Source organism: Ornithorhynchus anatinus, chromosome 10, assembly GCF_004115215.2.
Source record: "Ornithorhynchus anatinus isolate Pmale09 chromosome 10, mOrnAna1.pri.v4, whole genome shotgun sequence".
NCBI lineage: Eukaryota > Metazoa > Chordata > Mammalia > Monotremata > Ornithorhynchidae > Ornithorhynchus > Ornithorhynchus anatinus.
In genome coordinates this window covers 25,227,034-25,299,122 of record NC_041737.1, presented here as the reverse complement: position 1 = coordinate 25,299,122, position 72,089 = coordinate 25,227,034, and the positions used below count along the sequence as shown (strand labels likewise).

Sequence of the window (72,089 nt, the reverse complement as noted above, 5' to 3'; positions counted from 1 at the left end):
AAGGGGCTTGGGAGTCAGAGGATATGGGTTCTAATTCTGGCTCTGCCACTTATCAGTTGTGTGACTTAGGGCAAGTCACTTCACTTCTCTGTGCCTCAGTTACCTCATCTATAAAATGGAGATTAAGTCTGTGAACTCCAAATGGGACAACCTGCTTACCTTGTATCTATCCGAGTGCTTAGAACAGTGCTTGGCACATAGTAAGCACTTAACAAATACCATTACTATTACTATTATCCTCCCCATAGCACTTTAGTACATATTTTCAAATTGTTGCTTCCTGACCTTTAATTCATGTAAGTATCTGTCTCCTTCACTAGAATGTAAAGATGATATCAACTAACTTTATTTATTGTACTCTCTCAAATGTGTAGTACAGTGCTTTGCACAGAGGAAGTGGTCAATAAACATGATTGAATGATGCCTAATGATTGGGAGTCACTAAGCGATACTCCCCAGCAGCCTGCAAGACTGAGATTTTAAGACCTGAATGTTGCCAGGATAAATACCAGGACTTTCTTGCCGAGCAGAATCAAGCACTACTTCCACTGAAACAAAGCCATATTTTAAGAATACCTTGCCGATCCTCATAACCCTGACCAAGGAGATGCTTATCAAAGCCGATATCATTAGTTCAGGACAAACTGAGACAAATATGATAAGGAGAGGAGTGCCAAGATTGAAGAGACATGAAGCTCAAATGACAACCAAACATGCTTGCTTTTGTTCTCCCCATTTTAACTCTCTCATACATTAAACAGCTGGTGGAACCACTTCAGGAGCTAGATGTGACTCCTGGGTGTGGTCTAGGTCTCAATTGCAGAGTAAGTTGGACAGTGGTACAACTCCTAAACCGAGGTACAGAGAGAGGTATGCCTCTCTAAAGGCAGAGACACACATATCAATTTCATAAATGGAGTAATCAAAATAGATAGTGAAGGAACAGTTGAATAAGTGTATATACAGAAGTGCTAAGGATGTATATGACTAAGTACAGAGATAGCTACAGGGCTTCTACAGTTTCCATAAACTTTTAAACATCATTTATTACCATTAGTAGATCTGAAAAATACTGCAAGTATTTGCAAATGAACAGACTTTCAAGCCCGTAACCATAACCATCAGTGTTATTGTAAAATTCGTTTAAGTGCTTTGCAGCAGACTAAAAGAGAACTCTCATTGCAAAAGGAACAACAACATGCACAGGAAAGATGGGCATTCTATTAAAGAAATCAGTCATATAATCTGGCCCTAGAAAAGAAAGGAAGAAAAGCTTCTACTCTTGATTCTCCATTGTTTTCCCAAATTTATGAATAAATCAGGACTGTAGCCAAGAGTCAGTCTTACATCACCTATTCCACACAGTTATGTTTGGCAGGTTTATCTGTATTCCATGAGGTAGGGTGAGATAAGCATTGCTAATGTCAAGGTTGTGAAGATCTCTGCAAGGTGTTGTTGATGGATTACTTGCTAAACTGCAAGTAACTCCTTGAACTCTGAATCACTCTCATTATCTTTTAGACAGTAGCTCAGGAACAGCAAAATGCAAAATACTATGCTCTAAGGGCACACCCACAAGAAGACATGCAAATTATTATGAATCACTTTGCAGATGCAGCATAATTCTACAGTCTGGTATTAAGGCTGAGGAAATTGAAAGCCATATTAAAACCTCAACTTGGGAAAGCCTACCCACGAGCACAAATTTTCATTGGCCACAGAAAATTTAATGCCTAGAACAAGATTAGCAGCAATGAAGTCTTGGAACACAGTCAGTTCCCTAGCACTGAAATAAAGCTCACAGAAATATAGATGGTGATTCAAAGTGGGGTATGAGGGGATAATGAGTAACAGCAGGTTTACCCAAGCGGCAGTCATATGGGATTTTAAAAAGAACAGGCCACCTCAGAGGGCAGATAGTGCTTTAAGGTTATGGTTAAGCATAGTCTCAAACAAAGCAACATTTCAGCAAATGGATGAGCATGGTAGGCAAAAACTGGGACAGGATTTGCTTTCAGAGCAAATGCTTTCCAAGATTGGAATGAAAGAAGGAAGACTTGAAAATACACAAGCATTATATCGGGCCAACCCACAAGCTTAACATGGATCTATCCTAACTTGCAAACATTGTAGAAGGGTCCATCAGTCCTACACTGGCTTTTTAAGCTATATTGGGATGTTCAGCTAAGGCCTCATGATGCAGAGAGTCATCTTCAAATATGAAGGATATCTAGTATACTAAAGTTCACTGAGCACATACATTGTGCAAAGCACTGTACTAGGGACTTGGAAATATAGAGAAACCATGTGAATTGAAGACAAGCTTGCAGCTGCTTCCCTTTGGGCATATGGTATTCACTCCACCCTCTGCCCCAAAGCACTTATGTTCACATCCATAATTTTATTTATTTACATTAATGTCTGTCTTCCCTTTTAGACTGAAAGCTCATTGTGGACAGGTAACATGTCTACCACTCTGTTTTGTACTCTCTCAAGAGCTTAATACAGTTCTCTCCACACAGTAACCACTCAATAAATACCACTGATTTACTCTGAAGCAGTTTACAATTTATGGGGGAAGATGAATGCTAAAATCTAAGAAAGGGATCATAAATAATTTTTGTACAACAGGATTAAACATTATTTTAAAAACACAAGGTGAATTGTCCAAAAAATGACTGAAGTAATGATGAATTCTGTAAATAGAGAGATTGAACGCTCCCCCAAGGTGTTAACTGGAAAAAACCAAACAAAACATTTTTCCCACTGTCAAACTACGTAGCCCAGTTCAACCTTAGAAATTGCCTGGTCTAGTTAGTCTTCTGGAGATTTTCTTCCTCACTCAATCAATGGTATTTATTGGGAAACTAATGCTGTCAAAGTCCCCTTTGGTGTTTGGGAAAATATAAACATGGCAAGACACATATTATCTTACCTCTGGTAAACAGGCAATAATGGAATCAGGGCGAACTGGTCTGTAACAGGTAGTAGTACAAATACATCAGAATAAAATAGCTGACTAAATAAAAAAAATACAAGTAAAAATGCTTTTGTACATAATTGTTGAGGATAGACTGAAATACATAAGGGCTAAGGCTGGTTGTTGTATTCACCAAAATAAGGTGCTGTGAATTAATCAGAAAAGGAGTTGGGATATCAGAGGAGCCTTAAAAAATGGGACAAAATGGTGGTTTTATATGAGTAAGGTGTGTTACAGGTGTGTTCTCAGAGAAGGTACAGTTGAGAAGCAGCATGGCATAGTAGACAGAGCACAGGCTTGGGAGTCAGAAGGTCATGGGCTCTAATCCCGACTCTGTCACTTGTCTGCTGTGTGATCTTGGGGAAGTCACTTCACTCTGTTTTGCCTCAGTTACCTCATATGTAAAATGGGGGTTGAGACTGTGACCCCCTCAAGGGAGAGGGACTGTGTCCAACCTGATTTGCTTGTATCCACCTCAGCACTTAGTACAGTAGCTGGAACATTATAAGCATTTAATAAATACCATTATTATTATTATTACAGTTAGAAGGTGAGCTTGGGCAGAGCAGACTGTTTGAACTGGGTATGTATAAACTGGGTAACACTGGTGGAGAGTGTTGTATCCACCTGAGGGATGCTTAACCTTGATGCAGAAAGAACTGGGCAGCCAAAACAAGTTTCTAGGGTTGGAGAGCTGCGTGTCATCATTCAAGAAGAAAGTACACAAAGCAGCATGTAGTCTAGATTAAAGGAGAGAGAAGCTGGAAGGTGGATAATGTATTCTAACATGTGCTTTGACATGAGGTTGAACCAAGTGTAGGTGTTTGGGTGTAAAGGAAGGTGTACATCTGGGACGTAGTAGCGTGGCTTAGTGGAAAGAGCATGGGCTTGGGAGTCAGAGGTCATGGGTTCTAATCCCAGCTCTGCTGCTTGTCAGCTGTGTGACCTTGTGATCACTTAACTTCTCTGTGCCTCAGTTGTCTCATCTGTAAAATGGAATGGAGACTCTGAGCCCTGCATGGGACAACCTGATTACCTTGTACCTACCCCAGCACTTAGAACAGTGCTTAACATATAGTAAGTGCTAAACAAATACCAATATTATTATTATTATCTAGCAGGGATTATCAGTTGATTAATGTGAAGCGGTGAGGTGTCAAAGTTCTCACCAAGATAGGGGGCTTTGGAGTCAGGGAGGCTGGTAGTTTTATTGTCTGAGGTTGTTAGAAGGAGCAGTATGTTTGGATGGAATATTAGAAGTTAAATAATAGTAGTGATGGTATTTGTTAAGTGCTTACTATGTGCCAGGCACTATACTAAGCATAGGGGTGGGTAGAAGCAAATCGATTTGGATGCTGTCCCTGCCCCATGTGGGGCTCACAGTCTTAATCCCCATTTTACAAACGAGGGAACTGAGGCACAGAGAAGTAAAGTGACTTTCCCAAGGTCGCAAAGCAGACAAGTGGCAGAGACAGGACTAGAACCCGTGACCTTCTAACTCTCAGGCTAGGCTCTAACCACTATTCCATGCTGCTTTTAGATGCGCTAGTGAGAGGTATCAGAAGGACACCTGATATAGTGAGTCAAGAGCAAATGTTGTACTGAAGAATAGATGAAAAAGACAAAGAACATTGTCACTTGAAGACTCTGAGACAGCTGCACTGACTACAGGTATTCTACGAGTGCCTGATAGGATTTTCATATAGCGGACACTTGATGAAATGCAGGATTGAAATCAGATGAGTAATTTGGCCAGAAGAGATAAATTTGAGAGTTATCCACATAGAAATGATCATGCAAGTGGACAAATTCCCCAACAAGATTAGTGCAAAGTTAGAAAAGTAGAGTACTCAGAGCTCAGAGACATTCACACAGAGGGGACAGGAGGTGGAGGTAAGGAGGTGGAGGTGACAATAAGTGCAGTGAATGAGACTAGGAAGGAGTTATCTATGAAGTAGGAGAATCAAGTGATTACTGAGTCGTTAAAAGCAAGATCTTATGGTGTTTTAAGGAGGATAGGCTTATCCACAGTGTAAAAGGCAGAAGAGATATCAAGGATGGCTTATCCTCAACCTGAGGATTTGGGTGACTAATAATAATAATTATAATTATAGTACTTAAGTGCTTACTATGTGCCAGGCACTGAACTAAGCCCTGGTGTAGATACAAGATCATCAGGTTGGACACAGTTCATGTCCCACGTAGGGCTCACAGTTTTAATCACCATTTTACAGATGAGGTAACTGAGGCCCAGATAAGTGAAGTGATTTGCCCAAGGTCACACAGCAGACAAGTGGCAGAGTGGGATTAGAACCCATGAAATTCTGACTCTCAGGCCCAGGCTCTATTCACTATGTCATGGACTACAGCACATCTCCCACACCCTGCCACCTATATACAAGCCATTGTCTTCAGTTTCCTTTCAATCTAAAGAAACCTTATTTCTATAATCATTCTGCATAGTCCACCCCAGTCCTACTCTGGTATAAAACCCAGTTTGGGGTTCCTAATGATCTCCTTAGAAGCCCTGAAAGGCCTGGTCCTCAGCCTGAGTTTTGGGAGACCTCAGATCCACCCAAGACACACACACTTATAATTTTTTTAGAACAGACTACAAACGTTAATGAGTGCCGCTTCTAGGCAATGCTTATCTGACAGATATTTAGAATCTATCTCTCCCACAAGATGGTTAGATGCTTGAGGGCAGAGATTGTGTCTACTAATTCCACTGTACTTTTCCAAGTGCTTACTACAATACTTCATGCAGAGAAAGTACTCAATAAACTTATTTATTAATTGATTGTTTACCATTCTTTATTAGCATAGGCTTGGAAGTCAGAAGACCTGTGTTCTTATCAAGGTTCTGCCATTTTCCTGCAGGGATGAGAAAGCTGTGTGATTAACATTTAAAAAGGGCCCTTGAATGGGCCCAATAGAAAGATCACATCCAAACTGAAGTGAACAATTTATCTCCATCCCTTGATAAACAATCACTACCCAAAAGGAAGAAAAGAGAAAGCTACATTCTTATGTTTTCAAAGGAGTTCTGAGTTTTTAGTCAAGGTTCTTCCATTTTCCTGCTGTGACCTTGAGCAATTCACTGAACTTTATTGTGTCTCAGTTTCCTTTATCCCTTCTACTACATGAGTCTGTGATACATGTATGTCCAATCTGATTAGCTTGTGCCTGCCTCAGAGCTTAATACAATGCTTAGCGTATAGTAAGTGCATAACAAATATCACAGTTATAAACAATCCTAGTGACTATTTTGGCTTTATACTCAAACTTCTTCACTTTTTTCATTTAGAACACTTTTGTACTTGATTAAGCATGGAAAAAGAAATAATTATTCCAAGAGTATCTTTAAAAATAATATTTACATTAAATTCAAAATCATGACTTCTTTTAGCCTTTCAAAAACTATTTCCTTGCTGACAATATGCTTTTCAAGTATAATTGTAAGATTTCATTTAATCAAAAATTAATAAAAGTTATCTGTAATGGAAATGGGCTATTTTTAAGTATTTGCAAAAAAATCCTGTCTCCAAAATGAATTTGAAATTGCTCTTCTATGATGTTCTCTGATTTTAATTTGAGTATGTAAATGAGAAGACATTTTGAAGTATGTATGAAATGAGCTTATTTGGACACAGCTGTGATACAATTTACTCCATAATTCCTTCTATACAGGCATATATGTTACATACTCCCTGAGAATGTGCTGTAATATGAAACATAAGATTCTCTAATAAACTTAAAGGTAATGTATTTATTTTCTGTTCCAAAAACAGACACATTATAATGAATGAGGACAAGGAGAAAAAGTGGCTGAATGGATCTGGTCCCTGGCCAAAGGCATTACTGACTCAAGATGGGAGAAAAGAGATCTCTTCCCCTTCTATCCTCACCTAATTTGTGCTGCCTTCCTCCTGAGATTCTTCTGAAGCAGGAAATCTGCCTTGTACAACTGACTGGGAAGCAGTGAAGGTAGGAACAGTCTTGTCCAAATCAGTTGGATGTTGTGTAGATATCTGCAACTTATTCACTTACACTGTTGTCTGTCCCCCTCCACACTGTAAGCTCACTATGGTCAGGGAATGTGTCTGTTTACTGTTGCACTGTACTCTCCCAAGTGCTTAGTACAGTGCTCTGCACACAGTAAGTGCTCAGTAAATACAATTGAATGAATGAATGAATGAATACAACATCAGTCAGGACATCGAGATCCTGGGCTATGTCAACAATTAATGCGTGACATCTCTGGATTTTATGTACTGTAATCTTTTGAAACCAGAATATGCCTGTATTTTTTTTTGTTGTTGTTGATACATGGAAATTCCACAAATACATCCCAAACCCATCAATAAAGCTCCCTTAATTAAGGTTCCTATGAAAAAAGGGATAATAAAGTCCATGATATGCATCAGAACAATATGTCACAGAATGTGATAGTTCTTCCATACAGTTGAGAAGTTGGGGCTATAACATTGACAAACAATAGAATAAGGATAACTAGTATTATTATATGTTCAACTTTAACAGTAATGCTCATATTCACATGATTGATTCTTTTGACACACCAACCAAGTTACATCTGGAAGAAGTGGACTGTTTGAAGAACATTCCCTAATTCCCTAGCAGCTTTCTATCCAAAGTGGGCACTAAAAGTAGGGCTTAAGGAACACCTGGGAACTCTTAAATCAATAAAATAATAAAAATAATTAATAGAACTAATACAAGAATTTATTGGTACATTGGTAAAGTAAAATCAGTGATAATAGTATTTCATATTAGAAAATAATTTTGTTACCCCTGCACTTAGTTTTGGCCAGCAGCATCAGCCTAATCCTAAAGAGGGGATGGTGAAAGCAGCTGGTACAACTCTGAGAATTAGTGTCACTGGCCAAACTCTGCACTCCAGCTCTGCAGCAGTGGGAGTAGCAGCCTAATTCTATGGTCTAATTCCAGTTCCAGGTGATAAGAGCAGCAACAGCAGTGGTAGTTGAAATGCTGTTGCAGACCTGGAACCAGTTAAGAGACAATTGGGAGAGGAGAAGACAAGGAGGAGAAAGAAAAGGAGGGAGAAGGTGGGAAGAAGGAAGAGAAGGAGGTGACAACATGGTCGAGAATATCTTTATGTCTGCATTACCTGATTAAAATGTAAAATTGGTTTGTTTAAAGACTACCTGTTTGACAAATTCATCCAAGTTGACTGTTTACTTGACAACTTATCAAATTGACTATTCTCTCTCTTAAATGTCCTAAAGCTCACTTGTGGTACTGCTAGCACACAGAAGGTGGGGTGGGTATTCCCTCCATAATCAAGTCACGGGCAGGAGGCGGAGTGGCCACACAAGAGTTCAGTTTGGCCACGAACATTTCCCACATTTGTTTTTCCCTTCTGGAGATGCTCAACAGGGATGCCCCTGGGTTCCACGTGCATCCCCTGGGTTCCACATGCATTCTCCTTCCCCTCCCCATCTACATGGCTGGAGGGTGAGCTAAACTCCAGTCTAAAATAAGCAACAGCAAGAATGGACAAGCACTCCACAAGTAGATTTTCATATGACTTAGCTCACAGTGAACACTTAACAGGCAGAGGGAGTAAGAGGGAAATTATGCACTGAATCCCCATTTTACAGATGAGGAAACTGAGAGAGAAATTATGCATTGAACCCCATTTTACAGATGAGGAATCTGAGTCACAGAGAAGTTAAGTGACTTACCCAAGATCACACAGCAGATAGTGCTGGGATTAGAATACAGATCTACTGACTCTCATGCACAGGTTCTTTTACCTTGTCTTGTCTTACGCTGGCAAGTCGCTTCTGACCCATAGTGATTCCATGGACACATCTCTCCCAGAATGCCCCACCTCTACCTGCAATCATTCTGGTAGTGTATCCATAGAGCTTTCTTGCTAAGAATATATAGTGGTTTACCATTGCCTTCTTCCATGTAGTAAACATGCGTCTCTGCCCTCAGATCTCTCCCATGCCACTGCTGCCCAGCAGGTGAGTTTTGATTAGTAGCAGATTGCCTTCCACTCGCTAGCCATTATGCAAGGTGGGAATGGAATGGGTATGCCTCTGCTTGACTCTCCCTCCCATAGCTGAGACTGGTAGAGTATTGGAAACTCGAGGTCATACTATTTCTTAAAACTGAGCTAGCTACCATCAGTTGGCCAAATTGCTCAAACAGATGAATAAACTGAGATCCTCACTTTAAGAACTGATTAATTTTTTTTGTGTGTGTGTCGCTATTAAGCCATCAATGAAGTCCATTATAAACTGAAGCATAACAAATGTAGTCAGACAATGAGCATGAAGCAGTGCTCATCACATGTCACCCATGTGGGACAGAATACATGGGATAGCTCCCCAAGCTATGTCTATTCATTCACTCAATTCATTCAGTCATATTTATTGAGCACCTATGTGCAGAGCACTGTACTAAATGCTTGGAATGTACAATTTGGCAACAGAGACAATCCCTACTCAATAATGGGCTCGCAGTCTAAATGGGGGTGGGACAGACAGCAAAACAAAGCAGAACAAAACAAAATCAACAGAGGTGGGGGAAAAAAAAAACTTCAAAAGTTTCAAGAGCAAATTCATGAGGGAAGACTAATTGGATTAAGCACCAGTTGTGGATCTAGAGACTCCACCTGGGACATAGCTAACCCCAGGGGAAGAGTGGGAAGAGAGGAAGAGGTTCCCTTCCAGCCATTTTAAAATGAAGTTGAATCTACACAATCTTGGGGAACAGGGCATAAGAAAAAAAGGTTCAGTAGGTAGGATTTATAAGGAACAAGGTACCTACCACTGAGAAGGGGAAACAACTCTGAGGTTTCATAGCAGTTTCTGAAAATCCTGAGGGAAGTTTTCTGAGAGAATTAACCTGAAATCTGAGATTTCCCAAGAGAGGCTGAGAGGACCCAGAGCATGAAGATGCTTACAAGTAAGTAGAAAGGATCCTGAGGAAAGGAGAATGAGTTGGAAGAAAATAAACTGTGTTTTCTATTAAGATTTTTATCTAATCTCTTAAATATCCTTGGAGTTTTTTCTTTACCCACACACACACAAACACACACCACATTCCCTGCCCAGCCCATCTAATCTCCATGTCTGCATTTAGAAGAGTAATGTGACCTACTGAAAAGGGCATGGGCCTGGGAGTCAGAGGACCTGGGTTCTGATCCCAGGCTCTGCCAAATAGCTGCTGTGAAGTCTTGGGCAAGTCACTTGGCATCTCTGTGCTTCAGTTAACTTAACTGTATAATGGAGATTAAGGTTGTGAGCCTCATGTCGACATGGAATGTTTCCAAACTGATTAACTTGTATCTACCACAGAGCTTAGTAAAGTGTCCGGTACATAGTAAGTGTTTAACAAATGCCATTAAAAAAAAAAAACTGAGGCTACGGAAGCTGAGGGAGCAGGATGGAGATAAGACTCCTTTAGGCATTCTGCCATCCATCCTGAAAAGGCCTAATTGGGGGGGCTGTTTGCAGTGGCTTATTTGAGCAATATGCAGTGAAGGTAGTGACTTAAGGGATGAAGGAATTGGTAGGTCCCCAAATTTTTGCCTGTGCCTAGAAGGGTAAAACAGGTTTTTAGGACCTTGTCGATGTTATCTGACATCCAGACCCTCTTTCAGTGACTCTGGGGCTATTTTGGTTGAGAGAAGGGCTGAGGAGAGCCTGGTCTATCACAGCAGGTGAAAAAGAATGAATGTTGCCAGGTTATCTGAACACCCTACTCTGAGTTGAGCTGAAATGAGGTATATAAAAGGTGTGAACAACAGACATTTAAAACATGATTAAGGAAAACTTCCAAGTAGACTTATAATATGGAAACTTCAGGAAAAGAGAGGTTAGTTGGATGTGCAGGAATCAAAAATGGGGTGATGATCTTTGAAGAGTTTTTATGAATACTGTGGCAGTATTCATAAAGAGGAAGAAACAAAAATAGCAGAAAATCTTTGGGAACAAATGCAGCAATGCACAGAGTGAAATTCTCACACACTCACACACATACACACACAGAGCTATCTTTCATTTACAGAGATAGTGGTAGGCAGTGAAATCCTATCCATGCATGTAGGAATTACTGAAAGATTGATGCATAACCAAAAATCCATTCCATATTGCGGGTCTGTAAAAATAGCTCCTTTCTGCTCCAGTACCTTTGCTGCTAGAATAGTCTATCTCCATTTTTTAGGTTGCCTCTTGGTTTTCCAATGTTTGTTAGCTAGGCAGTCACAAGTTGTCCCAGTTGTTTACCCACCATTTTAGGACCTCTACTGCTGTACTTTATTAAGAGTTCATTATTAGACCACATGATTGAAACTGAGCCTTCACCAACTAAGCCTTCGTTTCCCCTACAATCTCTTCCTTCTATGTCACCCTTGCACTTGGATCGGTACCCTTTAGGCACTCGATATCCAACCAAACCGCAGCCATACGGTACTTACGAACATGTCTGAATTTATTTTAATGTATTTCTTCCGTTCTAGACTGTAAGCTCCCTGTGGACAGGGAACTTGTCTGTCAACTCTGCTGTATTATGTTCTCTAAAGTGCTTAGTAGAGTACTCACACACAGAAAAGTTCTCAATAAATACCACTGATTGATTGACTCTCATTTAATCATGAAAATGTTTTGTGTGGCCCCTTGGGTATTTAGTTTGGAATCGTGCCATCAGTCTTTGTTCTCTTACATTCTCTTAGGAAAGGTAAGTTACTCTGCTGGAGAGCATTACTTCATGCTAATGATCTCACTCTATTTCAAAACCTCACTGTTGAATCTTGTTCTGATATTTCAGGTTGAGCACAGCTTTTACTGAAACTGATGGAGAAGTTTAAAGTGTATTTTGGAAAAGGTCCAGTTCAGCCTTGGTAATTGGAAGCTGATGTTTAACACATTCACTGCGTATGTGTACATGATTGCCATTTAATTTTCCAATCCCATCTGGACCAATTTTTTTTTTAATGTTTCATCACATAGATTGAACTCTTCCATGACAATCAGCTTGTGTGATACTGGGACTGCTTGAATGCCTGTCCAGATGTTTATTGAATTTTTGTTTCTCCTGATTAGTATTGCCATAGCAGGAACATCTGTGTGGATGAGCAGCATAGAACTTCTATTTTAGAGGTGGATGTAGGTTAATTAGATATTCACTAATGCCTTCAGGCAAGTTTGAAAGACTCTGCAAGCTTTGTTCAGATTAGAAAGACTTCAAGAGAAAAAGGAATATTAATCATTTCTTTCTTTTTGTCCTTTTGCAGCGTGGTTGAACAATATAAAGGCACTGGATTGTCTCTGTTTCTTTGGGGCTGTGATAATTTCATATTTTATAAGCCAATGATCAACTACTTCTACTCTGAAGCTCCCCATATCTGTAATTTATTTTAATGTCTATCTTGCCAGCTAGATTTTGAGCTTCTTGAGGGCAGGAATCATGTCAATCAACTTTATTGTACTGTACTCTCCCAAGTGGTTAATTCAGTGATGCACACACAGTAAGTACTCAAATGAATACGGGCCTGGGAGTTAGAGAACCTGGGTTCTAATCTCAGCTCTGACATTTGTCTGCTGTGTGACTTGCCCAATGTCACTTAAATTCTGAGCCTGTTTCCTCATCTGTAATTTGGGAATTAAGAGTGTGAGCCTTATGAGGAACAGGGATTGTGGACAACATGATTAGCTTGTATCTTCCCCAGTACTTAGTACTGTAACATCTGGCACATAGTAATGATTTAACAAATACCATTAAAAATTAAAAATATATTATTGCTTGATTAATTGACTACAACATATATGCAAGAAGTGATAATGTCTTAAGAAGATGACTGCTGTTCTTATCGTATCATCTCACTGCGATAATTCATGATGGTTTTCATTTTTCTTTGACTGTTAGCTTTCTAGACAATGCAAAAATCACAGTGCTCTGGTGAGCCTAATTTAGATGAGGTGAAAAATTTTACGGACCCCCTCCTCCACAAAATACTAGCATCATATGGGGATAGAAAGCAAAACAAAGCATGTTTTTACCATAAGGAAAAATCATAAAATTTCCATATCTGGATTATTAATTTCAGATCTGGTCACCACATTTTAGAAAGGTCATTGCAAGAGCTGGAGAAGGTATAAGGTATGGAACCCAAAGTAGTAGAATATTTGGGAACAGTTTTGCTTCTGTAAGCACTGCTCTGAGAATCAGGAGACCTGGGTTCTAGTCCCTATTCTACCTAATGGGGATAAACTGCATGTCATGAAGGTTTTTGCCCAAAGAACCACTTAGGCTGTTCATTGAGAATAAAAGGCTCAGCAGAAATCTGAAAAACATATGAGAGGTGGATGGAGACAAGTGCAGAGGGTATCAAATTAGCCTCCTACTGCTACAGTGACACTAGCCAGCAACCCTGATACTATGCCAGGCTCACTTTGGCCATACATGAGTCCTGCAGATAAAACAAATTTTTTCAATGTCCTGCAGCCCTGTCTGCCTTATCTAATCTGTCCACCAGCAGAACCATGACTGGCAAAGATGAGACAGCACAAGTGACCCTATGCAGTCTACTCTCATAATAATCAATTCATCCATTCAAATTCTTGCTTATGAAGACTTGACTGAAGCTTGTCTATTTTTCTAGATAGGAGGTTTTATTTAATTGGTGAATTTACATTTGTTACTTAATCCTTAGTATAACAATTTAACTTCTGAACTTTTCTGTACAAACTTTAGGGAATAAGTTTTCCTTAGAAAAGAGGATTTTTTTTCCTAGAACAATCATAGTTGATAAACAAATATTCCCAATATTACAAATTCAATGACAACTATGGAATCTAGTATATTTTAAGTTCTTGAGTTTCTAAAAATATTTTTAACATTTAGCAATGAATATTCAACTCCTTTTAATAGTCTATTATTTTGAATAATAGTGACTCATCAATGTACATCGGTTAACCTCTTTGGATTTGGCCAAGCAATTATAATAGTGTCATAGCCTTTTCTCACTCTTCCAACAAATGAAAGAAGCAGCAGCTGTTAGAGAAGCAATGACACTTTCTTGAGTAGGAGTAAAACAATTCTAAATGTAAAGTCATTTCAATATGTTAGTGCATATTGCCTTGACACATGACTTGACACTGTGGAACATTCTATTGGCACTAATCGAGTTAAGTGCATATCAAACAGTCTTACTTGTAGGAGTAGATGTCAAGGCTTTCTTTTACTAGGGAAAACTCTACGCTTACATTCTGCCAATTATATAACACTGTTTTTTTTAATGCTAAGCATATGCAAAGAGATGAGCTCAATCTGTGGATAAAAGTACATCACAAATATTCATTTGAAGTAGTTTTGTTTAATACGACTACTCCTATTGCATAATGGACTTGAAAAGAGGCAATAAATCATACAAGGCAATGCCCTGATGTATTTAGAGGATTAACTTAGAAATCTTCATGTTTCCCTAATATTCTTCCATTATCCTTAGTTTTCCCAATTGACAAACTTCTGCCTTCTATGTCACAACAATAATAGGTAATTGACAAAAATCTGTACCAATCTCTCTCCAGTAGTGATACAAATATAAGTTATAATGTATTACTCCACTTGCACATGAACTATATGTCATCATGGAAATATCTACAATATCCCAGACTACTTTTTTTACATTCATCTTTGCTTACAAGGAAGCAGCAAGGCCCAGTGGAAAGAACATAGACCTGGGAGTCAGAGGACTTAGTTCTAATCCCAGATCTGCTAGTTGTCTGCTGTGTGACCTTGGGCAAGTTATTTGACTTTCTATGGGCCTTAATTTCCTGAATTGTTAAATGGGAATTCAATATCAGTTCTCCCTCCTACCTACCTGTGAGCTCCATGTGGGACATGGACTATATTCAACCTGATTAACTTCTTTTTACCTCAGTCCTTAAAATAGCACTTATCACATTGTAAGTACTTCATTCATTCATTCAGTCATATTTATTGAGCACTTACTGTGTGCAGAGCACTGTACTAAGTGCTTGGAATGTACAATTCAGCAACAGATAGAGACAATCCCTTCCCAACAATGGGCTCACAGTTTTAAAGGGGGAGATAGACAGCAAAATAAAACAAGAAGTCAGGCATCAATACCACCAAAATAGATAAATAGAATCATAGCTATATACACATCATTAATAAAATAGTGAAATAAATATATAAATATACACTAATAAATACCATGATACATAAAATAGTCAGACACCAGTATTTAGGTACATGCTATTCTGAGATGTATTATGGAAAGATGTTTAATATTTATGCAACAAATTAAATACATGAAAATTCAGATTTATTTATAAGATTTAACTACATTGAATCCAATTGCGGGTTTTAAGGTAGCACATCCAAGCCAAGACAAATTGAAAGTTGAATTTTCTTCCAAAATTTATTATAAATTGGCTCCATAATTAGTTGCTAAATTAATATGGAACATGTGGTTAGAGCACGGGCCTGGGAGTCCGAAGGTCATGGGTTATGGGTTCTAATCCCAGCTCCACCTCTGCGGTGTGAATTCAGGCAAGTCACTTTGCCTCACTGGGCCTCAGTTCCCTCATCAGTAAAATGGAGATTGAGACTGTGAGCCCCACGTGGGACAGGAACTGTGTCCAACCCAATTTGCTTGTATCCACCCCAACATTTAATACAGTACTTGGCAAATAGTAAGTGCTTAACAAATACCGTAAGAATAATAATAATAGTAAATATACTGGATTTAGTCATTCTTTTGGTAGGTACATTTGGAAAGAACTTGAAATTGGCTCTCAGAAAAGATAATCCAGGAACCTTTGTTCACTATTAAAAGCTCTGTTCACAGTATGTTTTTTGGGGATCTGGTTTCCATGAACTTTGTTGATCTGTTGAAGTACATCAATCAATCAGTGGTATATAGTGAGTGCTTTCTGCTATCATCGTCTGATTCATAGCCAAGTTAAAACAGACATGAAACAAATCATTATTGATTATTATGCTGACAACTATGATGAATGTAATATAGGATGATAATGATGAGGAGCTGAATTGAGGGTAGGCACTATTGTGATTCAAACAATGCACAAAGGATGATTACCCTGAAGAGCAGAATATCCTAATGGAAAGAGCATGGACCTGAGTGTTAGGTGACCTGGCTTCTAATTCCGGCTCCACGACTTGTCTGCTGTGTGACTTTAGGCAAGTCACTTAACTTCTCTGTGCTTCCATTACCTCATTTGTAAAATGAGGATTAAGACTGTGATCCCATGTGGGACGTGGACTGCGCCCAACCAGATTACCTTGTATCAACCCCAGTGCTTAGTAAAGTGCCTGTCACATAATAAGAACCTACCAAATATCATAAAAAGAAACTAAAAATGCCATAAATTTAGGTCATCTGCTTCCATTTCTGCAAATGAATTTGGATAGTTATAGTTAGCCCTGCTTTTGGTGCATGGAAAGAACACAGCTCTAGGAATCAAGAGATCGGGATTCTAGTCATGATCTTACAGACTGGTGCTGTGCATCAGTGGTGAATGTTTCCAATGCAGTAAGAATCCTGAAAAATAACTGCCTAACAGAGATGGCAAAGATCATAGTGGCTACTGGCTACTAAGGCAACTGTCTGCCAGGCCATGACATTATGGCACAATATCAGCACTCTACTGAGGTCATTGCAACTATAATGAGTTCTGGCATGTAAAAAGCCATTCTGTGCATTTTGCCAAATCCCTGCTCATCTTCTCACTTGTTGCACTCATTGCCTTCATGACTGGCATTGAATAAACAGTGAGGGTGGCACTGAGCAACCAACTATCATACAATGATGATGATGATTGTGGTATTTGTTAAGTACTTACTCTGCATGTGCCAACCACTGTACTAAGCACTGGAGTAGATAAAAGGTGATCAGGTTGGACACAGTCCCTGTCCCACATGGGACTGACAATCTTCATCCCCACTTTACAGATGAGGTAACAGAGGCACAGAGAAGTTAAGTGATTTGCCCAAGGTCACATAGCAGATGTGTGGCAGAGCTGGGTTTAGAACCATGTCCTCTGACTCCCAGGCCTTTGCTCTTTCCACTAGGCAATGCTGCTTAAATTCCTCCTCTCAGATTCTCAGTTATGAAGTCTCAGAACAAACTTGCCCATTAATCCCAATGAGAGACTCTTTTAGTAATAGTGAAAACTTTGATATTTGGTATACTCATGAAATTAGAGGTACCTGGTTAGCGTGGAGAACTTTTTTCCATAATCACACAAAGGTTAAAGACAGAAAGCCCCATGATCCTTGGCCACTTCCATTCAGAGGTCTGTTTATTAATCAGATTAGGAATTACCTTCTGGCTGGAGCTGTTTTTAATGATTATGACTGTTGGCTACTCAATAAAGTCTGCCTGGGGTGAAAATGTGAGATGTCCCTATAAGTAAAAAATAACCTGTTACCTCAATACTAAAAGTAGAAAAATTACTAGGGAAGAAGTTTTCTGATTGCAGGAAAAGGCTTTACTAATCATACTCTTTACTAATCCTACTAGCCAAGAGGGCCTAAAGAGGTCTAAACAGTGACATCCTTCTCCACAAGGGATCACTTTTTTAAATAGCATTTTTAATAATAATAATAATGGTGGTATTTGTTAAGCGCTTACTATGTGCAAAGCACTGTTGTAAACACTGGGGGGATACAAGGTGAATAGGTTGTCCCACATGGGGCTCACAGTTTTAATCCCCATTTTACAGATAAGGTAACTGAGGCACAGAGAAGTTAAGTGACTTGCTCAAAGTCACACAGTTGGCAAGCGGCGGAGCCGGGATTAAAACCCATGACCTCTGACTCCCAAGCCCGGGTTCTTTCCACTGAGCCACGCTGAGTGCTGACTGTCAAGCACTGTGGTAGATACTTAATAATCAGTTCTGATACAATTCCTGTCCCACATAGGGTTTACAGTCTAAGTAGTAGGGAGAACAGGCACCAAATTCCCAGTTTATAGATAAGGAACCTGAGGCAGAGAAAAGTTAAGTAAATTGCCCAAGATCACACGGCAGGCAAATAGCATAGCTGGGATTAGAACCCAGGTCCTCTGACTCCCAGGGCCATGCTCTTCAATAGGCCATGCTGTTTCTTACTTGGCTAAAAGTGCTTATAAATATAGTAGATAGACAAAAGCTAGTTGATATTTCTGATCGATAGGGTACTACATGATATAGCCAGGATGAAAGATTCCTATTAAGATTTATTTTGAAACAGCAGCTCAGGAAAACCATGATTGGCATTCTGTGGGAAACTCATCATCTTTTTACCTTTGTTTCACTTTTCCATTTATGATTTATTCAAAAATAGTTTTGCTTTGCTTACACAGGGCACCCCCAAATTATTTTTCTATAGAGAAATGGTGTGACTTGTAACCTGTATACTCACTAACATAATTCTATTTTGGTCAGAGGAAGAGAAAAATCCTACAGCTGGATTTTATTCCAAGTATATAGTTAAGTATAAAAATATTATATTTATTTGTATTTGTTAAGCGCTTACTCTGTGCCAAGCACTGTTGTAAGTGCTGGGGTAGATACAAGGTAATCAGGTTTTCCCATATGGGGCTCAGAGTCTTAATCCCCATTTTACAGATGAGGTAGCTGAGGCACAGAGAAGTTAAGTGACTTGCCCAAAGTCACACAGCCAACAAGTGGCGGAGCTGGGATTAGAACGCAAGAACTCTGACTCCCAAGCCTGTGCTCTTTCCACTAAGCCATGCTGCTTCTCATTTAAGTATATAAAGTATATATAAAGTATACGTTTAGAAAACTGAGCACTTGATCCAGACTAATATAAAGAGTATTCTAGAATCCTCAGGGCTCTGAGCAGCTCTAACCCCGCAATGAATGTTCACAACTACTTACTTTATATCTCAAAGTGGAAGCTGCTGTCCTTTTCTGGAATTACTGTAGTTCACTGCTATTTGGGCGCTATTTATGGGGAGCTGTGGGAGCTTCAAATTACTCCCCACTCACTGGAGAAATGCACAGGATGATTTAACTCTAAAAGCCTTCAGAGCCTCCCACACAGAGGACCTTTAAACTCAAAAGAGTGGAGACTGAGGGCATTTAAAACTGAAAGAGCCTCACATTAGGGGTAACCTGGTCACAAACTTAGAAGAGTGCTATTTAAAGCTGCTCTGCCACCCTTCAAATAGCAGGGGCCTTCCTAGCAGTGTGCTGAAGGGTGATTAACAGTGCTATTTCACTGACTTCAGGGGATTCCTGAACTTTCTCTTTGAGGTTCATGACCACATATAACCACAAAAGCAGCCCAGCCAAACAAAATGTTGCAATATCCTAAGGAGCTCAAAATGGGGCTTTCAGTGGACAGTCTTTCATGAAAGGGAAGCCAAAAGTCCAGGAATTTCTAGGGGAATATTGAAATAAAGATGACCAAATAGTACAGAGAAAAATGAAGAGAGAGAGCAAGAGAGAATCCTGGGGTCAGCTACCATTGTTTCATCCTGCACAGAACATGGAGAAGGTTCATTTTCCGGGCTCAACCCCTCCCCAGCTCTTAGATGAGATAATTGGTTCCATGGAAAGTCCCTATAATGATAAAAGCTAGGGGTAGCATCAAATTAACATTTTATTGTTAACTGAAAAGTTGGTGAAATTAGAGATGTCAGTCAGTGCTTTCAATTTTACAAGATAATATATTTTAGGAATGTTACTTTTTGTTTTGAAAGTTTGACAAATTATTTCAAGTAAAGTTATTCTTTAACTGAGTCAGTGATTTTTCACTAAGGCCCAATTCTCCCTAAGGATAAAAGTGTTTTATGTGAAGATCCTGACATCAGTAGAAGCTGCACACACATACCCTAGGGCAGAACTTTAACCATAGTGCTTTTCTCTTGGGCGCTGCACAGTAGTTCTGAAGGAAGGGGATCAGGAGCCCAGGCTCCTGTTCTCCCTTAAAAAGAAGGCCTTGAGCATTCAAAAGGTTGAATTTTTTTTGATGTTGAATAATATTTCATCAGATTACCACCCACATTTTACTTTCCCATTTCTATTCTCCCATAGGGTATTCTGCAAATGAATTATCAACACAGACCGAACCAGTACAAAATAAGAATTAAAACTATTTTCCGTGACAGTAATCCAGTCCCAATTTTGGCTGTCTATAAAAAAAGTTCTACACTTGTGCTGGGAGTTTCTGGCCAACCAGATCCATTCTACTTATAACCTGAGGAGAGATCAGTCCTGGAGTACCTTAAAAGAGGAGTAGCCCAGAGGCTCCAGGAAGAAGTTCAACATGGGAGCTGAGCAGGAGAGGAAACTTACTGAAATAGAAACTATGTACCTCTCTTGCTCACATTACCTCAAGGTACCTAGTTCAGTTGATCAATTAATAGCATTTACTGAATACCTACGGTATGCAGGTAGGTTTACAAAGAGGCTACTGCAGTAGTCAAGATGACAACAGCTTCACCAACATTGTGACAGTTTGGATGGAATGGAAGGGGCAGGTTCAGGAGTTGATCAGAAAAAAGAATTGACTTGTTTTAGAGAGTGGATATGAGGGTTGAAGAGATATTATTCAAGGATAATGCCAAGGTTGCAGACTTAGACCTGTAGGATGATGGTGTTGTCAAGTGATGGGAAAGTCATGAAAGGCCAGGGTTAGAGTATGAAGATGATCAACTCAGTTTTGAGTATACTGAAATTGAGATTCTGTTGGGACATGTGAGTAGAGGCATTATGGAGGCAGGAGATGAAGTGGGATTTGCAGATAACAAGAGAGTTTGGACTAATGAAGTAGGTATGGGAGTCAACTGTATCCAATTTGCTTGGAAGAAGCAGAGTGGGAGCTGGTAAGTAATAAGTGAAGACAATCAATATGTAAGAAATGTGGCAGAGCACCTTGAAGCCAATGATTGGTAGTTTCTGCTTAATATAAAGTGAAATTGGTAATAGCCACTGCAAGTTCCTGAAGGTTTTTTTTAATGGTACTTGTTTAGCATTTACTGCGACATGAATTTTGTCACCCCATCTCCCTTCTACCATTTCTGTCCGAACTCTTTTAGCGAGTTGTCTACAAAACCGGTGTCTCAAACTCATCTCCTCCAATTCTCGTCTTGATCCCCTTCAATCTGGCTTCCATTCCCTTCACTCCACAGAAACTGCCCTCTCTTAGGTCACCAATGATCTCCTTCTTGCCAAATCCAACACTCTATTCCATTCATTTATTCAATAGCATTTATTGAGTACTTACTATGTGCAGAGTACTGTACTAAGCACTTGGAGTATACAGTTCAGCAACAGATAGAGACAATCCCTGCCCAATGACGAGCTCACAGTGTAAACGGGGAAGACAGACAGCAGAGCAAAACAGAACAAAACAAAAACAACACAACATCATCACGATAAATAAAATCAAGGGGATGTACACCTCATTAACAAAATAAATAGGGTAATAAATAATATATACAAATGAGCACAGTGCTGAGGGGAAGGGGGAAGGGGGAGAAGCAGAGAGTGGAGGGGAGGAGGAGCAGAGGGAAAGGGGGATGCTCAATCTGGGAAGGCCTTTTGGAGGAGGTGAGCTCTCCTAATTCTCCTCAGTCATTCAGCTGCCTTTAACACTGTGAACCACCCCCTTCTTCTGGGAACATTATCAAACCTTGGCTTCACTGACTACCCTCTCCTGGTTCTCCTCATATTTCTAGCTGTTCATACTCAGTTTCCTTTGTGGGCTCCTCCTCTGCCTCCCATGCCCTAACTGGGGCGGGGGAGGGGACTGGGGGCGACCCTCAAGGTTCAATTCTGGGTCTCCTATTATTCATATAAATCCACTCTCTTGGAGAACTCATTCACTCCCATGGCTTCAACTAACACCTCTATGCGACTGACACCCAAATCTACATCTCCAGCCCAGATCTCTCTTCCTTTCTGCAGTCTCGCCTTCCTCTTGCCGTCAAAACATCTCCACTTGATTGTCCGCTCATCACCTCAAGCTTAATATGCCCCAAACAGAATTCCTTATCTTATCTTCCAAACCTTGTCCTCCCCTTGACTTTCTCATCACTGTAGACGGCACCACCATCCTTCCTATCTCACAAGCCCCTAATCTTAGCTTTATCCTTGACTGATCCCTCTCATTCAACCCACATGTTCAATCCACCAATAAATCCTGTCAGTCCCACCTTCACAACATTGCTAAAATATGCCCTTTCCTCTCCCAGTGGCTTCCATGTTAATATAATCGCTCATCCTAGGCCTCTCGTATTACTGAATCAGCCTCTTTGCTGACCTCCCAGTCTCTTATCTCTCCCAATACCTGTCCATATTTAATTCTGCTGCCTAGATCACTTCTCTTTAAAAAGGTTCAGGACACGTATCCCCTCTCCTCAAAAAACTCTAATGGTTCCCATCCACCTCCACATTAAACAAAAACTCCTCTCCATTGGCTTTAAAGCACTCAATCACCTTGCCCCCTCCACCCCACCTTGCTACTCTTCTACTACAAACCAGCCCACACATTTCGCTCCTCTAATGCTAACCTTCTCCCTGTGCCTCAATCTTATCTATCTCACAGCTGACCCCTCACCCACATCCTGTTTCTGTCCTGGAATGCCTCCCTCCTCAAATCTGTCAGTGAGTCTCCCCCTCTTCATATCCTTTTTGAAGGCACATCTCCTCCAAGAGCCCTGACTAAGCCCCCCTTCCCTCTTCTCCAACTCCCTTCCGCAACACACAGACTTGCTCCCTTTGTTCTTTCCCCTTCCCAGCCCCACAGGACTTATGTACATAACTGTAATTTATTCATTGATATTAATGTCTTTCTCCCCGTTACCTAGACTGTAGGCTTGTTGTGGGCAGGGAATAGATATGTAAGTCCATGATTAGACTGTAAGCCCGTCAGTGGGCAGGGATTGTCTCTATCTGTTGCTAAATTGTACATTCCAAGCGCTTAGTACAGTATTCTGCACATAGTAAGCGCTCAATAAATACTATTGAATGAATGAATCTGTTTATTGTTAAATCATACTCTCCCAGGTGATTTCAGTGCTCTAGACACAGTAAACACTCAATTAATATGATTGATTGAATGAATGATTGAATACTAAGCACTGGGGTAGATATAAGCTACTCAGGTGGGGCAAAGTCCATGCCCCAGTTGATGACTGTAGTGTTTAATCCCCCTAGTTTCTCACTGTGGCAGCTTTCTCCAGCCTCAGCTTCACTGCTCGTCTGTTTTACCTCTCGGTGCTTCCTCTAGCCATGGTTACTTTTTGGCCAGAAACACTTGATTCATGTGCACTGTTTCTGACACCTAGCAACCTCCTTTACTGCATTAATATACTAAATTCCCCAAAGCAGGAACATAATTTAAATAATTAACTCTGGTTACTTTATTATATAGGTCTTGGCAAACTCTTAATTCATTTTAGTCCACCCTTGAAGTAAACTTTATCTTTTTGAAATACTCCTTTCCCTTACTGGTAATTCCTGGCAAGATTCTAATTATGGTTCTGGGACAAATTTAGGGAGAAGATAATTATTTTTTCCTCATTCTATTAACGTCAAACCACCAATAAAATCAGATAATCACTTTGTACAAGGCATTTAGAATATTATGACAAAGTCCCCAACAAATGAGGATGTTGTATGAACACAGTTGAATCCCTGGATCAGCTCTGGACCATCTCTGGTTCCCAGAGATCCTGCTATAGCAGCAGTTCAACTGAGGTTCCCAGATTCCCAGGGTTTGCGTTTTCAGTTAAGAAGTAGGGGTGATTTTCCCCCTTGTGCTGAAGCTTCCTTACTACTACTCTTCCTCAGTCTTTTACACTACCTCATCTGGGGGAACACTATCCCCAAACATGGAAACCTGGAAAATTAGACACACTATTCTGAAGGCTCCATGCAAGAGCTCCTAAGGAGTGGAAAACCCTATGCTATATGATGACCCATCTATTTGCTTAATGCATTCTTTTGCCCCACTGGGGGGAAAGAGTGTGAGTCACATTGTGCTAACCACTAGCACAAAAATGAATAATTTCACACAGTTTTACTGCATCAAGCTCTTCATCTCTAGACAGAGGGTCACTTGTTTAGGATGTGAAACTTGTCATCATCATCACCTGCCCCAAAGCAGCGTGCTGGCACACACACACATTCCTTGGCATATTCTTGCTGCCTCAGCAGAACTCTTCTAAAATAGTATTGGAAATGATGGAATTTGGGGATTTTTTTTAAATATTATTTGTTTAGTGCTTACTATGTGCCTGACACTGTACTGCATGCTGGGGTAGATACAAGATAATCAGGTTGGACATAGTCTCTGCCCCAAAAAGGTTCATAGTCTTCACCCCCATTTTATGGTTAAGGTAAATGAAGCACAGATAAGTTAAGTGACTTGCTCAAGGTCCCCCAGTAGACAACTCACAGAGTCATTATTAAAATCCACATCCTTCTGACTCCCAGGTCCATGCTCTATTCACTAGACCACATTGTTTCTTTGTGGAATGTCTATGGAAAATGATCCTTGTTTCCCAGGGACTCAAATGGTCTTTTGTATTATTTAAATGGCAATTACAGAGACAAGTTGGATAATATTAATGTGTCCTATGCAAATGCAATTCTGCCTAAATGATATAACAGTCACTTGTCTTTCCACAACAATAAATGGCAGAAATTAATTTGCTTTTTAGCATTCAGTCTTCACTCATCATCAATGCCCTCATATTTAGGAAATGCAAATTTTTGAAAATTGCCTAAGTACTTTGGTTTAATATATGAAAAATGAAAAATCAATCACTCCATGCACATGTTGTGGATTGTTTTCAGAATTCTACTGTCAGGACTATAATTATGCATAAATTTAATGTTTTCTTGAATGTTTCAGTATCTCTAGTTGATTTTAGACCCTACAAAGACAACTATATGCAATTACTTGTCACCATACACCTATGTGAAATGAATAGGTCAGGTATTATCTTTCTCATCAAATTACTAATCTTTCATTATTATCCTTTCTTCCTGATGGCATTTTGGAAAGGACTCTGTTACAGGTTTTTATAACTGCTTTAAAAATATAGAGACTAATAGGATCCTGATGGTGAGGTACTGCACAGTGGATGATCTTGTAGATTTGTATCTACAAACCTCTTTGGAGCCTTTCCTTTCTAGAGATAGCTCCATTGTTAATATAAGCCTGTTTTAATTATTTTGTTAAATGTTAAGGGTAGTAGGGACTCATGGGTTATTTCCCGAGGCTATTATGTGCTACAATCATCTGGATACATTTTGAAGCACTAAACATATTTGGTGGATTGTTGTATATCCAGGGAAGTCTTTGCTCACCAAACTCATCTCCCCACTCTGTTTTCTCTCCTTCTGCATTACCTGTACACTGAAACTATATTCCCTAAGCACTTTGGTATTAATTGCTGCAAGCCCCACTGCATTTATGTACTTATATAAATAAGTATATATTCTTGTTTCCCTATGTGTTAGGAATTTTAACGTCTGCCTCCCTTTAGCCCATAAGCTCCTCGTGAGCAGAGATTATTTTACCAACTCTATTGTATTCTCCCAAGAGTTTAGTAGAGGGCTCTGCATACGGTATTCACTTGATGTCATGTATAAGATGTGAGGCAAAGTGAATAATGTATGCAGCTTGAATGTTAGGGTCTTAGAGTTCGCATTTAAATGACAGCATACGAGGTTGAAAGAAAATCAATTATCTAGGCTGAAAGACTTCTTGTGCAATGTGGTAGCAGGTTTGGTGATTAGCAGTGAAGGACCAAAAGTGATATGGTGTTTGGGGAGAGGAAGGGGGTACAGAGAATCCCATCTCTAGGAGAATCAATCAATCAATGGTTTTGATTTAGAGTTTACTGTGTGCAGAGCACTATATGATATGCTTGGGACAGTATAACCGAGTTGGTAAACATGTTTCCTTACCACAAGGAGTTTATGGTCATGAGAGAGAAGAATTAATAAATTATATTTATTAAATACCTATTGTGTTCATAGTATTGCACTAAGCACTTGGGAGACTAAAATAGAATTAGTAGATATGCTCCCTATCTGCAAGAAGCTTAGAATCTAGTAACCGATCCAGCTCACTCTCACAGGTTCACATCCTGCCAACAGAGAGTATGAAGAGTAGAGCTAGTACCGTGACTCCACCTCAAGTCCCTGTCCATACCTGCAACCAGGTGTAACAGAGCTCGAGGAAGAACTTTGTTACAGTCTGAAGAAATACAATGGGAAAGAGGACTAAAGGATCCCAGACGTAGGCCTTTTTTTAGTTTCCCTAGCTATGCTTCCTAGATTCTGTACAATGATATTTCATATGACCAAGCAGAACCATTCATTCAATCATTTTTATTAAGCACTTACTGTTCATTCAATGCAATCATATTTACTGAGTGCTTACTGTGTGCAGAACACTGTACTAAGCACTTGGAAGAGTATAATAAAACAGTGAATAGACACATTCTCTGCCCACAACAAGCTTACAGTCTGCATATCCCTGGGAAGAAGGCCCCGGATAAGGAATATCCACATCCCTGCACCAGGTGCAAAACTACCCAACTTCAGGAATTTAGTTCCTCTCTCAAAGGGGAGGGGGGTGGGGTATACATCATAGAGCAAGGAGAAACACGAACAACTGGACAGTGGGAAAATACAGCACTTGGTTATGAGGATACTTCACAAGGTGATAACACACCCTAGCTTCCTCCCTCTATTGTTGTGCATGCGAAGTTCATGCCTAAGCCACATTTGAAAGAGAACTGGAATGATTTATAAAAAATGTGCTGCTTAACCCTTGCTATTGAGACTCCCCATAGACCTTTAGGTATCTCCTCTCCCCCTCCCTGCTGCAGCCTCTTCGCAGAGCTAGTGGGTCTCCCTCTGCTGTTCGGAGCATGAACATCTACTCTTCCTACTTCTGTATAAGTAAGTACCTATGGAAACAACTCAGTGGCATAAGACAAAACAAGAACTACCCCTTATCAACTTGATATGGTTGCTATAAGTCTGGGGAATCACTCTTGGAAATCTGTTGGACCAGAACTCCGAGGAGCTAATGGATTCTCACTCAAACAAGGATGCTAAAATTATTTTGCCTAGAATCTACATAGTGCCTAATTCAGTAATTCAAGGATGGCCCATCCCCTACCTCTTCAGGACCTAGTGGTTTGCAGGAGTTTGTAATCCAAGAGGATTTCTATCTCAACAGCATGTAAATATTCCACACACTGGAATACTGTCAACCCAGTAAGAGGAGTGTGTAATTCTGGCGGGGGGGGGGGGGGGGGGTTGGGGGGGGGGAACCTCAGGGAGTCTTTAAAGGGCAGAAACATAAAAGTGGAGAGTAGAGAGGGCCAGTGGCTCAGTGCCCCAACCACCTACAGTGTGCCTCACCACCACTCACATTGCCACGGTTTTGCTCGCAGTTACTGAGCTCCTTGGTGGCAGGCAATGCTCCCTTCCCATTGGAGATTCTACTCTGACTCCCATCTCCAGGGTATCTCCAGGGTGACTCCAGAATTACCTGGAAATGTCGCACAGTCTTGAGGACAGGACAGGAAATGGGGCATGTTCTAAGCCTCCATTTCTCCTGTTAGGGAAGTTGTGCCCCCTTGCTTTATTCTGGGCATATAACCAGGTTGGAATACAATGGATAGCCATGTATTTGCCACAATTTGAGGATCCAGAGGCCTTCCAGAGTCACCATCAGTACGCTGTAGGATCACATACATCATCCGGCTGCTTCCTTAGCTGAGAGTCCATGGTGCTCTCCCCTCTCCTTTATCACTGCCAACTCTCCTGGACCCATGGCATTGCATTTCCTAGCCCAACTGCCAATGGTCTCCAGATTCAGATCTGGTGCAGGAGATGGGGGGGCTGATGGGTGGAAAATTGGCCCTCCTCAGATTCTAATCAAGTTGGCTCCTGAAGTAAATAAATATTTTTTCATAAATGATTATAATTTTATGATATTATATAGGGGCAGCAGGGCAGGTATTAGAAGAGGGAGGGGGAGTATGGGGGAGTAGACTGGAGAGAAGTTTGGTAGGATTTCTGGAGAATTCCCAAGTTTCCCATATAAATCTGCAAGTATCAAGGAGACTTCAGATGTCTGTGTGAATGGTCTCTGTGTGGTCTGTGCATATGGATCAATCAATCAATCAATCAATCAATCATATTTATTGAGGGCTTACTATGTATAGTGTACTAAATGCTTGGAAAAGTACAATATAACAATTGATAGGCATACGTCCTGCCCACAAGATGACAGTCTTGATGGGGGACAGACAATAAATTATTGATACATACATAAGTGCTGTGGGGCTGAGAGTGGGGTGCATAAAGATTACAAATCCAAGTGCAAGGGCAAAGCATAAGAGAGAGAGTAGGGGAAATGAGGGCTTAGCCAGGGAAGACTCTTTGGAGAGTAATTTTTATGAGGCTTTGAATGTGAGGAGAATGATCCTCTGTCAGATATGAGGGAAAAGAGTACCAGGCCAGAAGCAGGATGTGGACAAGGGGAGAGTGGTGAAATAGACAAGTTTGAGGTACACAGTGAGTTGGTGTTGGAGTGAAGTGAATGTGCTGGGTTGTACTAGGAAAGCAGTGAGATAATATAGGAGGGTCAAGATCATTAAGCATTTTAGAGACAATGGTAAGGAGCTTCTGTTTGATATAGAGACCAATGGGCAACTCCTGGAGATTATTGAATGGGAAAATATGAACTGAACTTTGCTTAGAAAAATGAACCAAGCAACAGAGTGAAGAATGGACTGATGTGAGAGAGATGGGAAGCAGGAAGGTCAGCAAAGAGATTGATGCAGTTGTCAAAGTGGGCTAGGATAAGTCCTTGGATCAATGTGGTAACAGTTTAGATGGAGAGGGTCACACAAGATTTCAAATCTGTTACCACAAAGAAAGAGGTGGGACCTGGCTGTGAAAACAAAAAGGGAAGCTTCCTGCTGTCCATTGCTGGGCAGATTTTAGCCAGAGTTCTTCTGAAAAAAAAGACATAACTTTCAACTTTAAATTACCTGAAAAGCAATGTGGCTTCAAGATATCTTCTTCGTAGTATGATTGATACAAGAAAAGTGTATAGATAACACTGTGACTTTTAGTGCCATGTTCACTGACACCTGTATACTCTCAAGTGCTTAGTACTCTGCACATAGTAAATGTGCAATAAATACCACTGATTGATCGATTGATTATATAAAAGCTTTATCAGTGTTCTTATGGAAGTTTGTTTTCACCTCTCTGTGTAGGGTGGGTTTCAGGAATTGCAGAGAGAGAAAAATTGAGAAAACATTGGTGCACACATCCAAGCATATATACTCCACTGTGGATGGAGTGAGGAAGACTCGATCTAACTTATTTTCATATAACTAAAAGTAAGAATTGATCTCATCACATTTTTACTAAATCTAATGCAAATGTTAATGGCCATTAGATATATGGAAAATGAATTTTTAAATCTTGTTTGAAGTGGTGAAATAATTACACACTTATATTTGTGCACTTGGTGAGCTAATATAACAGTATGGGGTGAAGTATTGGTATAATTCAAATCAGAAAAAAGTATATTAAATCATTCAATTAACAGATGTGGAAGGACAACTGACATAGTGTGTCTTATTTAGAGTGACATAGTCATTTGAACATTAAATGGTCCTTTTAGAATAAAGTGCATTGCTGCAGTTCTAATCTAGCCAAATGTGAAACAAACTGAACTCTTTATCTTTCCTCTTAATTTAAATCAATTTAATTTGTAAATAGAGTGTAAATATATTTGTAAATATATTTGCACTATAAAAGATCTCACATTACTAATGCTCAAAACAATGTATTTATTTGTATTGATGTCTGTCTCCCCCCTCTAAACTGTATGCTTGCTGTGGGTAGGAAATATATCTGTTTATTTTTATAATGCACTCTACCAAGCTCTTAGAACAGGGCTCTGCGGACAGTAAGTGCTCAATAAATATGACTGACTGAATGAACGAACAAACCAGAAGCAAAATTGTTTAAAGTTTTAATTTCAATCTCTCTATCCTGAATTAACATAGGTCTTCTCTGCCACTTTATCAAAAATAGCAGCTTTGATATTCTTTTATTGTCAGTTTCCGTAACTCAAAAATGTTTTCTTGTCACTCTTTTATTTGACAATATGTATGAGCCGATTGAATTTATGATATAGCAATTACTAGGAGCAAGTCTTTCAGTCTGACCTAACGATGTATTGCTTACACCCGAAACAAGTGTTTTACTACAATCATAAGCCAATACATTCATGTAATGTCAAAATGCAATAATAATAAAAACCCTTTTCTACAAAGATGAAGACAGGAACAAGTGTATGAGTATCATAAAATCAGGATTATCATTAGGCATTTTAAAATGCTTGAATTGGTAGTGATGTTTACACATCAAAGAAAGCCATTTGGTCATATGAGATGGGCAATTTCAACAGTAATGCCCTACTTGTAAGGGGTCACTTAGCTTAAACACAACCTTCCAACTTCCACAGAAAAAAGTAAATAGATACAACAGGCATATAATATATCTCACAGCGGCCTGGTGGGGAGCAGGGTGCTAATTGGATCCTTATGTGATATATTCCAAGCTCACATGGATTGTACATCCCTTGCATCAGAATGTAACCTCTTCATTACCAAAACAATTTAACAACAAAGCACCAAAGACATCCACAAGCAGTTCTTCTGTAGCAGTAAAAAACAGTTCTAAATTAGAACTGGAAATTACCACCACAGTCTCCATCATATTCAACCTTAGGCATTTTTAAGTAATACTGTCTGCAAGGCATTTGTCAAGGCACTGAGCATGTCCAGTGGACGTTACCAAAGTTGACTGGATACAAAGGACACAGAATAAAAGTGTCAGAACCATCTGCAATGATAGTACCATATAAGATTTCAAGACTCAGACATGATTGAGGTATATAGAAATCTGTGCTGCAACATCTAAATTAAGTTAGAGAGCATGCACAAAGAGAAGATCCTAGTCTATACAATCATGAAACCAGGAACTTCTAAAATTGTTTAAGATGTTTAATTGCCCTGTAAATAATTCATTCATTCATTCAATAGTATTTATTGAGTGCTTACTATGTGCAGAGCACAGCGTGGCTCAGTGGAAAGAGCACGGGCTTTGGAGTCAGGGCTCATGAGTTCTAATCCCACCTCTGCCACTTGTCGGCTGTGTGACTGTGGGCAAGTCACTTAACTTCTCTGTGCCTCAGTTCCCTCATCTGTAAAATGCGGATTAAGACTGTGAGCCCCACGTGGGACAACCTGATTCCCCTATGTCTACCCCAGCGCTTAGAACAGTGCTCGGCACATAGTAAGCGCTTAACAAATACCACCATTATTATTATTATTATTACTAAGCGCTTGGAATGAACAAGTCGGCAACAGATAGAGACAGTCCCTGCCGTTTGACGGGCTTACAGTCTAATCGGGGGAGACAGACAAGAACAATGGCAATAAATAGAGTCAAGGGGAAGAACATCTCGTAAAAACAATGGCAACTAAATAGAATCAAGGTGAGGTACATTTCATTAACAAAATAAATAGGTTAATGAAAATATATACAGTTGAGCAGACAAGTACAGTGCTGAGGGGATGGAAAGGGAGAGGGGGAGGAGCAGAGGGTAATGGGGGGAAAAGAAGGTTAAGCTGCGGAGAGGTGAAGGGCGGGTGGTAGAGGGAGTAGAGGGAGAAGGGGAGCTCAATCTGGGAAGGCCTCTTGGAGGAGGTGAGTTTTAAGTAGGGTTTTGAAGAGGGGAAGAGAATTAGTTTGGCGGAGGTGAGGAGGGAGGGCGTTCCAGGACCATGGGGGGGACGTGGCCCAGGGGTCGACGGCGGGATAGGCAAGACCGAGGGACGGTGAGGAGGTGGGCAGCGGAGGAGCGGAGCGTGCGGGGTGGGCAGTAGAAAGAGAGAAGGGAGGAGAGGTAGAACGGGGATGAAGAGCCTTGAAGCCTAGAGTGAGGAGTTTTTGTTTGGAGCGGAGGTTGATAGGCAACCACTGCAGGTGTTTAAGAAGGGGAGTGACATGCCTAGATCGTTTCTGCAGGAAGATGAGCCGGGCAGCGGAGTGAAGAATAGACCGGAGCGGGGCGAGAGAGGAGGAAGGGAGATCAGAGAGAAGGCTGACACAGTAGTCTAGCCGGGATATAACAAGAGCCCGTAGCAGTAAGGTAGCCGTTTGGGTGGAGAGGAAAGGGCGGATCTTGGCGATATTGTAAAGGTGAAACCGGCAGGTCTTGGTAATGGATAGGATGTGTGGGGTGAACAAGAGAGACGAGTTAAGGATGACACCGAGATTGCGGGCCCGAGAGACGGGAAGGATGGTCGTGCCATCCACGGTGATAGGGAAGTCTGGGAAAGGACCGGGTTTGGGAGGGAAGATGAGGAGCTCAGTCTTGCTCATGTTGAGTTTTAGGTGGCAGGCCGACATCCAGGTGGAGACGTCCTGGAGGCAGGAGGAGATGCGAGCCTGAAGGGAGGGGGAGAGGACGGGGCGGAGATGTAGATCTGCGTGTCATCTGCGTAGAGATGGTAGTCAAAGCCATGAGAGCGAATGAGTTCACCAAGGGAGTGAGTGTAAATGGAGAACAGAAGAGGACTAAGAACTGACCCTTGAGGAACTCCAACAATTAAAGGATGGGAGGGGGAGGAGGCTCCAGCGAAGGAGACCGAGAATGACCGGCCAGAGAGATGAGAGGAGAACCAGGAGAGGACGGAGTCCGTGAAGCCAAGGTGAGATAAGGTATGGAGGAGGAGGGGATGGTCGACAGTGTCAAAGGCTGCAGAGAGGTGAAGGAGGATTAGAATTGAATAGGAGCCATTGGATTGGGCAAGAAGGAGGTCATGGGTGACCTTAGAGAGAGCAGTCTCGGTAGAGTGGAGGGGACGGAAGCCAGATTGGAGGGGGTCCAGGAGAGAATGGGAGTTAAAGAATTCCAAGCAGCGATTGTAGATGACTCGTTCTAGGATTTTGGAAAGGAAGGGTAGTAGGGAGATAGGGCGATAACTGGAGGGGGAAGTGGGGTCAAGAGCGGGTTTTTTTAGGATGGGGAGACGTGGGCATGTTTGAAGGCAGAGGGGAAGGAGATTGAGTGGTTAAAAATAGAAGTTAAGGAAGGAAGGAGGGCAGGGACGATGGTTTTAATAAGGTGAGAGGGAATGGGGTCCGAGGTGCAGATGGAGGGGGTGGCACTTGCGAGGAGGGAGGAGATCTCCTCTGAGGATACTGCAGGGAAGGATGGAAAAGTAGGGGAGAGGGTTGGTGGGGGGGGAGGGGACAGGCGGAGGGGTGAATTTGGGGAGCTCAGACCTGATTGTGTTGATTTTTGTGAGGAAATAGGCGGCCAGATCATTGGGGGTGAGAGATGGGGGAGGGGGAGGAACAGGGGGCCTAAGGAGAGAGTTAAAGGTCCGGAACAATTGGCGGGGGTGACAGGCATGGGTGAGGGAGGAGAAGAAGTTTTGCCTGGCGGAGGAGAGGGCAGAGTTAAGGCAGGAAAGGATAAATTTGAAGCTGCTTCTCTCTTTCCCCTGTGGATAATCAGTTCCCACAGGGGATTCACAATCTAAGTAAGAAGGTTCAGAATAGGTATTGAATTCCAGCAGTGAGGGAACTGCCCCAGCTGAAGAGTGAGATTAGAACCCAGATCCTCCCAGGCCTTTACTCTTTACATAAGGCTACTCTGCTTCTGGCTAGTACTAGCCCTCTTCAGCTCCAGGTTTTTGTGGCAGTAGATTTCTTTGGTGAGCATTCTGTGAGCAAGCAGGCTGAGGAACTGAAACTGAAAACAAACCCAAACTTCCTATTATTGGTTAATCACTTAGTGAACTCTATACTAAGCACTTAGGAGTGTACAGTACAATAGAATTGGTAAACAACAACACAGCACCTCTAAAGTGTGAAGATTTTCTTAGTAGTAGTAGTATTAACGATGTAATTTATTAGCACCCACTTTGTACAATGCAGACTGCTAAGTGCTTGTAAAGCATAAAAGAGAGAAGAAATACATTCACTACCCAAGGAAATTTCACTTTAATGGGGAAGAAAAACATAAAAATATTTAAAAATAAAGTAATCATAATGAATAATTGAATGTACAATTGAATATATGTGCTGAGGATGTGGAGGCATGTTCATCCCTTCTAGAGACAGTGATTAATATGCTAAGAACATAGTATAACAAAACCTCAGACAATGTTGCATCTAAGCTGAAAACTGGGAATCAGATGTTGAGATTAGAATGGCATAGTACATTACTATCAACAAATGAGTGACTCCCTTTAAGCAAAATCTTCATAAGGAATGAGAGACAAGGAGACAAAAGATAAAACAGTGCCAGGTGCTGCAAACTTTAAACATGACAGCACAACATGGAACAGCCTTTTTGTGATCATAATGTATCTCATAATGCATTCATGAATGAATTGTCAGTAGTATTTTCTTCAAACAAAAAGGCCAACTATATATAGACAATTGAGGATTAATTAGGAAAGATTTACTGGAGGAAGTGGAAGTTTAAGGTTTTTTCTAATATATAGAGAGATGTGGTGAAGGAAGAGTTTTCAAGCCAGGTAAACAATGCAAGCAAGGGGATAGTTAGATGCTTGGCTGAAGAGGAGAGAAGATGAGAAGGTGGGGAAGAATGAATGAAGAGAGCAGAAAGGTAGATAGGGCATGATGGTGGAGAGTGTTGAAGTAGTGACTGCAATGGTATTTATAAAATAATTATTCTGTATGGAGCACTGTTTTTCAAGCTGGGAAAAATAGAAAATTAGTCATGATGTCTTGTCTTTAAAATATTCACACTCCTAAAATAAGGGAGGTCAGAAGGGTTGCAGGAAGCAGCATGGCTCAGTGGAAAAGAGCCTGGGCTTCGGAGTCAGAGGTCATTAGTTCGACTCCCTGCTCTGCCACTTGTCAGCTGTGTGACTGTGGGCAAGACACTTAACTTCTCTGTGCCTCAGTTACCTCATTTGTCAAATGGGGATTAACTGTGAGCCTCACGTGGGACAACCTGATTACCCTGTATCTACCCCAGCGCTTAGAACAGTGCTCTGCACATAGTAAGTGTTTAACAAATACCAACATTATTATTAATTGTCTAGCCATGATATTACCAAAACTTGTAACAATATTGTAGCTGGCAGAGAGAAAGTGTTGTATCCAGCAGATGTTGTGTATGAAGAGCCAATAGGATTTAGCAATGGACTGGAATGAGGAGTTGAAAGGTAGTGAGGAGTCAAAGGCTTCACTGAGGTTGTGGGCTTCTGGGAAAGGGAGGATGGTGATGTTATTAAAATAGATGGGAAAGTTAGGGGGAGAAGTGGGTTTATGGGGAAAGATGAGTTTTCTTTTAGATATATTGAGTTGGAAGCACAGTGTTACATCCAAATGGAGAGGTCCTGGGAACACGAGGAGACATAGGATTGTTGGTCAGATGAGGCAACAAGGAGAGATGTGGGAGTTATTTTCAGAGATAGGGTTGCTGAAGCCATAGGTATGGATAAGTTCCCAGAGAGAATGAATATACAGAGAAGAATAGGAAATGCACTGTTGAACTGTGTGGGAAGTACACAATAAAAGGTTGATAGGCAGCAAATGAAACTGAAGAACTTTGGAAGTGAAAACAATGACAAGCACTGCAAACAAAAATAATATCAACACAGTAAGATATCACATCTGAGTGTGTAAAACCAAGTCAGAAATGCAGGTGTTGCACTGGACTTTTTGATCAAAGAACCCATCATATATGATTTTAATTTAATTCACTATGCATTTATCACTGTTTTAAACATATCTATTTTGTTTTGCCCACTTATTTAGATTTGGAGATCACTTCAGTGGTATTTGTTAAGTGTATATTATGTGCCAAATACCATAACAAGCAGCATGGCTCAGTGGAAAGAGCATGGGCTTTGGAATCAGGACTCATGAGTTCGAATCCCAGCTCTGCCACTTGTCAGCTGTGTGACTGTGGGCAAGTCACTTAACTTCTCTATGCCTCAGTTCCCTCATCTGTAAAATGAGGATGAAGACTGTGGGACAACCTGATTCTCCTGTGTCTACCCCAGCGCTTAGAACAGTGCTCGGCACATAGTAAGCGCTTAACAAATACCAGCATTATTATTATTATTATTGTAACAATGCCTTTTACATTATGTAAAAGACTATGTCTTTGTTTAGTTCTTATTAATTTTATCCTACAGAAAATTCCAAACTTTGATTATGGAGATTTGGCTGTGGGAATATACATTATTATAAAATTATATCTCTTTATGCTTGGATCCTTAGTGTCACATTATTGAAGCTAGAGGGTTCTGTGATGGTAGACGGTCCCAAAGGTTCCTTTTATATGTTAACATAGTCCTTCCATGTGAAATAAGGAAAAGGTATTTCTCAAATGCAGCACATCACTTGGCAAATAAAAAATTTCAAATTAATGTTGATATCTAACCTCAGAGAAATAGGGGGCACAAAGTGTAAAATGTGTCTGTGTTTACAGTAATAACATCAGTAACATTTCCCATCCTACTTTGATACAGTTTAAAAAACAAAATAAAAAAAAAAGATGTGGGTCCTTGCCTTTGCTAGCACTGCTGGGGAAATTGCAAAGAGAAGTTGCTAGGCAACATTCCCATTATGCTAACATAGTGGGCTCAAATCATTGAAGTTGCTAGGAAACATTTCCACTCAGCTTCTTCCCACAGCACAAAAAACAACTGAAACTGCATGTCTGGAAAGGAGAGGGTAAGGGCTGTTACCCAAACCACCAATTGCTTTAAAAAAGTTTTCTAAGTTGAGATTTCATTCATAGTGAAGAGTGAGGAGAGACCAGGGTCACAATGAGGTAGGTGGAGCCAAGATAAAAGTGGCATGACAATCAGTAGGGCCTGTGAAATGACTTCCACATTATGTGAAATGAGTAATTCCTTCCTTTCAGACTACTACTACTGTAACCTGCCTTCCACTCTCTTTAAAGACATCTGTCTTGGTTCTCACATGCTGTAAAAAGTCCTGTGCTGTATTTGGGAGATGGAGTATAAACCAACAACTACAGCAACATTATCATTTTAGCAATCTTGCACACTGGCCACCCTCTCCCTCCTTCCACCAAACACTAACTTCCTTTCATAGTCTCTGACAAAGTAGTGAGAAGTGAAAAGCCACCAACCATGGTTTTAGGGTGACTACAATTGTCAGGTTAATTTAAAGGATATAGCCTTAAAAAAATGGGATTGTTAAGCACGTTATTGCATTTTTAAACTTTGAAATTAATTAATAAAACATTGCTCTTGGTAGTAATAATAAAAAGAGGTATTTTTAGAAAAAATTCAGTCATTTCTCAGGCCAGTGTTTTCATTAATTTTTCTTTGGTACCTCAACACTCAGTATGGTGCTTGGCATATAGCAAACGTGAAAACGAATGCCATAATAATCACAGTCTTGTTCATTTACCATTTCTCTCTACCTGGCCAACCCTTTCAATAGCTTTGTTAAACATCAGCCACCACAACTTACCTAGACCTCCACCTAGAAGCAGCGTGGCTTAATGAATAGAGCATGGGCTTGGGAGTGAGACATCATGAATTCTAATCCTGGCTCCGCCACTTGTCAGATGTGTGACTTTGGGCAAGTTGCTTAACTTCTTTGTGACTCAGTTACCTCATGTGTAAAATGGGGATTAAGACTGTGAGCCCCATTTGGGACAACCTGATTACCTCAGCACTTAGAACAGTGCTTGGCACATAGTAAGTGCTTAACAAATACCATCATCATCATCACCTTTCAGTGCCCCTAGCCTCAATCCTTTCCTTCCTTCCTCCCTGAGGCCCTCCAGTATCTCAACTCTGCTCCTCTTAGGCTCGTCCCATACCTATAACAAACCTGCATGGCCATATTATAAAAAATATTTCCCACTGCAACTATCTCTGTCCTGTAGATGTTTTACAGCCGAGTCAACAAAACCATAAGCATGGGATGGGAGTCCACAGCTGTCCATTCATTCATTCATTCATTCATGCAATCATATTTTTTGAGAACTTACTTTGTATACAGCACTGTACTAAGTGCTTGGGAAAGTACAACACAACAAAAAACTGTGACATTCCCTGCCCACAATGACTTTACAGTCTAGAGCTGGGGAGACAGACATGAATACAAATAAATAAAATTACAGATATATATGTAAGTGCCTTGGGGCCGGGGTAAGGAGGAAGAGCAAGAGAGCAAGTCAGGGTGACACAGAAGGGAGTGGGAGAATGGGAAAAGTGGGGCTTAATATGGGAGGGCCTCTTGTGGGAGATGTACCTTCAGGAAGTCTTTGAAGGTGGGGAGAGAGGGATGTGACTTGTCCTGAACGTTTGTGTAGAAAAATGATCTCAGCAGCAGAGTGGGGTGGGGACAGACAGGAGGCCAGGAGGTCAGCCAGAAGACTAGGCTGTTTCTCACCCATTTCTGTTCAAGCCCCCCAGAACCTCAAGGGATCTAAATGGCAAGAAACAACCATGACAGGAATATATATATATATACACAATAAATAATATATATTTAATGCTGTGCAGGGAGGAGGTTGGATATAGATGCGGGGTTATCCCAGCACAGAAGTGGAGCTGCTTAAGTTGTTAATTTTAAAAATTAGGTGTGTGCATCATGTTGATTTCTCATAAGTCACAGGATTTTTACATACCCAGGATTTGTGGTTCACCCTAAGTGGGGGGCAAGAACATGGGGCAGGGTGTTAGAATCATTTGGGAGGAATGTTTCTGGTAACAAACTGCATTATAGCACTACATATCTCAGAATGTAACCATAGTCCTAAAACAGGACTCCTGTCTTGACTAGATTGCTTTTGGGCTTGAAAGCAAAATAATGATGATGACAACAATGAAGATGGTTTGCATTTGAATAATATTTTCATTTACAAAAATATATTATTGTCAATCATTATACTTCTATCTTCACTGTGACCCTGAAAGGTAAGGAGAGTGAGGGTGAAGAGGACCCCCATGCTTTTCCCAGGAAACAGAACCAAGGAGCCCTGTCTTGGCAAGCATTCACATAGCAGTGCCGATGGTAATTGTAGCTGGGTTGCAGTGTGAGAAAAGTGAAAATAAACAATGTGGAGAGAGCAAGAGTCTAGCAAATGGGAAGTCTGCTGAACCACCTGACCCACTAACAGGGCAATCCTGCTTAGATTCAGTAAGTAAACTGGACAAGGTAGTTGGAAAAAAGAAAAAAAGAGACAATCTTATGATATAGCCTAATACATGTCTAAGCTCCATAAAAAAAACTCCACTATGGGCATGGGTCTGCCCAAGTCAGATTTGGTAAAGTTATAAAGATAACTTGGGAATAGAGTGTGAATAGATGTGGGATATCCTAGACTTCCTCTTTTACACCTGCTCACTGCTATGGTAAAGTGCATTCACATATGTGCATTTCTCCATGCAGTGTTGCACAAGCTAGCAGGACAATGCTTAAAATAATGCAGGACACAGAATATGCATTCTTGATATAATTTAACAACATGGGATGATATGATGACACCAGGAGGAATAAGAATACAACCAGTTCTTTAGATGGCAGTTTTGTTTCTAAAGAACCTTGTGTTACAGAAAACACACACAATAATATTCACACTGACCAACTCCATGTATATATTTAAAACATCCTTTCTCTGCAATTAAACTGGATCATATCTTGACAGATAGCTGTCCATGAAAGAACACTCCCTAAATGCCTAATAACAGTCTATCCATACCACATAGTGAAAACGTATACCATGGGGAACCTGATGGTACAGCCAGAATTAGAAGAGGGGAAATAATGTAAGAACCTTTCATAGGGAGAAGATATCTTGAAGAATGCATTCTTCACAAAATTAATTCACAGAAATCAACAAAAAGAATAAAACATAAAACTTCCATTTACCACTAGAAGAAATTAGTAAAGATAAAATATTCATAAAAAGTACAGGCATATTAAAATGTTAGAAGAATGAGTTAAGCAATTTTCTTAAAATTTCAATTATTTTACATGATTAATGATTGTCAAAAGGAAGTAATATATGCTTTATCACTTTCACCTGAAGAAACAACTATATGAAATAAATTCTCCCTTTGGTACCTAAGTATATCTTCATATAGATGAGATTTTTTTAGTGGCCTCCAACTGATTAGAGCATTGCTCTTCTGGGAACAGTGGGTAAGATGTAATCCTTTACAACTGTACAACATTGACATTGACCTAGTTTTGTTTTTTAATATGAAAGAAATGTAGAAGTAAGATCTCACAGATAAATTAAAATCCATGTTCCCATAATTACCATCAGTTTGTTGTTGCCAAATGATTTACCACCATGATTCATTTGCTACTTTAGTACAATTAGGATAGTAATGTTGCATCTAGGGGCATTTTATATCACTTGCTTCCTTCCCAGCATAGTGCATTCAGCATGCTGTAGCTCATTTATATGTACTTTAGCCATTTTTTATTTTTATTTTTTATTGCTTCCAGAAGGAGGTTGATAAGATTATAATTAAAATCCTCAATTGAATTATGATGGTGTTATATAGATACAAAATATCACCATATAAATGGATTTAAAGCAGGTCATTTTAGGAATATGAAGAATACAAAGTAGAAAAATATGATGGCCTGTTTAAATCTTTATTGATTCTTTAAATAAATCCATTTATTCTTCAGAGGAGTTTGTAGAACAAAAATGAAGCCCTCCCCCAACCAATTTATTTAATTTATTTCAATCCAAAATCACTATTTTTCTGACAATGACAGGCTAGTTAAAAGTAATGAAATTTTGAACCTGTGCCTTCCTAATGAGAATTCCAACAGAAGGGTCAAACAATGCAAATTACAAGGGTGATCTGTTTACATTTGGAAAACCTAAACTGCCTATGGTTTTCCCCACTTGCCACACATACTGCCATTTCTTTGCTATTATTTCAAGCCCTTTTAAAGTCTTCAGGGAGTTATTTTTCTCATCACAAGAGAAATTAAAACAGTTTGAGGTAATGGTCTATGCAATTTCCTAGAAAGAAGACATGTGATATTTAAGCAAAGTTAAGTTATTGTTTTACTGTATATGGTTTAATATTATAATATTTAATATATAAAATAAAATATATAAACTATATATTGATTCAGAAATATTTAAATGACTAAAGAATATTTCATAAATACACTCATAAAAAAGAAAATAGGTAACTAAACATCTAAGTGTAGTGATTACAAAGTGGAAATTAAACTGGGATTGGAAGAATGATTGTAGCTCACTTTTCTCCATTTCTGGAATCCACCTAGCCACAAACCTCCTGGACTGACATTTTAAAAATACTGTTAACCATACTCTGTCTTAGAAGCATAGTGTGACTTTAGCCCACAGCAAAGAACAGTGGACATGATCCTTGCTGCAAGGCAAATATAAGAAATGTAAGAAGCAGCACCAAGGCCTTCTATAGTGGCCATACACCTAGAAAAGTATTTGATACCATTAGCAGACCTTGACTCTGGCAACTTCTAAAAAGATGCTCTGAAAAGTTTGTCAAGATCTTAAGATTGAGAAATGATGATGCATCAGTCCAAGTCAGAATTGGAGGGGCTGCTCAGATGAGCTTTCTCCATTATCAATGCAGCAAACCTAGATTTGATTTGAGGTCAAGTCTTGTTTAATGATTTTTAAGAAGCCATAATCAACGAAACAACAAGGACTCCACAAATGGTTTCAGTACAATTCTTGGATCACCTTGAAATTGTCACCTCAACATAGTAAGAACATTATCAAAAGTCTTGATTCCACAAGAGTTCCTGAAGACTTATGTATGTGCTCTGGAAGCAAATTTACAAGATTACTTTTTAAATGTATACAAAACTCATCATTGAAAAAGAGTTTGTATAAGACCAAAGCAAAATACTAACCCACACCTGGTAATGCATATTCATGACAATGTATATCCAATTACAACAAAGTAAAGTGCCATCAAGGAATTCTGAGATCTAGTTAATAGGCACCCCTTTCAGGGTCACACCTGGAGAGTTTCCAGTACTTTACCAGTCTCAACTATGGGAGGGAGAGTCAAGCAGAGGCATACCCATTCCATTCCTTGCTTGGGCAGTGGCTAACGAGTGGAAGGCAATCTGTTACAAGTCAAAACTTACCTATGCTGGATGGCAGCGGCAGGGAAGAGAGTAGAAGGAGGAGATTCAAGTTTACTATGTGGAAGAAGGCAATGGTAAGCTACTTCCATATTTTGACCAAGAAAACTCCATGAATACACTACCAGGACAATTGCAGATAGAGGTGAGACGTCCTGGGAGAGATATGTCCTTGGCATTGCTATGGATCATAGATGACTTGACCACATGAGACAAGACAAGATGCTGACCAACACTGTAAAAAGCAACAATAAAATAGAAATCCAGGGGAAGAAGATTAGAAAATCAATTTGGAGATTGGCAGATAAAATGTTACATCAACATGGAACAAAATTCAAACCAACTTGAAGATAGGTAAATAGTATTTATTACAAAGCCTCTTCTATAGTTGGGAGACCTGGACCTCTAGATGTCAAATTTGACTTCTAGGGCAGTTCCATTAGCATCCAGCGACACCAAGGTCCTGGAACACATCACCAGTATCAAAGTATTGGGGAAGCAGTGTGGCTTAGTGGAAACAGTAACAGGACTGGGAGTCTGAGGATGTGGGTTCTAATCCCAGGGCTCCATCATATGTCGGCTCCATGACCTTGGACAAGTCACTTAACTTCTCTGTACTTCAGTTACCTCATCTATAAAATGGGGATTAGCACTGTGAGTCCCATGTGGGACAGGGATTGTGTTCAACCTGACTTGTATTTACTTCATCAATTAGAACAGTGTTTTGTACATAGTAAGTACTTAACAAATATCATTATTTTTATTATTTTTGAAGTAAACCTTGGGAAATAGCATTATCATCTTTCCAGAATCTAGGGCTCTGCTAGGCAAATCTGGTTGTACTGCATAATTCCTAAAAATTTTCAGGCTATTAGACATGGCAGAATGATTGATCAAGTCAAAGTTGGGGAAACTCTGTTTCACCCTTTCTATGTTACTGCTAGACTGAGGCAGGGGTGACTGAAAGTTCTATCTATTCTATTCCTCCATGCTTAATATTGTAACAAAAGATCAGTAATTTGCTTCCTATCCACTGGGAAATACTTCTCCACACCACACTATAATCATCTTCAAAAGTCTTTGAAACAGTGATTCAGGAAATTCAGGCGATTGTGCTCTAGAAGCCCAAACATACAAAGAAATGTAAACAATTATAAATCACTTTACAGATTCAGCAAACGGGTATCTTATAGGGCTTGATAATCTGATATCATCAATTTATCTGAAATCATTTCTACCTCCTTTACTCTTGATAGTAGTTATTATGGAGACATGTAATGATTCCACTCCACTGAAGCACACTCTACAGAGACCATGATATCTGTACATCCATATAATTGGCATATTGTAATTTTGAACTTTTTGAACCAACATGCTGCTCCATCTTACTCCCATCCTGCTACTTCTACTGAAGGGGATTGGGAGACGTAAAAGGGGCCCAAAGGCCTATCGGTGGGGTGATGGCATGATGAGGAGAGCAAAACTCACCTCAGCCTTTCCAGGCAGAAACTTACAATGGGACTAATTTCCAACACATGGATAAAAATTCACTTTCATGTTTAAAAATGTGCAACTACAACACAGGAATTGAGAAACTTTGAATTGGGCATCTGCTAATACAAATTTTCCTTTGATGGAATCCATTGGGAATAGCACACATTCGTGGTTAAAATAAACCTTTGGGATTTTCTTTTTAAATGACGTAACTTTTTTCCCCACAGAGACAACCCCTGATTCACCTTCACCCTGAAGTACAATGGTGCTGGACACTTGTGGAAAATTAGCCACTGTCCCTGTAATCTTCTCTTACCTCTTTCCTGTATTCTTTTAAATGGCATTTGTAAGCACTTACTATATGACAAGCACTGTTCCAAGCCCTGGGATAGATAACTTGTCAGCTGTGTGACTTTGGGCAAGTCACTTCACTTCTCGGTGCCTCAGTTACCTCATCTATAAAATGGGGATTAAGACTGTGAGCCCCACGTGGGACAACCTGATGACCCTGTGTCTACCCCAGCGCTTAGAACAGTGCTTGGCACATAGTAAGCACTTAACAAATACCAACATTATTATTATTATACAAGATAAGCTGGACAAAGTCCCTGTCCTACATGGGGATCACAGTCTAAATCTAAGGAGGGAAGAAGGATGATTTAATTCCCATTTTACAGATGAGGTAACTGAGGCACAGATAATTTAAGTGACTTGCCCAAGGTCACACAGCAGACAAGTGGCAGAGCTGGGCTCAGAAAGAGGATGTACAAGTAGCTTCCCTGAGATAAATAAATCTTTATATTTTTTTTTCAGGATCAGAAATATAAAAAATTTGTGATCTCACACTTACAACCATGAAGAAGCAATAGTGTTGAAACCTGGAACAATTAATTATGGTGATAGTGCTGGGGCATAGATTGCCATATATAAGCAGATGAGTAGGAGATGGCAGATGTTATTCCAAAAATGTAAGCTTATTTGGGCTTCGCATACTGTGCAATCAAAGAAATGGCTAGTGTGCAAACATGTAGTACAAGTGAGTCCTTGTATATAGTAGTATATGTGATTATGGCAGAATGGGTTTTTTTGAGTCATGTGATTGCAATAATCTGTTCTAAGAATAAGGGGAGGTAAATCAGTCTAGTAGAAATAATACTTGCCCTTAAGGAGCTTATATTATAATAGGGGAAACAGACTCTAAAATAAATTACAGTTAGGGGAAGCACTAATTTTAAAGTGCTGTTATGATGAGGAGTAGTGTGAGCACCTAAGTTCTTTGGGACTGAGGACTCAGTTGCAGACACAGAAGTAAGGGAAATAGGATGGGAGGATATTAGATTAATCAGGGGGCTTTTATGGAGGAATTATGATTTTAGTAGGGCTTTCAAAATGAGAGTAATGGTCTTTTGGATGTGAAGGGGAAGAGAGTAAGCAAAAGGGAATGGAGAAGAGTGAGGCGCAGTTAGTAGGCTGGCATTAGAGGAGTCAAATGGGAGAACTTGGTTGCAGTAGAAGAGGATCAAGGATAAGTAGAAAGGAGAAAGCCTTGAAGCTGATGATGAGGAGTTTTTGCTTAATATACATTCTACATTCTGGCATCTCTCTAAACTTTTATTTGGTTCTAAAGTGACCTCTGGATTCTTGATTCTGGACCCTCTCTACTTGTTCCATATGATTATACCTCAATCCCAAGCAACTCAACAATCCCTTTCTGCAAGCATCCACACCCCAACCATATCCTCTCTTAAGCAAATGAATAATTATGGTATTTGCTAAGTACTTACTATGTGTCAGGCACTGTTCTAAGCACTGGAGTAGATAAAAGATAATCAGGTTAGACACAATACCACTTTGGGTTCATGGTTAAGCCCCATTTTACAAATGAGGGAACTGAGGCACAGAGAAGTGAAGTGACTTATGCAAGGTCACACAGCAGACAAGTGGCAGAGCTAGCATTAGAACCCATGACCTTCAGACTCCCAGGCCCATGCTCTATCCACTGAGACTATGAATTAGACTTTCTTGTCCTCTTTCCAGCATGCTACATGCACTAACGAAGTCCAGGACTGATATCTTCCCCAGAGTATGTATCTTCTACTCAAGGAGCTGAACATGGTTGGCATCAATCCAGAAATCAGGCTGACTTCTGCCACCTCACATTTACATTCACTTGCTGTAACACTCTTGTCTCTGATTCACTGGTCATAGTCTCACCTTTCCAAAATTTCTTATTCCTTCCAAACCACCAGAATGTAGTGCTCCTCATCTTCAAAGCCTTCCTTAAAACCACCTTCTCTAGGAAGCATTTCCCAACAAATTTCCAGCATCTCTGATGATGCCATTCCACACATAGTCGATGTATGCACTGATTTATATACTTTATTTTAAGCTCGTTGAGGTCAGGGAATGTGTCTATGGCTTTATTGTACTTTTTGAAGTGCGAAATGCAGTGCTCTGCAGAGTAAGTGCTCAATGAATATGACTGAATGAACGAAATTCATTTTTTTTTCTTTTCTCTATATTGTTGTAATTACTAGTTGGGGCTCAACAGGTACTAATGAATTAAGTGCAAGAAGGGCTGAAAGAATAAAAAAATTCCTCACAAAGGAATCTTGGAACAAAGTTAGCAAGCAAAAAAGCAGCACTTAAAACACAGTTTCACTAGGTGGAATGTGTGAGGAGAATTGATTCACCAGGATATCCAGGTGGCATATAGTCAAGAAATGAGAACAGAACAAATATTTTGAAGATATGCTAATATGGTATCAAAATATAGGTTAGTGTAAAAATATTAACATAAAACAGCTGGTAGAATGACCTTTATGCAGTATACTGGACGGAAGTTGGTCTCTATGAGCAGAGGTTTAGGAAAGATAAGGATGTTAAGTAGACTGCAATGCAGTGATAGGCACTACAAGTTCCATATGCATCTCGACAAAAATTGACAGTCTTTAGGGGAACACAATGTGGAAATAATATTGATCAGACTTATTTTTCACTAATCCTCTCCCATAGGTCTAGAATCTCAGGATCAGCAGTATCGTTTTTAAATATAGACTGCTCTATTCTATGTCCCAGATAGTTTTCTAGATAGGTTCTATAAAAATGCTTGTTCTTATCAAAAAATGATAGAAAAAACCCAGTCCTGATACAAGTGCCATGACATGGTGCCTGGGGTATTTGAGGAATCCCTAGTATTGACATTTTATATTCACCAAGTCATGCCCAGATATTATCCTGGGCTTCTTTATAATGGTCAATACATATGTGTCCTAAACATAGGCCTAGGTTTAGTGCATGAAAGCATTGTTTCTGCCTATGTGCCTCTTATTTTTTTCTATTCACACTAGCCTTCCTTTTCCAGAGCCTTTAGCAAGATTCAAGGTATATGAATGAAAAAGAAGCAGCAGTGGATGTGCCTCTATTCAAAGCATTTAGGAAGCACAAAGAATGCAGTATCTGAAGTACTCCAAAGAGATGAGGATTTATATAATGAATGCAGTTTTGGCAGTGCCTGCCAATGCATATGAGTGTGAGGGGAGTGATTAGAATGCCACACATTTGGCTCAGATTTTCTGGGCCAAACCAATATAGCCTGGTTTATCCCCAGTTTATAGTCTGCCTGAGCCTGAGTGGTTTTGTTAATTTGTAGTCTAGTCCTGCTGAACCCTTGCCCTTGGGAAGAAAAATTAGTCATTTAAACCTCTCTCTTGGTCTGGCCCAGCATAGTGCTCTAGGAGATAAGCCTCAAACAAAGCAGGAACCTAAATGCATACTTAACCACAAACTTTCCTTTCCTTCTCCAAAGACCACCTCTTTTTCCTGCTTTGCTGGGTAGTAACTGTAGTATTTGTTTAGTGCTTACTATGATCCAGGCACTGTACTAAACGCTGTGGTGGATACCAGCAAGTCAGTTTGGATATAGTCCCTGTACCACGTGGACTTACAGTCTAAATCCCCATTTTGCAGATGAAGTAAGTGAGGCACAGAGAAGTGAAGTGACTTGCTCAAGGTCACATAGCAGAAATGTGGTGGTGCCAAGATTAAAACCCATGACCTTCTGGCTACCAGGCCCATGCTGTAACCACTAGGCAATGCCATTTCTCTAAGCCCTAGGCAGACAGGAGAGGATACAGAAGGTGTATGAACCTGCCCTTTACCTGGTAATAACTTGTACCTGTCTAATAACCTAACCTGGGTCTAGGACCAAGAACAGTACTAGATTGCTTGTAGCATGGAAAATCTTGTAGGATGGAAAGTGTTCTTTCTCTTAATACTCACTAACTGCAAACACTACAAGGAAATATGGCTACCACTCACAGCCAATAATCCAGTATTCTGATTTACTATAAATATAAAAGTAGAACCATTTATAGGGATCACACATTTCTATAAACCACAGTAAAAACCTGGTGTCTTGAAGAGGAGTGGAGACCACTCAGTATTTGGTAAACACCTCTTTGGTGAGTATTTTTTTTTTAAAGATGCTGGTAGTTTACCTGGATAAAGTGAGTGCTACCAACAACGGCCTAAAAAGCAGGCAAGCTATTAACAGTGTCTGCTGTTACCACTGAGATAGTCCAGCATCTATCAACTAAGCCAAATCTTAACCTTGGATTTATACATGAAAATATATTGTTGAGGGAAGAGATGACTTCTCTATTGCCCTCATTTGTATAGGACAACTTCTTTTAAATAAATGTATTAAGCATAAATATATATATATATATATATGCACATATACACAAATTTACATAGAGCTGTCCTTCATTTTCCTTGGTGTCACTCTTGATTTTGTACTCCTATCCATCTGTGTGCAAAAGAGATATATGTGGGATGGAAAAATGGTTTAAAAGAAAGGATTGATTCTTGTTTCACTAACAGAGTCTTCCCCAAATCTGACCTACATGGGTTTTCCCTTACTAAAATAAGAGTAATTGCTCTCCCAGTTGCTGCGTTTTCGGCTGGTCCATCTCCTGGAGTGTCACAGTGCATTGCTGGCTCATAGTGCTTGAGATTGTGCTTCACCATACCTTGAAAATGCTTTTCCTGCTGTCTGCTTATTGAGTTTTCCCCTCTTCACTTTCTCAGGCAGCAGTCACTTGCATATCCTGCTGTTACCATTCTCCTTACATGTCCCACCAGCAGAGCTGAATTGCTATGTGCTTTACTTCAATGTTGGTGAGACTCCCTGAGTTTGCTGACCTCATTGTTGTTAATCCCCTCCATGTCATTTGCTGTTGAGTATGGTTTATAGGCATGAGAGGGGAACTGTCAGGACCTGAATATGTCTTCTACCAATTGATGGTATTTATTGAGCCCTTGTACCATGTGCAAACAACACTACTAGATACTTGGGAGAATTCAATACATTTAAGTTGGTTGATGTGATCCCTGCCCACAAGGAGCTTACAGTCTAGAGGGGGAGACAGATATTTCTAAAAATAAATAAATCGCATGTATGTATATAAATGCTGAGTAGCTAATAGTGGAATGAGTATCAGATGGTTAAAGCCTCTAGATCCAAGTGTACAGGTGATCAATCAATGAACCAACCACATAACTTACTGTGTGCAGAGCACTGTATTAGAAGAATACAGTATAACAAAGTTGGTAGACAATTCCTGCCCACAAAAACCTTACAGTCTAGATGGAGTGACAGATATTAATATAAATAAAAATTTACTAATATGTACAAAAGTGCCATGGAACTGATAGAGGGGTGAATAAAGGGAGAAAATCCAGGGTAAGGGTGACACAGAAGGGAGTGGGATGAGAGTAAAGGAGGGCCCAGTCAGGGAAGGCCTTTTGGAGATTTGAAGGTAGGGAGACTATCTGAAAGATATTAAGTGGTAGGGCTTTCCAGGCCAGAGGCTGGACATGGGAGAGGTCAGTGGTGAGATAAATCAGATCGATTTACAGTGAGAAGGTTGGCATTAGAGGAGAGAAGTGTGCAAGCTGGGTTGCAGTAGGAGAGCAGCGAGGTGAAGTAGGAGGGGACAAGGAGATTGTGTGCTTTAAAGCTGATGGTAAGAAGTCATCTGATGAAGAGGTGGATAGACAACTGAGGTTTTGAGGAGTAGGGAAACAAGGGCTGAATGTTTTGTAGAAAAATAATTTGGACAGTAGAGTGAAGTATGAACTGGAGTGGACAGAGACAGGAGGCAAGGAGGCTGATACAGTAATTACACTGGCACAGGATAAGTACTTGGTAGCAGGTTGGATGGGAGGAAAGGATAGATTTTAGCAATGTTGTGAAGGTTGAATCAACAGGACTAATATTAAATAGGTGGGTTGAATGAGAGAGATGAGGCAAGGATAACACCAAGGTTATGGGCTTGTGAGATAGGAACGATGGTATGGTCTAGGGGAGTTTGTGCTTTAGGTCTCCTACTTCAGTAGGACTTTTAAATATGCTTTCTCAGTGTCAGAGGAAGTGGACCACTGAACACCCTATTTGCCAGTTCTGAATAAGTAGCAGCAGCAAGACATCACAAAGAGCCTGGAGTAGTTCAAGACAGACAGTTTGATCATCTCTGGCACTACTGAAACTCAAACAAAGAAACTTCCTTTCACACAAACCAACATGGAAACAAAAATCATCCCCAAAAATGGTTCCGATTTACTTTAATCAAAAGTGGTAGGGACTGGAACTATTTGCTTCAGCAGAAAGAGGGATTTTCTATTTCTATCATCCAAAGGAGGAATCAGCACTGTTTACATTACCAAAGGAGGAATTTTCTCTGGAAAAAAAAAAGGTTCCTGTTTCCTCATCTTGCAGGGATTTTTGATGGATGGGCACCAAGGGAAGGAGTTTGGGAAGCAATTAGAAGTATGGATTTATTATGCAATAAAAAGCACAGGTCTTTACTGAAAAGTCTATGTGTTAAGACTGTATTAATAAATTCCATTAATTGTTTTTTACAGCATTTAAGCGCTTACTATGTGCCAGGCACTCTCTTACATTTTGGGGTAGTTACAAGGTTGTCAAGTTGGACACAGTGGACACAGCCCTGTCCTGCATGGTGCTCAGAGTCTTAATCCTCCTTTTACAGTTGAGGTAACAGACTCAGAGAAATGAAGTGATTGCCCAAGGCGTCCCAAGGTAAACCGAGGGTCCCCACCATCTAAAGGTCAAGTGATATCTTGTGATGGCCCAAACCAGGAAGGCGGAATTTGGAAGTATAAATGGGATACTGCCCCTACAACCAAAACTGCTAGATTGACACCCCAAGCCAGGAATACAGAAGGTGTCCCTCACCCATGCCAACAAAATTAGTTATGGAGGAAGGGGGAGGGCAGAGCTTGGATAAATTGAGGCCGGAAGCTGGAATGGCCTTAGGAGCACAGGTAATAAATACCTGCAGCCTCTGACCTTCTGGATAGCAGATCCAGACTTACAGCAGCCGGCTGTGGTCACCTCTGCCTAGAGCGTGGGATGCCCATTCTGCTTGCACCAAGTGAGGAGCCGTGGGATGAGTGAGTGTCCCACTAAACGCTCGTGGAGCTGGAAGCTAGGGTACTTCGCCACGGGTGTGTAATGCATAAATGGGTTCCTACCAGGTGGGAAGCATTCATGAGTGATAGCTAGCTGCCTCGCCATGTGTGGAAGAAGTGAATTCTTCCATGGTGGAAAGTGTTTGTGGGAAAGATTTAGGTGTTTCACCATGGGCGACTAACACATAAGTGTATTCCTCCCAATAGGGAAGAGCTCTAATATCATTAAATAATCACATTCCACCCAAAAGAGCCCTCCTGAAAGGGAAGTTCAATTTGCCACATTCAAAAAATCAAATAATTCAATTTGCCTCATGGAATAAATTTTTCTTAAAACTCAGCCTTTCTGTCCCCAGTCTCTCTCTCTCGCCTCACCAATTCCTGAACCAAGCTGTCTCTGGGTAACACAAGGTCAAACAACAGACAGGTGGCAGAGCCAGGATTAGAACCCAGGTTCTTCTGACTCCCGGACCTGTGCTCTCCCACTAGGTGAAGTTGCAATTTATTGATTTCAAAGATGTGTATCTACTAGATTATGCTGAGATAGTGCAGCCTGGCATATGAATCCAGTGGGATACTAATTAAGGAGACCTGTTGTGAACTGTCCCCTAGCAGGTCAGTGGTAAGGGACATGCACTTAAGCTGCATAATCACTATTTCCCTCAGGTAATAGGAGATGCAGTAGTAATTATCAGAAGGATAGTTCACTAAGAGTACAGTTTACAATAGGTGAGTTAATGGTTATTTATTGGGCACTTGCTGTATACAGAGAACTGTACTAGCTACTTTAAAGAGTACAATGATATGATCCCTGTCTTTAAAGAGCTTATGGTTTGGTGGGGAGAAAGACACAAAACAAATAGGAGAGAAGAAGAGAAAATAAAAAGTGATATGTCGATGTTTAAGTGGAGTATCATAAGTCGATATGTACAGAAATGCTGCAAGTTGGTGTGAGTGCATGAGTCCTTAATTGGTTCAGGAGTGCTGAAGTAGTTGGAAGACAGTACCTGGGGAGAGAAAAATTAATTGAATAAGGCCTCCTGACAGAAATGCGACTATATAAAGGTTTTGAAGAGCAGGAGACCTGTGGTCTGGCAAATTTGAAGAGAAAAATAGATATGTTGATGAATATGTGTTCAAGTAGTAGAATACATAAATCAATATGTTCAGAAGTGTGAGTGCATAAGTACAGAAATGAAGCCAGGGAGGTAGTTCAGTGGGTATGGCTCAGGGAGAAAAAATTGAATCAGGGAAGGCCTCCTGGGGGAGATAGCATGTCAGAAGGATTTTAAATAATGGATAGAGCTATGGTCTACTGGATTTGAAGTGGGAGGAAATTTCAGGCAGTAGGAAAGCTTTGAGAAATGAATTGGAGGCAGGAAAGATGAGAGCAAAGTGAAGTGAATAGGTGAATTTGAGAAAATCAGAATGTGGGAGGGGTGGTACTGTGGGAGAAGAGAGCTAATAAGGAAGATGAGCAAAGCTTAAAAGAGGGAAAATGATTTAAAGCTAATTCATCAGTGGTATTTATTCACTTTTACTGAATGCAGAGCACAGTACTAATTGTTTAGGGTAGGACAATACAACAAATTTAGTAGATGCAATCCTGGCCCTCAAGGACCTTGCAGTCTCCAGGGGGAGACAGGTAGTAAAATAGATTGAGGATTGGGAAGTATGTGAGTATAATAATAATGTTGGTATTTGTTAAGCGCTTACTATGCGCAGAGCACTGTTCTAAGCGCTGGGGGAGATACAGGGTAATCAGGTTGTCCCACGTGAGGCTCACAGTTAATCCCCATTTGACAGATGAGGTAACTGAGGCACAGAGAAGTGAAGTGACTTGCCCACAGTCACACAGCTGACAAGTGGCAGAGCCTGAAGTCGAACCCATGACCTCTGACTCTGAAGCCCAGGCTCTTTCCACTAGGCCACGCTGTTTCCCTAATTACATAAGTACAGTGGAGGTGGGGTAAATATCAAAGTGCTTAAGGTGTATACAGCCAAGGGTTTAGTCAATGCAGTGTTGGAGGTGTGGGAATAAAGGGCTTACTCTGGAAAGGCTTCTTAAAAGAGATGTAATTTTAGGAGGGCTTTGAATGTGGGGAGAATTATAGAGTGGCAGATATAAAGGGAGAGGGGTTCCAGGCCAAAGGGAGAATGTGATCAAAGGGTGGGCAGTGAGATAGACGAAATGAAGGTACAGATAGTAGGTTGGTGTTAGAGAAACAAAGTGTGTGGGTAGGGTTTTAGTAGGAAATCAGTGAGGTAAAATAGGAGGGAAATAGTTGCTTGAGTGCCCTAATGTTGATAATAAGGAGTTTCTGTATGAGGATGAGGTGCATGAGAAATGATTGGAGGTTCTTGAAGAGTGGGGGAACATGGACTGAATGTTTCTGTAGAAATATGACATCCAGGCATAATGAGTGAAGTATGGATGGAGTGGGTAGAGACGGGAGGCAGGGAGATCAGCAAGGAGGCTGATGCAGATATAATAACCATACTAATGGCATTTGTTAAGCACTTACTATGTGCCAAGCACTTGTCTAATCAAGGTGGGATAGGATAAATGTTTGAATTAATGTGGTATCAATTGGAATGGAGAAGAAAGGACGATTGGATTTTATCAATGTTATGAAGGTTGAACCAACAGGAAATGGTAACAGACTGAATATATTGATTGACTGAAAGAGATGAGTTGAAGATAACACAAGGGTATGTAGGGATCTGTGAGACAGGGAGAATGGTGGTGCTGTTTATAGGATCAGGAAACTCAATAGGAGCACAGGGTTTGCGTGTGAAGATAAGGAGTTTTGTTTTGAATATTTTAAGTTTATGGTGTTCGTGGGACATCCAAATAGAGATTTTTAAAGCATACATATCTCCAGTGCTTTGAATAAACAGAATATAATGTACAGGACACTCTCGTTTTCCGGTCTCAAAGAAGAATACGTGCACAGCTAGTTCTTTATTCTTAAGGGGGATTTGTATTCACTCTGGTGGTGAATGAGACTGAACACTAGATATGTATACCATACAAATGATTTTTGTTTTTAATGAGTCCTGCTTTAAAGGATAATATATAAGCAAACAGGGTTTCCATACATAAAAAGTGAAAAAAAAATTACAACCAGTCTCTAAATATAACTTGACAGAGGTCACCTTTGTTCAGATTTCCTTCTTTTCTCTCCTGTCATTTATTTCCTCTTTCTCCCTCATAGTGTTATACCCTATAGCATTCTTCTCACCAGCTCCTCCTGTGAATTATGCAAGAATACTTATCAAGATAGATGCCATGTAAATTTAAAGACATCAAAGTACTTTCAGATAATAACTTAAGGAGTACTATATTACAGATGTGAGCATCAAAATAGAAAATATCAATTGGATAAGGATTCTCATCAGTGAAATGTATTCAGTTTTAGCATCTCAATAGGGAGAGACAGTTCTAGTACCTTTTTTTAAATAAGAAAGTATTTTGCTTAAGCTTTTAGCAGGAAAAAGTTTGAATTTATTAAGTTATTCATTTGATTTGCAAGGTTGAATGATGTCAGTGTTTTATGAGATAAAAGAGATGTTGTGGCATTTTCTTTTTCTCTCATCCTTTTCCTCAAGGACACTTTTGAAAGTGCCTATCAAAAAAAATTGCCAGAATGTAAGTGGAAAAGAATGTTGCCTAGGTGACCACTTAGGTGTCAGAATTAATCATGGCAAATGTCACAGCCCTGCAAGGAGCAGTTTCCTAAAATGTGCTTCTGTAGACTCCAGGAAAGAGGCAAAGGGATGGGATATGGGGAGGAAGTGTTGGGGCAAGATGCCATCTGTGAAAATTCTGTCATTCCAAAAAGTCTTAACCAGATGTCCACTTACTATTGTGTGGCTGCTAATATTCTTATATTCTGCTTATATGTGCCATTGTACTAAGCTCATAGATATACAAGCTAATTATAACCAATGGTTGTTTAAAGATATTTAAATGAAAGGAATGATTTCTATATCAGAAGCAGTATGGTGTAGTGGATAGAGCATGGGCTTGGGAGTCGGAAGGTCTTGGGTTCTAATCCTGATCTTCCACTCGTCCACTATGTGACTTTGGGTGAGTCACTTCACTTCTCTGGACCTCAGTTATCTCATCTGTAAATTGGAAATTGAGACTGAGTGCCTCATGTGGGACAAGGACTGCATCCAATCCAATTTACTTCTATCCACTCCAGCGCTTAGTAGAGTACCTCGCATATTGTAAGCACTACACACAATTATTATTATTACTCTACCAAGTGCTTACTGCAGTGCTGTGCATACAGTAAGTAGGCACTAAACATGACTGACTGCAATAAGCTTGGGGGAGTATAAAACTAAAGAATTAGCAAACACGCTTCCTGCCCATAATGTGCTTACAGTCTAGAGGAGGAAACAGACATTAATATGAATAAGTTATTGATAATACATAATTTAAAGATATTTACATTAGTGCTGTGGAGTTGAGGTGGGGTGAATATGAAATTTCCAAAGGTCGCAGATCCAAGCACATAGATGATGCAGAAGGAAAAGTGAGCCAGGGAATAGAGGGCTTATTGACTGATTGCAGTATGACAGCTGAATCCTAGGAGAAAATTGGAGCATGTGACCCATCCTGGAGTGCTATCTAGAAATGAAGGTACGTTTTCAATCGAAAGGATCCTCGGATTGAAAGATTGAAACTGAAAGCAGTGATATGCACTGTGACGCCATCAATCAGTCAGTGATATTTATTGAGCAGTTACTATGTGCAGAATGCATGGGAGAGTACAATAAAACAGAATTAGCAGATGCATTGTTTGCCTATAACGAGCTTCAAACAGTGGACAACCTGTGTGGGTGCATCATGGGGTTGAGACTTTCACTCCCTACCAAACCTCTGAGCTATTCCCAGTGAAGGGTTCCCTGCTCAGGCCATAAAAATCCTCAGCAAATAGTTCTAATGGGAAGAGCACTTCACACCTCTTGCCTTCCACAGTAAACACCTGTTATGTCTGCCTACTGTCTCTTACCTTGATGCTTTCTTAGTGCATCAAACACCTAGGCATTAGGATACTAACACTGCCTCTAAAAAAGGCAGTACAGGCATGTGCTCAGTGTAATAGGCCCTAAATAGGCTTGGAACTCCAGTTGGCACAACTGAATTGCACTCCCAGTTCTGCAACCCCTGCTCAAGATCTATAAGTAGCAGAAATAGTAATACTAGTAGTAATAGTAAAAATAGTAGTTGTAGTAGTTCTATTTATTAAGCACCCCCCAGTACACAATGACAGGAGCCATACTATTGGACTGTGCCTCCTCTGAAAAACTGTAGGTTGAAATTAAACTTCAGTATAATGCCACAGTGATGAAATAAGCCTTCCAATCCCCTCACTCTGCTAAGTCAAGAAAGGAACACTATGGAAGCTCATCTTCGTGTAGACTGAAATCAGAATAAGGAAGTAGATATACTGTTTTTCAACATTTCTGGGATTTTCACCTTTTTTTATAAAGAATTCTGTCAAAGGGATATTTGAAGCTTACAGATTTTACCTAGCAGATGGCACTGTGAATGTGATCACACAAAGTACTGTCCTTGGTGGGCATTTAGGGAACATTTTGTACTTTGCAAATAATCAATGTGTGCTGTGCTAATGCCAATCATCTCTCTGGTAGTCAAACCATCAAAACAATTGTAAAGAATTGTTTATATTTTCAATCATGTAAAATTTGGATTGAATTATCATAGCAGAATTTGCAAATTTTCAAACAAGCTATCTTACCTAACTACCCTCACCATCTAATTTCCATCATCAGTACTGACAACAGAGAAACATCATCATCATCATCATGCATTTCTGGAATGCATGCCGGTTGCCTAAGAATTTACTGGTAAGTGTATTGGACATAATCCTTGCACTCTAGGAATCTGTGACAAATGTAAATTGAACAGATTATATTTATAGATTTATCATCAGTTTAACAAATTTTCTTAATCTCATTAAATATAACAAAAGACTATTAATTTATCCTTATATTTTATTTTATCACTCACCTTTGATGAGGCTACTAAATTTTAGAATTCACTTTCAAGTGTGTAGGGGTCTACTTTGCTATTTGTAGTTTTCTTAATTCTGCTATTATAATACTTGGAAGTTACTCTATTCTTCATTAGTTTCTATTGGATGAAAAAGATTATAGATGAACCATTGGTTTGGCCTGTTAATTTCAATAAGGAATTGAAAGATGTGTTTGCTTTCTAAGCACCACTGAATGCTACTCTGATCAGCTCATCTGTCCAGGACAATTAGAGACTGTATCAAGGCTGATAGACATCAATGAACACTGGTGGAAACATCTGGAGGCCATTCCCTACTACCCTCCCCACCACTGGGGGACGGAATAAACAAACCCTCAGAATTCTCTCAGGATGGGTGGTCAGTAAACTAACCCCCTGCATGGGTCATATATCCACTTGCCATTTCTCATCTGCAATATCCATGGCTCTGTAAAATCCCACTGGTGTGGAAAGCAGTTTTTCCTTATTTTAACCTTAAAGGGTAAGAACTCATGTGTCAATCTGATATGGTTCTTCCCAGACTACATGGATTAAAGAGCTGTGGGGGCATAGTTATTTCCCTGTTCTTTTGTGGCCGAGTGTATGGAGCTCTAGAAGTTCCATTCATTCAATAGTATTTATTGAGCGCTTACTATGTGCAGAGCACTGTACCAAGCGCTTGGAATGAACAAGTCGGCAACAGATAGAGACAGTCCCTGCTGTTTGACGGGCTTACGCCATGATGGTAGCACGCACCATTGGAGGATTGGGAAATCAAAGATCTCTACCCCCCGGGGAATTAGTTGAAGAGAAATTTTGGCAACATAATGTTTTTTCTTGCCTCTCTTCTCATCACAGAATACCTCCAGAGAGTTGGACCAAACAGACCAGACTAAGGATAAAACTGTCAACTTCTTGCCAGATGAGTTCAATCCTATATGAAGTCACAAGAAGAAAAAAGGATGATAAACTGGTAAGCTATCAGTGAAAGAAAAGATGGATGTATTTTCATGATATTGAATTCCAGAAGCAGGGATTGCAATGAATGCTTTTGCCACTCTTTCTTGCTAGGAGGTAACATTCAAAGAATGTTCATTTCTTCACAAACAGATTTAGAGGTCTAAAATACTCTCTGATGGTCTCATGTAAAAGACACTGATCCCAGGGCTTCCTTGGCCAGAACCTGAGAAGGCCTAATCATTTCCTCTTTTCTTGGGTTTGAGATTCTGTGCTATGTGTTGAGGAACATTCTGACTGTTCTGAGGTGTTTCGTCAATCTATCAATCAGTTGCATTTATCGAGTGCTTACTGTGTACAGAGCACTGTACCAACAGTTTGAGAGAGTACAATAAAACAAAGTTGGTAGACATTTCTTGCCCACAGCACGCTTACATATATATTGAATGAGATTTTCAGTTCCTTCAAACCAAAACCTGAAGTAATCCACCCCCTTAGATCTTAGGGCCAGGAATTGGCTAGGGCTAATCTAGAATCTCCTGGGATTCCCTGGTAGGGCCTGAATACAAGTATTTGGGCAGGCACCTGGAGTAGCCTTAGTCCTGAGGGGTGTTTGCTTCCAATTCCCCATTTGCATACTGAAACCATTATAGAAAGGAGGTTCTCAGATTAGGTGAACCTCTAAGTAGGCGAATGTGAGAATTAATTGAGATGCTTGGGAATTGATCTTAAACTGAACTTTAGGGACTCTAATTTACACACAAATGTACCGTCTTGTACGAGTATTGAAAAGATTTCCTGAATTTTATGAAAAGATTTTTAACATCTCTCAAAATAGAATGCTATCATCTTTGTATAAGGCCTATATGCCTTCATCCATTTTCAAAGATGGTTGATACTGATGAAGATAGGTGCTCTGCTGCAGTTTTGTCTTCAACTTTAGTTTTCTAAATATCAAGAATCACCTAACCCAGGAGTGATTGACAGTTTCATCTGTTTGCTTCTGTAAGTCTTTGCCTGAAAATACTTAAAGATGTATTTCCTAGATTCAAGCATTAATGATTTATTTGCATTGTTGATTGAAAATTATTCAGTAAAGGTAAAGTGTCTCTGGGACTATGTAGCCTTTGTTTTCTTCAGGAGTAATATCAATATTCAAAGGTACCATCTATTCTCATGGATGCTATTAGTCTTTAGGACTGTATCCTAATAATCTATAAATTGATGTTTGTGTTTATATTTTGGAGATCAATATAAAAGTTCTTGAATGATTCTCTCAGGACATTTGATGTTATGAATAGCTTTAATTTTTTTGGTAATTGGAAAATTTAGAAATTGATATGCAAATATAAAGAAATAGGGGTAATTATTGAAGATTTACAGGCACTGTAGAGATCCTGTAATTTGACTTGATGTTACATATACATCACTTTTTGAAAGAAGTGAATTGAACGATGAAATGAGACTGACTGTGAAGACCTATTTATTGTTGCTGAATAGATTGTTTACTCCCAAGTTTGTGTCAAAAAAAATTACTGCTGATGTAACTTTTTTGGTGGGTACAATACACCATTGGCAGTTCATTCCATGTGGACTGAATGGACACTTCTATCCTGTCAGTGTGTTCCTCTCCACTCCACAAAATGCAGTCTCATTGGGGAAAAGAGCAAGAAAAATACTATAGAATGGTATCTGGAAATATTTTCCTGATAAAAGGCAGCATAGAATCTTGTAGTCATAGATTAAAGTTATCTATTTTGGAGATTAAAAGATTGAACTGAAAGGATTATAATTCCCAGTTTTACATTTTATCTATAAACAAGGGAAACTTAAAATTGAGATTAAATATTAGATACTTCTCTCCATCACAACTGGACATATTTGAGGATTGATCCTGTTGACACAGGTCAAATAGAATCATAGACTCTGAGGAAAGGGAAAGGACCACAAAAGGTTATCTAATTAATTCCTTTAGTTCAATCAGCATCAGAAAACAGCTGTGCCTCATTCTTTTCAATGTACCCAGAGAAGACAAATTCATAACTTTCTATCAGCCTATGTTCCAGAGCTCACAACCCTTACAATTTAGAAATTCTTGTTCTCATTGGAAACAGAATGCTGTTAAGTGTCATTCATATAATGTAAACTCTCAAGTTATTTAAAACTCATGGCTATTTCCATTGCAACAAATTCCTTTGGGGCCACTCCACTCCCTTTTGTGGTCTTCTGGACTACAACAAATGCCTATCCAAGGATTTTATAATTGTTGCTTGTCTGAGAGTGTCCTATCTTGTGTGGCAGAATAAATTTTATCCAGTTCCTTATAGGTACCAGACTTTTGCCAGAGCTCCTATTTTCCCCCAGATGATTTATTTTCCATGCATAATTCTTCTCCACTATTCAACTGAGGCTTTTATAGCTGCTATCCTTCAGCTTCAACTTTAGTTTTGAGCTATATCCCTTATTCCCTTTATTCCAGGTTTATTCCTCACAGCTAATGTGTTACAAGACTTATGCCTTCTAGAGGAGGCACATCCAGATTCCAGAACAGTTACTGCAATGGGGTCCTGAACCACAGGAAATTCACCAACAGCCACTACTGTGGGGTAAACTGAAATGGAGCACACAAAATCCTTACATGGGCAGAAAAAACTGGATAAAAACCTAATGAATAAAGCACAACTGTAAAAAATCCAACATAGTAGTGGGAGTTCACTTTGGCAAAAAGACTAACTTGGGCATGAATCAGGAACAAGTTCACTCTCCTTGAACAAAGGCTACAGGAAGATTGGGACACCAAAATATAGGTTTGAAAACACAAACAGGACCTTTTATGGGACAAATCTAATAGTGCAGCAAAGATATGTCTTTACAAGCGAATCATGTGAATCAATCAATAAATTGTATTTATTGAGCACTTACTGTGTGCAGAGCACTGCACTAAGCACTTGGGAGAGTACAATATAACAATATAACAGACACATTCTCTGCCCACAACCAGCTTACAGTCTAGAGGTGGAGACAGAAGTTGAATATAAATTATTAAATAGTAAATAAATTATGAATTTGTATATAAGTAATGTGGGGCTGAGGAGAAGTATTCACTTTATCATCAGTAGGATCATCTTTCAGCTAAACACTAGTGAAATGTATTATTAAACCATGATCTCTAAAAATTCCAGTGCAGTTTAAGATCACAACAGGGCCCAGAAGAGCTGATCTTACTTAAACAATGAAACAAAGCCCTGAGAGCTTTTGGTGAGGCTTACTTGATTCGATTATCAAAGCTTTAAGATTAATCTATAACATGGCTACCTCAGACCTAAAGGGGTCTTGCCAGATCCCACCACCTACAGAATAAGACAGAGCTGTGTTCTAGGTCCAGTCCTCTGCTTTCAGTTGTTATAAATTCATGCTTAAAGTTGTAATGTCGGTTACGGAATCTAGTCTCATAATAATAATAATTATGGTATTTGTTAAATGCTTACTATGTTCCCGGCACTGTACTAAGTACTGAGGTTGATACAAGTAAATTGAGTTGGACATAGTCCTTGTCCCAAGTGGGGCTCACAGTCTCAATCCCTATTTTACAGATGAGGTAACTGAGGCCCAGACAAGTGAAATAACTTGCCCAAAGGTCACACAGCAGACAAGGGTAATTTATTTATTCATATATTGCTTTATATTAATGTCTGTCTCCCGCTCTACACTATGATCTCGTTGTGGGCAGGAATGTATCTATTTGTTGTTATATTCTACCTAGTACAATGCTTTGTGCTTAGTGCAGTGCTTTGTACACGAAATGCTATTGAATGAATGAATGAAAGTGGTTGAGCTGGGATTAGTTTCTTATCCTGAGAAACTCTTAATATAAGAGAAGCAACCAAAGTTCTGAGTCATTAGGAGAAGTAGCGTGGCTCAGTGGAAAGAGCTCGGGCTTTGGATTCAGAGGTCATGAGTTCGAATCTCAGCTCTGCCACTTGTCAGCTGTGTGACTGTGGGCAAGTCACTTAACTTCTCTGTGCCTCAGTTACCTCATCTGTAAAAATGGGGATGAAGACTGTGAGCCCCACATGGGACAACCTGATTCCCCTGTGTCTACCCCGGCGCTTAGAACAGTGCTCACACATGGTAAGTGCTTAACAAATGCCAACATTATTATTATTATTTATTCAAGAGCTCCTATTGGCTGTGTTCCAAGAAGAGGTGGATGAGGTTCAGAGAAAAACCTGAATTTACATAAAAGTTCTGACTTGGTAAGCCCTACATTGTAGACACATTAGGGAGAAGCAGAATAGACAGCAACCTGGTAGGTCTCATCAATTCTCCACTTGAATTGTAGGTTTGCCTAGCTTGAATGGAGAACAGGGCAAGCGACAGAGGAAGATTGCTTTCCCTTCTCTGATTCCAAGGATGTGTTGTTTCACTTCTTACAAGCTCATTTATTTTAAAATGTAAGCTTTTTCACTCATTCATTCAATCATATTTATTAAGCGCTGACTGTGTGCAGTACTTAGCACTTGAAAGGTACAATTCAGAAACAGAGACAATCTCTTCCCACAATGGGCTTATAGCCAAGAAGGGGGGAGATAGGCATCAAAACAAACAAACAGGCATCAATAGCATCAATATAAATAGAATTATAAACATGAACACAAGTTCTGTGGGGCAGGGAGGCGGGGTAGAGCAAAGGGAGCAAATTGGGCCTATGGGGAGTGAGGAGGAGCAGAGGAAAAGGGGGGCTTAGTCTGGGCAGGGTTTCTGGAGGAGGAGAGCCTTCAGTACGGCTTTGAAGGTGAGGGAAGTGTGCTTGGATGATTTGAGCTCCTACCCTTGAGCACTCCCCACTTGGGAGGAACCCACTTATGCATTACCCGCATGCAGTGAGGCAGCTAGCTCTGGCCCATATGCACTTCCCACTCAGGAGGAATCCACTTATATGTTACCTACCTGTAACAAAGCACCTGGCTCCCACCCACCAACATTCAGTGAGACACTCACCCGTCGCACGGCCGCTTCCTCAGTGTGCCAGTTCTGGTTGCAGAGCAGGCGTTTGGCACTCTGGGCAGGGGAGACACGTGGGCTGTTGCTGCACATCTCAGTTGTGACACTGTTCATGTGACTCACATTAATGATGAACAGTTCTCCACATCGAAAATATTTGAGAAAAAAAGTGCAAGAAATTTAGGAATGATGAAACCAGTGATTGAATTTCTGCTAACCGTTTATTATTATTGTTATTTATAATTTTATTTTTCAGTTATTATGCATTCCTGTGCTGATCTCCTATGTATTCAGTGTTTGGGATTTTTTGTCTCCATTTTTAAATAAATCCTCGGGGTTTTGGTTAGGTAAGTTGCTGTAAGGAGCACTTAGATGAAACAGAAAGATTTAAGAGACATGAAAATACTCATAAGCAGAAATGGGAATTAGAATTCATTCAATAGTATTTATTGAGCGCTTACTATGTGCAGAGCACTGTACTAAGTGCTTGGAATGAACAAGTCGGCAACAGATAGAGACAGTCCCTGCCATTTGACGGGCTTACAGTCTAATCGGGGGGAGACAGACAGACAGACAAGAACAATGGCAATAAATAGAGTCAAGGGGAAGAACATCTCGTAAAAACAATGGCAACTAAATAGAATCAAGGCGATGTACATTTCATTAACAAAATAAATAGGGTAATGAAAATATATACAGTTGAGCAGACGAGTACAGTGCTGAGGGGATGGGAAGGGAGAGGAGCAGGAGCAGAGGGAAATGGGGGGAAAATGCGGAGAGGTGAAGGGGGGGTGGTAGAGGGAGTAGAGGGAGAAGGGGAGCTCAGTCTGGGAAGGCCTCTTGGAGGAGGTGAGTTTTAAGTAGGGTTTTGAAGAGGGGAAGAGAATTAGCCTGGTGGAGGTGAGGAGGGAGGGCGTTCCAGGACTGCGGGGGGGACGTGGCCCAGGGGTCGACGGCGGGATAGGCAAGAACGGGGGACAGTGAGGAGGTGGGCAGCAGAGGAGCGGTGCGTGCGGGGTGGGCAGTGGAAAGAGATAAGGCAGGAGAGTAGGAGGGGGCAAGGTGATGGAGAGCCTTGAAGCCTAGAGTGAGAAGTTTGTGTTTCATGCAGAGGTTGATAGGCAACCACTGGAGGTTTTTAAGAAGGGGAGTGACATGCCCAGAGTGTTTCTGCAGGAAGATGAGCCGGGCAGCGGAGTGAAGAAGAGACGGGAGTGGGGCGAGAGAGGAGGAAGGGAGGTCAGAGAGAAGGCTGACACAGTAGTCTAGCTGGAATATAACGAGAGCCCGTAGCAGTAAGGTAGCCGTTTGGGTGGAGAGGAAAGGGCGGATCTTGGCGATAAAACCTGCAGCTAAAGCCTAGAGAAACTGAAGCTAGTATCTAAGAGACAAACAGCTATCCAGTTAGGCTATTACTGGAAAGAAGAGGGACCCCTCCTACAGATCAGTTAGTGTCCTTACTTATCCAAGAACAGGTAATGTAAGGGACGTTAGAACTAGACTATGAGAGGGAAACCCTTATAGATCTTCCAAGTATGTACTGAATTTATCCAAATTATTCTCTTTCTTTACTTTTCCACTAGTGTAATAGATTTTGTAGCTCGGTTACATGTTTTATGCACAGGATACCTTTCATCCTATTGAGTCTGACTCTTCTTTCTAGGTCTCTCCCCTCCCACCACCCACTGCATAGAAAAAAGTATCCTCAGGAACTCTGAAAGCAGAGCAAGTTTTCTCTAGTCTTCACTGGTCAGACAGCATTTACTTTTGCATTCATTCACTCCTCTCCTACTCAAAATGCCTATTTGCCCTAGAGAGGCAAATAAGAGGAGGAATTAGATTGGGGGAAAACTCTAACTATGCGAAGATGGTATCATTGTTGTGAGGGGTCTCATCCATCCGGTGTATTCCTAAATAATACCTTATCCTTTAAGGAGTGCATTCCTCATACAAACATTCCATTACCATTTAGATTCTTGTAAGAGTCAATTCAGTGGAATTTGTTTAGCACTGCACTGTGTTAGAAGTATTTTGCAATTTGCATTTTAGAGAAAGTATCTATCGTCAAATTCAACACTTTACAGAAGTATGGATTCACGTGCTTGTACTCACATCTTTGGGAAAATCAGTGTCAGTAATTCTGGATAGGTCTTATGTTTATTTCAGCCAAGTAATCAATGGTATTTCTTTGTAGTATTAGTTAAGTGCTTACTATGTGCCAGGCACTGTACTAAGCACTGGAATAGATAAAAGTAAATCAGGATGGAATCAGTCTCTGTCCCAAATAGGGCTTGCAGTCTTAATCCCCATTTTCAACCTGAGGTAACAGGTACAGAGAAGTGAAGTGTTTTCTCCAAGGTTACACAGCAGACAAGTGATGGAACTGAGATGAGAACCCATGCCCTTCTGATTCCCAGTCCAGTACTCTATCCACTAGGCCTTGCTGCTTTACTGTGTGCAGAGAACTTTACTAAGTGGTTGGGAAAGTATAATATAGCAGAGTTGGTAGAAAGCATAATACAAGGAGTTTACAGTCTATCAGGGAAGACAGGCATTAAAATAAACTACAGAAAGGGAAATAGTAAAATAATAATAATAATGGTACTTGTTAAGTGCTTACTATGTCCCAAGCACTGTACTAAGCGCTGGGTAGATACAAGTTAATCAGGTTTTACACAGTCCCTATCCCACATGGGGCTCACACTCTGATTCCCATTTTATAGATGAGGTAACTGAGGCACAGAGAAGTTAAGCAGCTTGCCCAAAGTCACACAGCAGACATATGGTAGAATCAGAATTAGAACCCAGATCCTTCTGACTCCTAGGCCCATGCTCTATCCACTATAAGAACATGTACATAAGTGCTGCAGTGAGCATCATGGTCCTTAAGGTGACACAGAGAGGAGGGGGTGGATCGGAATATATGAGTGCCCAGTCAGGGAAGGCCTCTCAGGGGAGGTGTGATTTTAGAATGGTTTTGAAGGGGGAGACTGGTGGTCTTTGTAATATGAAGGGGAAGGGAGTTCCAGGCCTGAGGGAGAGGTGGGCATTGTGCTCAAGGTTCAGGTTAATCTTAGAAAAGTGTAGTATGAGGAGGGAGTGGTAGTCAGAAATCAGAAATCAGCAAGAAAGATAAGGGATGGAGAGCAGATTGAGTGCTTTAGAGACTTATAGTGCCTTTTCTCCTTCATCATTTACTCTGTGCAAACATTGGTTTTTTTATGGTATGTGCCAAGCACTGTTTTAAGTGCTGGGGTAGACACAAGTTAATTAGGTTGCTCACAGTCCATGCGCCACATGGGGCTCACAGTCTTAATCAGCGTGGCTTAGTGGAAAGAGTCTGGGCTTGGGAGTCGTGGGTTCTAATCACAGCTCCACCACTTATCAGCTGTGTGACTTTGGGCAAGTCACTTAACTTCTCTGTACCTCAGTTACTACATCTGTAAAATGGAGATTAAGACTGTAAGTACCACTTGGGACAATCTGATTACCTTGTATCTACCCAATGCTTAGAACAGTGCTTGGCACATAGTAAGTGCTTAAATACCATTATTATTAATAATCTCCATTTGACAAATGGAGTGGCAAAGGTGGGATTAGAACCCAGGTCTTTCTGACTCCCAGGCCTGTTCTCGATCCACAGAGTTGACAGACATGTTCCCTTCTGCAGGATGTGGAGCTGGATGGACAATGACCACGTCTTATTATTTCTTATGATTTCATAAATTTGTTCTCATCAAGTCTATTGTGTGTCCTGATATCATCTAGTGAGTTATTTCACTTCCTGTTGATAGTTTCCTACCCATTTTCTTATCACTATTTGGACTTTAGAACATATGCAGTACTTCATCCTAAAAATGCCAAGTTTAACATACAAATCCCTCTATCTTTCTCCCTCATCTCTACTTTTATAATTCACCCATATATTTCTCCCTCCCTTCATTATTTCCTCTCTCTCTCTCCCCCATTCTCCCCACTTCTACTCCCTCCTGTTTTGAGCACCACCACCTCCCTCTCCACCCCAGCTCGTACCAATCAGAACCTTTTGGACGGGGGAGCCTGGTGACATGTAGTAGAGTCAAACCACACCTCTTATCATCAAGGTTACGGTGGAAGGTTTTGCCTCAGTTTTAGCAACACGCAAGGGAGTGACCCATACACACACTCACTCCACCCTTCCAAAGGTCTAATACCAGTCTGCTGGCCAATGCTGTTTCTTTCTGCTTCCAAGTACTTACTCCTTGCTTGCTTACTTGCTTCCTTCTTGCTTCTCCTCTGCTTGCTTCTGCTCCAGGTGCTTCAGTACTGCTTCCTTTGTGTCTCTGTGCTACTTCTTGCATATGCCTACTTGCAATCTCAAAACAAGCACCTTTTATCTGCATTAGGCATTTTAGCTGTGGCTCTACTTGGCAGTCACTGATTGTCCCAGGCCCGTTAATGGGTAAAGTAGGGAGAGAAGGCCACGCCTCCCTCCATGCCCCACCCCCACAGGCCAGCAATCACCTGTCTCAGGTAGCACCCATCAGTGGCTTTGCAAAGTCTCCTCCTTGTTGTTCGCAGGATCACAAACAGTCACTAATAAGGCAGCTTGGTGTGGGTTTACCACACCTCCAGAATTAACAGGTATTCCATTTAGCTACCTGTTTTCTGAAGAAAATATTTCCACTAGTCATTTAATAAATACTATGATTTATTGGTTAAATGGAAATGAAATGATGAGAACATCTACTGATAGTATCTTTACATAACTTTTGTGTCCTTAAAATGTCTTTTAAAAGTGCTTTACTACTATAGTTAAAAATTTTAAAAAGTGTAATTGTATTATTACAATTATAGGTAACCTTTTTTAAAATATTGGAGTGAACTTACAGTGACTGCTACACTAACAGACTCTTGCAGCTTCATGGACCGACTGGAAAAAGAAAGGACAGTCAAAATAGAAGATGTCAAATGAATGTGGGCGTCTAAAGTACATATGGCAAAGGAAAAGACAGATTTGCTTTTCTGTCCTTCAAACCTAGGTTATATTAGATGAGAAATAAGTGTTTCCTGGGTTAGATGGAAAACATATTGGAAACAAAGTAGGTAACATTTCTTTTTAGTAAAGGACATTTTTCAAGCCAACATTTTTCTCTATTTCTAACTTTAAAGAATGATAGCGCATCATCAATTCATACCAAAAATATAAAGATGTTGACTCTTTGAAGGACAGGGATGCACTTTTTGTATGTTCAAAATAAATCAGGGGTGGAGTTTTTAATCATATGGGATAAAAGGAAGATAGGAAAGAGAAACACAATCAGAGACAGAGACCCCAACCAGAAAGCCTCCGAATCCCAGCCAAGGTAATACTGGCATTATATCCAAAGCCAAAACCAAATAAATCAGTTTGGTTATATTTAATCAGATAACTTAAGGCCCAGAGTGCAACACTGAAATGTGCCTAGAACATGGAAACATTATAATACCAAATACTGAGGAAGTAAAGGGGATAGGAAGGTGAATGGCAGTTGGACATTTTCTTAGTATCAGTTGTATTTATTGAGTGCTTACTGTGTGGAGAGCACTGTACTGAGCACTTGGGAGAGTACAATATAGCAATACAAGAGAATTGGTAGACACAGTCCCTACTCACAGTGAGTTTATAGTCCTGAGGAACTGTGTTAGAATTGTGTTTTCCCATCCTAAACCCCATTAGAGGAGCATTATAATAATTATGGTATTTGTTAAGCACTTAATATGGGTCAGGCACTGTACCAGGCAAGCAAATGGGGCGAATACAAGCAAATCGGGCTGGACACAGTCCCTGTCCCATGTGGGACTTACAGTCTCAATTCCCATTTTATGGATGAGGTAACTGAGGTACAAATAAGTGAAGTGACTTGCCCAAGGTCACAAAGCAGACAAGTGGCAGAGCAGGGATTAGAACCCATGACCTTCTGACTCCCAGACCCGTGCTCTATCCTCTACGCCATGTTAACAAATGGAGACTATATTAGAGATCAATGAAAAGATACAAATGAGGAAGTAAAGCAAAGAGAAACCCAAAAAGCACAGAAAGATAGTCATATATATATATACATAAATACTACTGAAAATCTAAGAAACAAAAGGACAAATAACTGGGACAGCAAAACTTATCTCAGGTCCCCTGGGGCTCTTTGCCACTGATAGGAATTTAGGCTGGATCAAGGAGCACTGACCTGACACTGCTGGAGTGATGAGGATCCAGAAGAAATGTGTTCAGTGACACCTAGTTAGGACTAAGCAGGACATACAGTGAACCTGCTGAAAAAAGGAAGAAATCACATTACCTTAGAACATAAATATATTGGCCCAGCCAATTGTGTCCCCTATGAGCAGGGGCCTTTTCATGTATTTATAGATTTAGAAGTAGTAAGATTTTAAGAATGAAATGTCATGAGGTCAGGGTATTTTTTATTATATTGATAAGTAAAAGTTGGTTTCTTTGAAAGATAGTTTTCAAACTTGTTCAGTGGAAGAAATTCATCGAGAGCTTTTTGTAATTTTAGTTATAATGAAAGATGCACGTTAAATGTATTTCTATATTCATTAAATCTTTGGCTCATTTCACATTATCTTGGTTATAAACTTACCCAGATTGTTTGATATTTTTTATTAACCCTTGAAGATGCAGTATTAAACTACTGAGAAAAACTCCTTTGAGAACTAAAAAAACACTAAAGAAGATTTGACTTCTCTCCATAATAAATGGGTGAATCGATTATTTATGTTTGAGTTGTTTAGAAAGAAAAGGATTAATGGAGGGAGTGGAACACATACTGTAGGAGCATTCCTGACATTGCTCTTAACACTCTCACTTTTTATTCTTCATCGTTTCTATGAATGAATGTTAATAATTATTTTTTCCTCTTTCCTTTTATCCTATCTTCCTGGCCCATGTCTCATTCTTCTACAAAGGGACTGACTCCCCATTTTCCTTCTGAGTCCTTTTTTTCAGGGTATTTGATAAGCGCTTATAAGTGTTCTAGGCACTGTATTGAGTGTTGGGGTAGATTCAGGCTAATCAGGTTGGACAAGGTCTATGCTCATCTTCCTGCAGAAACGATCTGGGCATGTCACTCCCCTTCTTAAACAACTTCCAGTGGTTGCCTATCAACCTCCGCTCCAAACAAAAACTCCTCACTCTAGGCTTCAAGGCTCTACATCACCTTGCCCCTTCCTACCTCTCCTCCCTTCTCTCTTTCTACCACCCACCCCGCACGCTCCGCTCCTCTGCCGCCCACCTCCTCACCGTCCCTCGGTCTCACCTATCCCGCCGTCGACCCCTGGGCCACGTCCTCCCGCGGTCCTGGAACGCCCTCCCTCCTCACCTCTGCCAAACTGATTCTCTTCCCCTCTTCAAAACCCTACTTAAAACTCACCTCCTCCAAGAGGCCTTCCCAGACTGAGCTCCTCTTCTCCCTCTACTCCCTCTGCCACCCCCCCTTTACCTCTCCGCAGCTAAACCCCCTTTTTCCCCTTTTCCCTCTGCTCCTCCTCCTCTCCCTTCCCATCCCCACAGCACTGTACTCGTCCGCTCAACTCAATATTTTCATTACCCTATTTATTTTGTTAATGAATTGTACATCGCCTCGATTCTATTTAGTTGCCATTGTTTTTACGAGATGTTCTTCCCCTTGACTCTATTTATTGCCATTGTTCTTGTCTGTCCATCTCCCCCGATTAGACTGTAAGCCCGTCAAACGGCAGGGATTGTCTCTATCTGTTGCCGACTTGTTCATCCCAAGCACTTAGTACAGTGCTCTGCACATAGTAAGCACTCAATAAATACTACTGAATGAATGAATACTGCATGGGGCTCACAGTCTTAATCCCCACTTTACAGATGAGATAACTGAGGAATAGAGAAGTGAAGTGATTTGCCCAAGGTTACACAGTGGACTGGTGGAAGAGCTGGGATTAGAATCCATGTCTTTCTGACACTCAGGCTTGTGCTCTACCCACTAGACTGTCATTTCTCACAGATTTTACAACAGTGATTTACCACATATATATACAAGAAACAGCATGGCCAAGTGAATAGAGCGTGGGCCTGAGAGTCAGAGGGACCTAGGATCTAATCCCAGATCTGCCACTTCTCTGTTGTGTGACCTGGATAAAGTCACTTACTTTTCTGTGCCTTGGTTACCTCATCTGTGAAATGGGAATTAAAATTGTGAGCCCCATGTGAGACAGAGACTGTGTCCAACTGGATTAATTTGTACCTATCCCAGTGCTTAGAACAGTATCAGGCACATACTCCTTAACAAATACCATTAAAAAAACCTCACAAACCTGTAGCACAATAAGATCATTTTCATTATAAAAATGAGTAGTGGTTGCAAAGGCAGGAACAAATAAAAAGTTAAATCAAGTTTCCTTGGGACAATTTAGAGGTGATAGAGTGAAAGTCCAATTTTTCTGTTCAGAAGAAATATTTTATGCATACTCCCCAATTCACGGGTTGACACACTAACAGTTTAGGCGCCCTGAGAAAACAGTTTAGGCACCCTCTTGGAATTAGTAGGTTGCTTCACATGAACTGAATGAGTATTTTTACCTTTGGGAGATGTCAAGAAGCAGTCAGCAAAACCAGTTTCTTTCTTTGTGACACTAGAATAAATTAACCATGTTTATTGAGCATTTATTATGTGCAGAGTACTGTACTAAGCACTTGGGAGTTTGTACCAACATAAAGCATAGAAGCCACTCACGGTGATTCTTAAAAATAAAAATTAAAAATAGATCCAGGAGATTTCTTTAAATTGCATATAGTCCAAAGTGGGCTACTTCTATAGGCTAAGTTATA

The 72,089-nt window shown here is 40.3% G+C and overlaps 1 long non-coding RNA gene across 2 annotated transcripts; it reads left to right on the top strand.

Annotated features, from left to right (window-relative positions):
• The first annotated feature begins 36,757 nt into the window (after positions 1 to 36,757).
• Positions 36,758 to 60,949, top strand: LOC103170345. 2 transcript variants are annotated; one of them, XR_486107.2, is made up of 4 exons: positions 36,758 to 36,828; positions 57,055 to 57,129; positions 58,154 to 58,268; positions 60,732 to 60,949. It is a non-coding gene; the product is annotated as an uncharacterized LOC103170345 (long non-coding RNA). The 2 variants fall into 2 exon arrangements; XR_486106.2 differs by having other exon boundaries at positions 36,798 to 36,928.
• The last annotated feature ends 11,140 nt before the right edge of the window (positions 60,950 to 72,089 follow it).